This window comes from Rhinatrema bivittatum, chromosome 5, assembly GCF_901001135.1.
Source record: "Rhinatrema bivittatum chromosome 5, aRhiBiv1.1, whole genome shotgun sequence".
Classification (NCBI taxonomy): Eukaryota; Metazoa; Chordata; class Amphibia; order Gymnophiona; family Rhinatrematidae; genus Rhinatrema; species Rhinatrema bivittatum.
In genome coordinates this window covers 310,042,039-310,113,785 of record NC_042619.1, presented here as the reverse complement: position 1 = coordinate 310,113,785, position 71,747 = coordinate 310,042,039, and the positions used below count along the sequence as shown (strand labels likewise).

At 44.9% G+C, this 71,747-nt stretch overlaps 1 protein-coding gene across 2 annotated transcripts; it reads right to left on the bottom strand.

The window, feature by feature from the left end:
- Positions 1–14,909: 14,909 nt before the first annotated feature.
- On the bottom strand, positions 14,910–59,864 carry ARID5A (AT-rich interaction domain 5A). Of its 2 annotated transcripts, XM_029604298.1 has the most exons (7): positions 59,712–59,864; positions 36,628–36,776; positions 28,262–28,433; positions 27,699–27,751; positions 21,132–21,229; positions 20,078–20,231; positions 14,910–16,651 (listed from the first exon to the last, which is right to left on the bottom strand). In XM_029604298.1, exons 1-7 carry the CDS (start codon positions 59,713–59,715, stop codon positions 15,203–15,205), a joined length of 2,079 nt encoding a protein of 692 aa, XP_029460158.1. In that variant the 5' UTR covers positions 59,716–59,864; the 3' UTR covers positions 14,910–15,202. The 2 variants fall into 2 exon arrangements, with proteins under 2 accessions (XP_029460158.1, XP_029460159.1); XM_029604299.1 differs by lacking the exons at positions 27,699–27,751; positions 28,262–28,433.
- Positions 59,865–71,747: the final 11,883 nt, after the last annotated feature.

The following is a 71,747-nucleotide window of genomic DNA, read 5'->3' as shown; positions in this document are numbered from 1 at the left end:
GTTTTTCAGCGCTGTGGCTGATAGTTTTCAGGAATGTTGTCATTTCAATATATTTATACGTTGAATTTCACCAGTAAAGAAATTGTGGCGTGGAGAGGTTGGAGAAGCCTGGGTACTTAATCCACCTGCCGCTCATGCAGGCTGTGGGCAACTCTCTTCGCCCTCCGTACAAACTTTGTGCCTGATTTAGGGAGGCTTTTCTCCCATTTTGTAGCTATGGAAATAAGCTTCGTAAACCAAGCCCCTTGTATTGAAAGGCCTCTGGAGACAGCACAACTGCCACAGGGGTGGGGAGAGGCACATTTTAAGAGATTTTCAGCACTTGCCCCCATCCTCATTCAACTCCTTGCTCATTCCAGGAAATACCTTATGTAATGAAGTGACAATACGGATGAATAAGGACAGATACGTTATTTCTCCTACTGCAGCCAAGCACAGGAATAAAAACAGACACACGATAGCAGAGAAAGACCATATGGTTTATCTAGTTTACCAATCCACCCAACTAATTTAGCTTTACAATTCCCATCACTCCCTCAGAGATCCTGTATTTATCCCATGCTTTCTTGGTTCACATACCGTTTTTGTCTTCACCACCTCCACTGGGAGGCTGTTCCATGCACCCACTACTCTCTCTGTAAAGAAAATATTTCCTATGATAACTCCTGAGTCTTCCCCCTTTTACCCTCATCCCATGACCCCTTATTCTAGACCCTCCTTTCCATTGAAAGAAGCTTGGCTCCTGTGCATGGAAACCTTTGAGATATTTTAATCTATCATATCTCTCCTTTCTTTAAGTCTATCCCTATATGTTTTAGAGTGAAGACCACTGACCATTTTAATATCCACTCTCTGGACCGACTAGAACCAGTATATCCATTTGAAGGTGCGGACTCCAGAATTGTACACAGTATTCCAAGTGAGGTCTCACCAGGGACCTATACAGGGGCAATATCACCTCCCTTTTTCTGCTGACCATTCCTCATTCTATGCAGCCAAGCATTTTCTGGCTTTTGCTATTGCTTTATCCACCTCTTTGGCCACCTTATGATCATCAGATACAACCCCCCCCCCCCCCCCCCCCCCAGATCATGCTCTTCTTTTGTGCATGGAAGTATTTCACTCCAATACTGTACCTCTCTCTTAGGTTTTGCATTCTAAATGTATTACTCTGCATTTTTTATCATTAAATCGTAGCTGCCAGACCCTAGACCATTCCTTGATCTTCACTAGATCTTTTCTAATATTTTCCATGTCTTCGTGGCTGACTACTCTGTTGCAGATTTTGGTATCATCAGCAAAAAGGCAAAACCTTTCCCGACAATCCTTCAGTTTATGTCACTCACAAATTGTTGTAAGAACTGGTCCAAGGATCAGTCTCTAAGACACACCACTTTAACACCACCCCCCTCCTCAGAGTAAACTCCATTTACCACTACCCTCTGTCACCTCCCACTCAGCCAGTTTCTAACCCAGTCAGTCATTCTAGGTTCCACACCAAAGGTGCTCCATTTATTTATAAATCATCTATGCAGAACCGTCTTGCTGAAATCCAAGTACACTACATCTAGTGCTTTCTATTGATCCAACTCTCTGGTCACCCAAAGAAATTGATCAGATTTGTCAGAAAAGATGTATCTTTGGTAAAAACCATACTGCTTCGGATCTTGAAATCCACTAGATTCTACAAAATGCACTAACTTCTGCTTAGCAGGGATTCCATTAATTTGATCACCAACAGAGGTCAATGTATCCAGCCTGAAGTATCCATTCTCTTCCTTACTTCCACTTTTATGAATAGGAAACATATCCACCTGAAGGAGTTCGATTCCATGAACCCCTGAAGACTGCACCCCTGAGACGCCTCTCGTCTCTTCATGCCTGCAGTGAAAACGCACAGCCATCTTGATTTACTAACATTTGCAACGCAAACGGAACCTAATACGTAGTGACGTACTTACACACTAACATTTAGTGAAACGTAACTCCATTTTGGAATCATAATTTGTATTGTATTAATACGAATGCCGCCGCAAATGTCTAACCCGTCAATTAAATGACGAAACAATAGTCTGATCATAAGCTACACCTACTAGAGACCACGCTAGCTATTGCTTGTTCAGCAGTTTGTAAATTGTTTGTTCAGCAAAAACCAGAACGCATGTGTGAAAGATAAGAACTGTAAAGTGTATAAAGGTTTGCTCCTAAGGGGGCGTGGCATGCAGTTGTACTAAGCCGTTGTCTTAGCTGCATCTTGCTGGCAATAAAAGTCTATCTTTACGGATCAGTTTGTCTGGGCCTCCTTACTGACTAAAAAGAGACGGTTACATTGGCGAGCCAGCCAGGAGGGTACCGGAGACGCTATTTTAGCTCTCCAGAAGGTCCGGTAGTTTGGTGGCGGAGCAGTCCCCCAGACACACCTGGTGAGTGGCCACCGCTGAGTTCAGCGATCAGGTTTCTGAGGGGATCGTTCCACAGAAATTCTGCCGAGATCTCTGGGTTGATGATCCGGGAAGAAGGCTTTCGTGACGATCGGAAGACCCCTGCAGGCGAGTATCATGGAAACAAGGGAATAAGTGAAGAATAGATAAGGAAAATAACCGGTCTATCCCTGGCGGACCGAGGGGGCCTTGATCACACCCCACGCAGTGTGTTAGTAGGAATTACGTTCCGAAGACCACGCGCATAATAAGGAGAAAATAATAAGTGAAGTATACGATAGTGGGAATAGGTTTCTTGTTGTGTGAAAGAGAGTGAATGGCCTCGCAGTTCTAGGCCATAAGAACTGTAAAGTGTATAAAGGTTTGCTCCTAAGGGGGCGTGGCATGCAGTTGTACTAAGCCGTTGTCTTAGCTGCATCTTGCTGGCAATAAAAGTCTATCTTTACGGATCAGTTGTCTGGGCCTCCTTACTGACTAAAAAGAGACGGTTACACACCTGTCTCCAGTCCTCTGCAACTACTCCCGATTCAAAAGACGCATTGAAAAGGTCAGCCAGCGGAGCTGCCAGGATTTCTCTAAGTTCCCTTAGTACCCTCGGATGTCTAAAGTCACTTTATCTTCTTTAAGTTTAGTTAGTGCACTGGGGTCATCCCTGAGGAGTGGGGAAGAGAGTGAGTGTATTAGTGGGAGTAAGGGTGGGGAGGGCAGCGCAAGAGAGTTGTGCACACTACCATGCGAATCAACGTCAGAATCCAGGTAACCACAACTGGGTATGCTACCTGTCTGCAGGGGTGCAGGATCAGAACCAGCAAGGTGGGAGTGTCTCACCAATTGCAGGAGACTTGTCAGCTGGGATTCATATTTGGCCCTCACTGGTCCTCTTACTCTTTATATACCCCTCTGTGGGATCAGGAACTGCCACCAAAGGACCCCACAGAGGACTGGCAATCAACAACCACCCTGAGAGCCTGCACACAGTGCTGTCTTGTTTGTTCTCCACACTTGATAGCAGTTTTAGTCCTGAACTTATTAGTCATAACAACAGGAGGACTACAAAAGCCAGTGCTCAGAAAGGGGACATTTTAAAACCAGACCCTGGTGTTCCCTGAATTTGAAAATGTTGCAGAGGCAGAAAAGAAAGTCTATCAAACTAGAAGGGATTTTATTTTGAAGTGCTTAAAGTCAGTTTGTCTGATTGGCTAAAGAGCACTCATGGTTGAGTAATATTCAGTAATGCCCATCACATCAGAAAACTGAAATGAGCAGGTAGCGAGTCATAACTGAGCATTCTCTGGGTTTCAGCCATAGACTCAGGGAGTTTACTGAAATTATGAGGTCTCCAGAGACATGCCTGAAATCTACAGCTGAGGCATATAGGGTATGCACTGGAGCCGTAGCACTGTGGTATACAGGCAGTGAATAAGCTCAAATTAAGAGCCCCCAGAATGGGGGGTAAGTGGTGTGTGTGAAGGGCGCCTCAGAAGATAACATAGCAGCTGCAGGTAGGCCCCTTTAAATACCCTGGTTAGATGGAACTTGCACTACTGTGTATGGGTGCTCTGGCTCTAGGGTGTCCCTGGGAGCTGTAGAGATCCTCCAGTGCAAGGTTTTCCCAACCACTGTGTTCAGTCTTGATCAGGTGCCATGAAAGTATTCACTTCATGTAATTCAGTTCAAACCAGCATTTGAGATCTGATCTCAGCATCTTGCAGCAACAAGAGACACCTGCAGTGACTCAAACGTGCAGGAGCTTTCTTCTGAGCACATATATAGTCACGCATCGGGCATGCCTCTCCTTCCTAGCTACAATATGAGCCCCGGCATGTGCAGAGCTGGGCCCTGCTTTATGTAGCACACACATGGCACATAGCACCTCCTCCTCTTCATCCTTTCAACCTCTGTCTTACCCGTAGGGGAGATGGGGAGAGCCAAGCACCAGATTTGACTTGCTCGGAATGGGAGCAGCAGCGATGCAGCTCTGGCAGCCACATATGGCAACTCAGCTGCTCATAGCACATGGATTTCTGATTTCACCTACAAGCAGAGAGAACGGGAGTCCAGGAGTAGGGTGGAGAGGACGGGACACAGAGAAAGCGGTCCAGGCACAGTGAGGGGCTGAGGGTAGGGAAGCAGCAGGAGTCTGCAGGCAGTGAAAAGCAGATGCTGCAGGAGTATCTGCAGGACGAGGTGCTGGTCAGGCGGGTGATGTGCCCATGGTAAAGATGACTGAGAATGAAGAGAACGAATGAGCAGCAGAAAGAGAGGAGGGGGGCCGAAGCTGAGATTTCTTTTTTGCACAGCAGCACCAGACTGAGCCTGAAGCCCAAGCTAGCGTCACTGAAAAACATGCTGACGCTGTGCGATACCCACAAATGTAACGAGCACTTCATTCTCCGGTGTCAGAGAAACCGTGTTGATGTCAGGAGAAATTCATGGGCACAGGGCCGAATTTAAGATTTTGCACCAGCACATGGCCCTAAAGTGAACAAGCGCAGGCTCCTGTTTCACCCAGTTATTTGTTGCTTTCAGAATTTGGCACCCTAGGTAACTGCCTATGCCTAAATCTGGGCCTGCATGGGTAATGACTGGAGGGACAGCACCAGAAGCAGTTGTCTGTATGCTGCGTGTGTGCAGGTCTGTCTTTCTCTCCTGGTATATATGTGTATGTAACCATACCCCCCTTAAAAGCAGGTAGTACGGGAAGTCACCAGAGGCCCTTGCCATAACACAGGCACAGCTGCATTTAGATTCAGTTACTCACCTTTCCAAGTCCAAACTCAAAAAGACTTGATAGTCAAGTGCAGTAGATATTTCCCTGCACAGAGGGCTTACAATCTAAGGGGTAGATTTTAAGAAAGTGCGCCTTCGCGTACTTTTGTTGGCGCACCAGGCGCAAACAAAAGTACGCTTGATTTTAGCTGATACGCGCGTATCAGCTAAAATCCAGGATTGGCATGCGCAAGGCTGCCGATGTCGTGTAGCCGGCGCGCGCTGAGCCGCGCAGCCTGCCGCCGTTCCCTCCAAGGCCGCTCCGAAATCGGAGCGGCCTCGGAGGGAATTCGCTTTTGCCCTCCCCTCACCTTCCCCTCCCTTCCTCTATCTACCCCCCCCCCCTGGCCCTATCTAGACCCCCCCCCCTACCTTTGTCGGGGGATTTACGCCTCCCAGAGGGAGAAGTAAATCCCCGCGCGCCAGCAGGCCGCTAGCGCGCCGAGACGCGACCTGGGGGCGGTTCCGGAGGGCACAGCTACGCCCCCGGACCGCCCCGGGCCGAAACCACGCCCCCGGGCCCGCCCCCGAAATGCCACGTCCCGCCCCTAAAACGCCGCGCCGATCCGACACGCCCCCCGACACGCCCCCTCGAAAAACCCCGGGACTTACGCGAGTCCCGGGGCTCTGCACGCGCCAGTAGGCCTATGGAACATAGGCGCACCGGCGCGCAAGGCCCTGCTCGCGTAAATCCAGGCGGATTTACACGAGCAGGGCTTTTAAAATCCGCCCCTAAGGGTGTATTTACTAAGCTGCGATAAGGGTATAACACATGAAAAACAGAGTTTATTGTGCATAAACCACCATTTATCAAATGATCTACCCATATCACAGCAAAATCACGTGGTGGGGGCAGTATTCAGCCGTTGAGCAGTTCGGCTAGTTAACTGGATAAATATATCTGGCTAGCTAACAGGGTATATACTCAGTGGTGCGGTCACGCTGCTGAAGATACCCAGCTATCTTAAAGTTAGCCAGATATGTTTATCCGGCTAACTTTAGGACAGGTCAGCAGCACAACCAGAGTTAGCGCATAACTTGATCAGCTAACTCCAAATATCCGAGTTAGCTGGTTAACCGGTAGATATAGTATACTTGGATTTTCAGAAGGCGTTTGACAAAGTTCCTCATGAGAGGCTTCTAGGAAAAGTAAAAAGTCATGGGATAGGTGGCGATGTCCTTTTGTGGATTGCAAACTGGCTAAAAGATTAAATGGAGAGTAGGATTAAATGGGCAATTTTCTCAGTGGAAGGGAGTGGGCAGTGGAGTGCCTCAGGGATCTGTATTGGGACCCTTACTGGAAAGAAATACGACGAGTGAGATAATCAAATTTGCAGGTGACACAAAATTGTTCAGAGTAGTTAAATCACAAGCAGATTGTGATAAATTGCAGGAAGACCTTGTGAGACTGGAAAATTGGGCATCAAAATGGCAGATGAAATTTAATGTGGACAAGTGCAAGGTGATGCATGTAGGGAAAAATAACCCATGCTATAATTACACAATGTTGGGTTCCATATTAGGTGTTACAACCCAAGAAAGAGATCTAGGTGTCATAGTGGATAACACATTGAAATCGTCGGTGCAGTGTGCTGCGGCAGTCAAAAAGCAAACAGAATGTTGGGAATTATTAGAAAAGGAATGATGAATAAAATGGAAAATGTCATAATGCCTCTGTATCGCTCCATGGTGAGACCGCACCTTGAATACTGTGTACAATTCTGGTCGCCACATCTCAAAAAAGATATAATTGCCATGGAGAAGGTACAGAGAAGGGCTACCAAAATGATAAGGGGAATGGAACAACTCCCCTATGAGGAAAGACTAAAGAGGTTAGGACTTTTCAGCTTGGAGAAGAGACAGCTGAGGGGGGATATGATAGAGGTGTTTAAAATCATGAGAGGTCTAGAACGGGTAGATGTGACTCTGTTATTTACTCTTTCAGGGCACTCCATGAAGTTAGCATGGGGCACATTTAAAACTAATCGGAGAAAGTTCTTTTTTACTCAACGCACAATTAAACTCTGGAATTTGTTGCCAGAGAATGTGGTTAGTGCAGTTAGTATAGCTGTGTTTAAAAAAGGATTGGATAAGTTCTTGGAGGAGAAGTCCATTACCTGCTATTAAGTTCACTTAGAGAATAGCCACTGTCATTAGTAATGGTTACATGGAATAGACTTAGTTTTTGGGTTCTTGCCAGGTTCTTATGGCCTGGATTGGCCACTGTTGGAAACAGGATGCTGGGCTTGATGGATCCTTGGTCTGACCCAGTATGGCATTTTCTTATGTTCTTATGTTCTTAACTTGTGCTCCCTGGAACGCCCCAAACATATGCAGCTATAATATATATATAGTTATACATGAACTGCATGCAAAGCAGTTCATGTATAACAAATTTCATGCAAATCCAATAACACAGCTTGCAAAAAATAATGCAAGCTGCACCATTTGCTGAAAAGTTAGCTGCAACTCAGGAGCTGTAGATAACTTTTCGGAGGGTGAATCAGGACGTTAATGCATGCCCCAGTGCTCCTGCATGAAATTTAAAGGGCCATAATAGCCCAAAACACCACCCTTCCCAACCATGTAAACCCCCCTCCCCCGAGGGTCTGCGTAGACCCCCACCCATCCCACCCCCGCCACAAATAGAAGTGGCTTAAAAGTAAAAAATTGTTTAAAAACCTAATGTTTACAATTGTGCAGTGACATTTCACCTCCTATCCAAACCCTTCCCCTTTCAAAAACAACTCTTCCACCCCCCAGGATTCATCACTCACCCTCTCCCCCACAGGAGCCATCATACCCCTGCCCCCCCCCATTTTGAAAGATGGCACTGATCAGCCCAGTAGGGGGCCCTCTGGGACTCACTAGCCCCAGGGATGCCCACTAGATTACCAGAGATGCTGTCTAAGATATGGAGTGTGGTGGTCCCAGGGTTGTGGGTAGGAGGCCACTGAACTACTGGGGACTTCTTCTAAGGAAGGAGTGGGGGACTGGAGGTAGGTAGGATGGCTCCCTCACGTGGGGGATTTAACTGGGCGGGGGTGAGTTGTATTTGAAAAGGGAGGGGTTTGGGATGTCGCCACACAAAAGAAAATAAAATGTTTACATTCTTTTACTTTTAAGCTGCTTCAATAGGCAGCAGAGGTCTAGTCAGACCCTCGGGGGAGGGGGGGGGCATGCATTCTACATGATTTGTAGAGGTTTGGGCCGTCATGGTCCTTTAAGATGATGGCAGCCCCGGAAGAAGGGGATTGCCATATTGTGTTTTTCACGTTTTCCCACAATATTTTTTCTCACAGAGTTTTTTTCTCAAACAAAAAAAAAAATAAAATACTGCAGGGAGCTGTCGTGACATTTTTTTGTGGGAAGGGAAAAATACGATAACACCCCCCCTCGTAGTATTCGTCCTCTCCTGCGATAAATTATCATGGCTTAGTAAATGACCAGCTAAGTTTGTACCTGAGGCAATGAAGAGTGAAGTGAATTGATTTACGTCACAAGGAAAAGCAGGATTTGAATGCTGGCTTCCCTAGTTCTTAATCGGCCGCTCTAATTACTAAGCTACTCCTCACCTCCAACAGTCCCTGCTATTCCAATATTGAGAGCCTCACATACAGCTCTGCCAGCGCACCTGAGTCCTGATTTGCAACATCCCCTTCTGTTCCAGTAATGTCCCCCACCCAGCTCTGCCAGTGCACCTAAGGGATTTTAACACTGTGATATATCACAGGTAGAGGCAGATTTCCCGAAAGGCAGATTAGGCAACTGCCTAGGCACGACCCCTCTCCCACTGGAATTGTGCCCTGTCAACAGAAGAAGGAGAAATTACTACTTACCTGATAATTTCCTTTGCTTTAGTGAAAGATAGGTAAATCCCAACAAGTGGGTTATGCACCTCTGCCAGCAGGTAGAAATGGAGCAAAAGCTGATGTCACGGCTAAATAGTCCCACCCTGCCATCAGCCTGCTAGTATTCTCTGGAAAAGCCAAACTGTGGACAAACCTGATTAAACTTGAACATTTTTAGCAACAGGCAACCATTTGTGTTTCTCAACCAACCGGAGCACAGAGCTCACCCAAAAGAAGGAACATTTGTAGCAAACTAAGAGCTAGGGAAGCCACTTACCAGTTATCAACTAAGAGCAGGAATCATACTCTGCATCACTTGCCCTAGGAAGGCAAACCACAATATCTGAATCTGGCAGCCGAGGGTGGATCTGGGATTGACCTACCCTTCACTAAAGGAAAGGAAATTATCAGGTAAGTAGTAATTTCTCCTTCCTCAATGCTTGGGTAGGTCAATCCCAACGAGTGGGATGTACAAAAGCTAATCCTGTACAGGGCAGGAGGCTGCCAGCGGCCCAGTCAAAACTTCCCATGCAAAAGTGGCGTCCTCCCTAGCCCGAACATCCAAGCGGTAATGCTTAGAGAAGGTGTGCAAAGATGACCATGTTGCCACTCGGCAAATTTCAGCAGGTGACAACAAACGAAGCTCCACCCATGATACTGCCTGAGCCCTCGTGGAATGTGATCTAATCTGCTTCGGTACGGCAACCTCAGCAGCCACACAGCCTGCCGTAATGGCCTCCTTAACCCAACGGGCAATTGTTGCCTGCGTCGCTGGTGCTCCCGGATTACCTCCACTATGGAGCACAAACAGGCGATCAGGCTTCCAAACAGTTTTTAGTCATCTCCAAGTACCACAGTAAATGATGCTTGATGTCCAAGGAACACAAAACAAACCGGAAGACGGTCAAGCGTAGCCAAGGCAAACAAAACAAAAGCAAAGACCGTGTGTCGTGGAAAGAAGTCTTTTATTAATATTATTAAATAAATCGCCCGACTCCGGCAGAGTTTTGCCTAATCTAAAAGAACTGTATTTAAAGGACTAAAGGTGTCCATATGTTCAAATACTTTGCACTATTTGTAAGTATATAGTCCATTTTGATTTATTTACTAATCATGGCATTGAATACTTTTGGGTTTTCAATTGATTAATTCTTAATTTAATATTAAACATTTTAGAATCTTAATTGTGAAACTGAGTTAAGTATTTGGTAAATATTACATTTGATTTTTAATCTCAATATAACTGTCTCGTTATAACATATATTTGTTTTGATTTGTCATAAGTCTTAAACATTGTGCATTTTCTAAATTTCACAGAAAGTAAATTGGTTCTGTTTATATAATTAGGTTTCTTTCAGTCTGCTTGGACGTATGGATATACATAAAAGCAACTGTGTAGCATTAAATACAATACAAAGACAGTTAACGTAATATGTTTGAATACTAATTAAGACCATTTTATTTTTATATATAAGTTTAATTTTTCATTTTATTCCTAATTTTTACGTGCTTTTTGATGTCTAACGTTTTACTAATAATTTATTTATAATGGTTTATTTATGTTTATACATACAATATTTTTTTAGAAAGACTAATTTAATTAATAAATGCATCTCATTATCATTACAGCCCCTGATGCAGCCGATTAGGTGAAACTATGCCGGAGTCGGGCGATTTATTTAATAATATAAATAAAAGACTTCTTTCCACGACACATGGTCTTGCTTTTGTTTTGTTTGCAAGGAACACAAAAGGCAGTACTCAGCTTCATCTCTGTCCCTGTCCAAGGCAGGCAGAGAAATGGTCTGATTCAAATGAAAGTCCAAAACCACTTTGGGCAAAAAGGAAGGCACAGTCCGAAGCTGAACCGCACCCGGAGTCATATCGAGAAAATGCTCACGGCAGGAAAGAGCCTGCAGCTCAGAGACCCGACATGAACAGAAAAACTGTCTTCAAATTAAAAGGAGGACTCCGGAAGGCTGAAGAGAAGGTCTGAGAAGACTCTGAATTGGTAGAAAATAGGAGGACTCCGAAAGAGTCACAGTGTCCACAATGCTGTCTAGGTGGCCACGCTACGCGCCCTACACAGTCAAGCCTGGCTGGTTGCGGACCACGCTGATGGTTCCCAATACAGACTATTTAGAAGATTCAAACGAAGACTCCGGAGAGGCCTGCTCTGAAGGGCGCCCTTCACAGCCAATCAAGGCCAGGCACGGACCACACCGACGGAACAAGTTTTAAGATAGAGTTCATTTGTGATAATGGAGGCAGGTGCAATAGACTCAGAAGGTCCGGCAGGCTATAGGAGAAGGAAGGAAGCTCGGGGATGGGACTCGGAGCCAAGATCACTGAGGCAGGACTCAGTGAAGGAACACTGAGACGGGACTCAGTGCAATGGAGGATTAAAAGCCGGAAGCTTCAGGAGGTTGCGCTGCAGAGGACATGAAGATCAATACATGAAGACTGGATCCGAAGAGACCTTTGAAGCAGAAGATTAAGTTACGTGAAAACATCTGACAATGAAGATCAGGATGTGATGACATCAGGAGAAGAAGGTCAGGATGTGAAGACATCTGGAACACAGAAGCTTGACGAAACAGGAGACCAAGGAATGAAGAACATCTAGACAAAGATATGGGATCCCACATGGAATATAAGCCTTGAGAAGCTGGAAGACGATAACCCTAAGGAGGACTGACTCCTTGCGAAGGCAAGGAAAGAATGAAGATTAAGCTTTTTATCCTGAAGAAGAGGCGACTCCTTGATGACATCAGAAGTGGACCTCCTCCCTCGCTGTCCCTTTAAGAAGGGGCGCGACTTCGCCCCTTAGGAGAAGGGGCAGGACCACGGACAGTGGCCCAGCTACGCTGAGGAGGAGAAGCAGGGCCCGGCGCTGAAACTAGGCCTCAGAGCAGGCCTCGAGATGATAGGCGGCTTCCCTGCCGCTGAAGATGGATCCCTGGCGGCTCCGGCTGCCAGGAGAAGCCGGGGCTGCGGCCCTCTCCCCTCGGAGGACCCGCAGTTAAGGCTAGCGACTTCCGGGCGCATAGGCATGTTGTTGGTGGCCTCTTGCCACATAGAGGTGCACCCGGACGGCATCCTGCCGCCGGGGAGGGCAGCAGCGATGTAAGCGGCCAGCGGGTCGCAGGACATGATGACGCGCGGCTCCTGCCGCGGAGGAAAGAGTCGGTGGCCTCCGGGCCGCTAGCTGTGCAGAAGCGTGGCTCCTGCCGCATGGAAAGGACATCAGCAGCCTCCGGGCTGCTAGAGAGGTAGCAACAGCATGGCTCCAGCCGTGACAAAAGAGTAGCGTGGCTCTGGCTGTGATGGAAGTTAGACTGCTCTGAGCCGTGGGATGAGAAGAGAAAAAAAAAAGTGAAGAACCTGCAGGAAAGGCAGGTTTATAACACAACTACCTATCCCCACATCACCATGTGAGCCCACAAACCTTCACTGGGAAGACCAAGGGGCTCCGACTCCAGAGCCCATATCCTTTCGAGAACCTCAAGGGCGAAAGGACTGTGATTTGTGGAAGGGATGGGATCTTTGGGAAGAATCTCCCCTATAAGACCGAAAAATACCGGTAGTCTCAAGAATGGCCACTCACCCAAGAAGTCCAGGAAACTGGCTTCTTATCTTCTGGCAAATGCAGGACATGGGTATCTCCCTATTTATTTGCCATTTTTTCCAATTTACTGCCTAACAAAAGCAAGCTTTTGAAAGGCAGCTTAGTCAGATTGGACTTTGAAATAGTATCTGTGGATCAGTTGCTCAGCCACAGTTGTTGCCTGGCCTCAATAACAAATAGCTCCACTGGCGGCTGTGCGTACCAAGTCACAGCCCACATCTGTTAAGAAGGCAGCTCCCAGTTTGACTATAAGTCCTAAATCAGACCCAATTCCACCAAACTCTTGACAAAGCCACAAGGTTGCCCGAGCTACCAAGGTGCAACAAGAAGCAATTTGCAAGTTCATTGTCACTGCCTCAAAGGCTTGCTTCAGGTTAGCCTCAAGCTTCCTATCCTGAGCATCCTTCCTCTAACAGGATGATGATACATTTCATGACAGAACACACCAAGGCATCCACCTTAGGGAAACAACTGCTGTCTGGTCTGTGGATCCAATGGCTATAAGCCCGCTAAGACGCGTCCTCCTTTAAAGGACGCTTCTGGTGTATTCCATTCCAGATCAATCAACTCTTGGATTGCATCCAAGAGGGGGAAGAAACAAGAAGCCTTGTGCAGGGTGACCAAAATAGGATCCTTCTTCTGTGTCCCTAAGGAGTCAGGCCTGGCCACTCTGAGGGTCTTCAGGGTCTAAGATATCAGACCTATAACTTATCCCTTTGAAAGAAATGTAGAAGAGTTCTATATGGGTCCAGATCTGGGGGAATATCCCCAGCCTCACCAGGAGAGCCCCCACCATCATCATTGTTATCCTGATCCAACTGCATTCAGGCTGTGTCAGACCACACTGTGCTACGGTGCTTGACCATGGAGACAGGCAGAGGAGCACTTGGAGCACCTGGACCTACCTTAGTAGGAACTGCCACTTCAGCAAACTGGCTCTGTAGAAATATCTGCAATCCCTGGAAGAATTCCACCTAGGAAAAGGAAGCCGGGTCCTTTACAGGTCCTGTAGGCCCGAATCTGATGTCCTGCGAGCCAGTGTCCCCTGAGGATTCGACCCACGGACCAATCAGGGGAAGAGTCACCCCTGCAGTGTCTCCCTCGACCCCATTCTCCTCAGATTGAGAAGATGGACCATCAGCAGCAAAATTGGAAGAAGGCAAATCTTCCTGAGCATTCAGGCAGTACTGACACAGGCTTAAAGAAATATCTGGCTGAATGGTTCTGATATGGCAGGCAGCACAGACAGATAGGTGCTTAGGTTTCTTTGCCACGAGTGCCATGCTATAAGCACACAGCCCGATGAAGGCAAAGAGTGCTACATAGACATTTCCTTTCCAACTTTTTTTTTCTTTTCTTCTTTTTCTCTGCTGGAGATGGAGAATACTGGTGGACTGATGTTGGGGCGAGACTATATAGCCGTGACATCAGCTTTTGCTCTGTCTCCATCTGCTGGCAGAGGTGCATGACCACACGTTGGGATTGACCTACCTAAACGCTAAGGAAGGGTTGCTATGTCATTATACGAAGGGCAGTTGGCCAATGTGTCAAGAGGGAGCACTCCTCTGAACCAGCTACAACTTGCAATTTTGAAGGGGGATACCTCTTCCTCTGGCAACGTGCAAATTCAGAGGGAAGAGGCTGGCGGCCTATCTGCCTAAGTGCAGCCATAGATTGGAGCAGAGATAAGGGGGCTGTATACCATATATCATAAGGAAAGTATCAGGGATAAATTATCAGGCGACGTGGGGACTGGCACACAAAGATTTTCCAGGTGCCTTCAGAGCCCTAGAGATTTAATTGAAATCCTTGAGTCTCTGGGTCAAATCCAGAACATTCCCAATTGTGGATGCAGGAGGCCTGGTTTGATCTCAGAAGGAGCTGGGGTTAGGCTGTGGTATGGCAAGAGGCCTGGCCTGATCTCAAATGGGAGTGTAGTATATAATTACACAAAGTTCTAAACCTGGAGATCTTGGTTTGATTCACCAATCCTCCTTGAGCAGGTCACTTAATATATTCATTCTCACACGCAAGACTGAAAACTTTCTGGGACTAACCCGTTCTAACCCTGTGGATTATTTTGTACATCATCGGCACCATATTATTAGTCTTAATTCACCACTGCTCTTAGCTGGCAAATGCACAGGCCTCTCATACTCCTGATTATAGCGCCACCATCTGTTAGTAACACAAACTGAAACTCTTTCTTGAATTCAATGCATTTTTTCTTTGTTTTCCATCATAGCACAAGAAGAATATACAGATATCTTAGCACCAACTGTGATAGGGCCTGCTGGTACCCTCTCCCCCCAACCCCATCACCCTATACAGAACATCCCCCATATACAGCACCATCTAGCATCTTGCTGTCATGCTGTACAGAGCATCACTAGAAGGTTCATGAAAATGCAGAATCCACAATGTGGCATCCTGCATCGTTATGCATTCTGCTCTATAGCTGCAATGCTTTCTCAGCACATCTCAAAGCGCATACCACGTGCCTCATGTCCACATTACAGGTTCGTGTTCAGCTGAGGGACAGGTTTGTGCAGAGGTGTGCATGCTGGCTGCACCTGCCATGTGGGCACAGGATACATTCTTTGGCGTAGCGAGCTATTGTGTGCAATGGGATATGGCATTAAAGTAGTTGCAAGGGGTCGGGTGTGGTTGGGGGATTGGGCAGCAGCAGGCAAAAGGTGCCCGGAGAAGGGAGGGAAGGTAAAGGGACTGAAGGGCAGGGATGGAAGCTGCGGAGATGGGCTCTTCAAGGTGGTGGCGATGTGACTGAAGTATGTTGGATAGTTGAGCATTGTGCGCTCCTTGTATATGTCCTGAGGGAGTGTAGATGGGGTTAACATGACAGGGAATGTGGCGCCTGGTACCAATGGTTTGGGCTTGTTCACTAGTGGCTGGGTGAGTTTGGAGACTCCAGAGTCAGACTTGTCTTTCAGCTCCATCTCCTTCAGGCAAGGAGATGCTGCCCTCACATTTTTCCTGCAAGTGGCTTCGATCTCCTCCAGGCACCGCTTCCGAGCTGACGCAGGGCTGAAAGCATATGTCTGGAATACAGGTTGCACCGTGTTTGCCTTTCTGGCTGATGGTGATGAGGGCTGGGGGCTGGGCTTGGGATGAACCCTTGTGAGATGGGTCATGGGTGGAACCCAGCAAGCTTTGACATTAAGAAAGGGAGAATCTGGTTTGCCCCCGGAGGGGCAGGCAGGGGACAGACTCCAGGAACCCAGAGGCCTACTGGCCTGGCTGCAGCTTACAGCAGGCTGCTCCTGAGGTTCTCTCTTCTTGGGCTGCTTCATTAGAGGATCATGATGTAAATCCTTTCTGGATGTTGGAAAGACCGAGAGCTCTGTAAAGCCTCTGGAAGCAGGAACACACCACCCAAGATCTCGCAAGGGGTTGCAGCCAAAGGGCCTATAAAAATCACTTCTGTATGCATGGAAAGATCCGGTGAAGGCAGAGGAGGTGGGGGAGTGGCTCCCACAAAGCTTGTCACTAGAGTTCTGTGGATCTTTCCCAGTGCACCCTCCCCCCCCCACGCTGGAGGTAAGGGACGCAGGAGCGACATTTTTCAGGTGCTCCTCAGCACTGGGGCTTTTAGCCTGCAGATTGGTGGAAGGTCTGCTGGAGTCAGGGAGCTCCTCCTTGACTGGGGCACTCTGTTCTCCTGGACACAGGCTGCTGTGCTTCTTGCAATGGCACAAGACCCTAGCTTTGCTCGCCTGTGCCAGCAGTTTCTTTTTGGCGAGCGGAGACATGATGCCATGGGAGAAGAGGCTGGAGACAAGTCGCTGGGGTGGAGCAGAGCAGCAGTGGGCCTCACCGGGGTCCTGAGAGTCAGACTGGGAATGAGGCCTGTTCCTGTCTCTGAAGCCTGTCTGTTGGTTACTCTTCTGGTTCTCCTCTTTGGCCGCCACAATGGATTCATGCTTTTCTTTCTCTACTGGAATCTGTATAAGCAAAACAAGAAAATAGATAAAAGGCACATGAGAACTGGAGATAAAATATGCAAAAGGATAATGAACTGGTGAAAAAGAAAGATCAATTTCTAGATAATAGCAAGAGAGAGATGCACAATTCTCATGATGTACAACCAGCCAGGAAACCAGCATAAAATAATGCCCTATAGACAGAGTGCCATATATCTCCATTGTCAAGGTGGACAGGCTGTGCCAGATCTGGTTTTAATTCACTGCATACAGGGACATGTAATTCTTATTTCACTGTTGAGTTAATATAGTTACAAGGTAAATGAAGGCAGAAAAATATCAATTGTCCTATCCAATCTGCCCAGTTATTCCTGTTCACACTGCCAAGGATAAACCCCAGTTGCCAGTCACAGAGCGTGCCTGTAGGATATTACTCCTTATCTAAGACATTTTTTTGTTGTCTTCTTCCTTTGTACTCCATCTTTTAGGGTAGATGAGCATCTAAGATTCCCTGTACAGTTCATGCCCAGCAGCCACCCTTTCCATGTCTAACCACAAGCTTTGTAATAATCTAAATAGGTATCAGACTTCTAACATTTCATATTATTCATGTTACCATTCATTCTGGTAGCTCAAACACTCCTGAATCATTTGGGTAGAGGACTATAAATTCATGCCACTAAGTCTTGCTCTGCCTCTTTACTTTTTGCAAATAAGGATCCTCTGTGATTATCTTATGCCTTCTCGAAGTTCATTACTGTTTTAGTAGCTACCACCCTCTCCAGAAGGAGATTCCATACATCCACCATCCTTAACATGAAAAATATTTTCTGATGTTCCTAAGTCAGTATTCCTGGAGCCTCATACTTATGACCCCTTGTTCTGGAACTTCCTTTCCATTGAAAATAGTTTGTCTCAATCCTGCCTACTATGCAGCCCTCCCACCAGCAGAGATCATCAGTGATCTTCACTTGAGTCATTCTAATTCTTTGTATTAGCCCTACTTGATTTGCTATTCTTTGTGGCTTTCCAGGCCTTCTTGGTTTGTTCTGTGGTCTTCCAGACCTTCCTGCCTTGCTTTTGGCTTTCTTGGCCTTCCTGTCTTGCTCAGTAGCCTCCTTGGCCTTCTTGTCCTGCCTTGTGGCCTTCAGGCCTTCTAAGTTCACCTAGCCCAACCTTGTGGCCTGTTTGGGCCTTCTTGTTTATTGTTTGCTTGTTCTAGTCCTGTCCTTGTCCTGTCCTAGCTTAGTCTTGTCCTGTCCTGTCCAGTCCAGGCCTTGCCCTTGGTTGCATTGCTTTCAGTACCAGCCCTTGCTGTAGTCCTAAGCCTTGCCTCCTGTTCAAGTCCTTGTCTCCAGCCCTGCCTGTATCCTGCTCCTGCTTGCCATCAGTATCATCTGTGTCTCCTGCTCCAGGCCTTGCATCCACCTCAAGCCCTTGTCTCCAGCCCTGCCTGCCTCCAAGACCCACTGTGTCTCCTGCTTCAGCCCTTCTCTCCAGCCCCGCCTATCTTCAGTGTCAGCCATGTCTCCAGTCAGGCTGTGCTTCTAGTACTGCTGTGTTTCCAGCTCCAGGTCCACTCTCCTGTTCCAGCTAAGTCCTGCCGGCCACCAGAACCTGAAGGCTCAATGTGAGGGGGAGGTAGCTGGTCCAGGCAAAAGATCCAGTCCGGCCTCGCCCCACAGTCTGGCTCTGTTCCTGTTAGGAGATAATCCCAGACACAGCCTGCCGGACCATGACATGGTTTACTTCTTGTGCATTAATATCTTTCAGGTATTTGAATGTCTCTTCTGTCCTCTAGGATAGATTTAGATTCTTAAGACTAATAGGATTTTTGATGCAGATCCCACACCATTCATTAGACCTTCTCTGGACTATTTGTCTATATCTGTTAATACTCCAGGCGACGTTTTACCAAAGACCTCTGCAATGGTATAATCATTTTTTATTTCTACTGGTTTCGGCTCTCCTCAGCATCCTTCTGACCACCTGCATCTGATATAATCACCACCTGCTTTGTGGACATCGGTATCTCATTCCCTCATTGCAGGGTAGTACCCTCATTTCTCAGTTTCAAATCTGAAAAAACTCAAACAGCATTAAAAACAAGTGGAAAAGTGCATGCCACAGGCATCGTGCAGATTCATGTTTCATATCGCTCACCTCTTCCGCCTGTCAAAAGCTTAGCAGTGTTGGCAGAAATTTGCAGTAGCAGTGGTGCCAACATTTCTTGTTCCTCCTCCAAAGACACTACTATTACTACTTTTTATCACTTAGGAAACAGTCCCTTTTCCGCAGAGCTTACAATCTAGTCAAGACAAACGTTCATGACAAACAGGAGTTAATGAGGAGATCGGTGTCACGGACTCCCGCTTCGCCTCCCAGCGGCAGACGCCATGGCACGGACGCCTGCTCCTCTCCTTCCCATCCAGGGTCCTTCTTTCCCTGGTGCGATGTCTGTGGCCCCCTTCTGCACACACACACACACACACACACACACACACACACCACTCACTTGTATGGACAGATAGACACAATCACATCCTCAGCAATAGGCACTCTTGCTTTTGCGAAACCCAGCTGTAATATGTCACTGGGTGCCTGCACACAGGGATGCCACACACCATCACCAGCGGGCTCCCTGAACTAACTGTGATGAGAAAGACAGAAAGAAAGAAAAAAAGGTGAAAGAATCCATCTGTAACTGAGAGGGGAGGAGCAGTGTGTGATCCTTGATTGGGAGACCCGCCCCCTCTGATGTCACTGAGGACTGTGACGGACGTTAAACGGTGCCAGGTCACCGGGTGCCTGCACACAGGGATGCCACACACCATCACCACCGGGCTCCCTGAAATAACTAACAGTGATGAGAAAGACAGAAAGAAAGAAAAAAAGGTGAAAGAATCCATCTGGAACTGAGAGGGGAGGGGCAGTGTGTGATCCTTGATTGGGAGACCCGCCCCCCTCTGATGTCACTGAGGACTGTGACGGACGTTAAAGCGCCAGAACACCAGGCGTCGTGCGCCGAAGGGGCTCGACAAAGGGGCACTCCCCTTTGTGCACCCCTTCGTGCATCCCGTAGTGTTAGCCATTCCCCATGTTCTTTTATATCCCTTGTTAACAATCCCCATATTTAAATGTTTAATGTATTTGACAAAGGTAACGCATAAGTTCCTGCAAATTTTGTTTAAATGTAAACCGATGTGATATGTAAAATCGAACACCGGTATATAAAAGTAAATAAATAAATAATAAATAAATAATAAGGCGCATTGGGAAACTGGGACTGCCTGTACCCCCTCGTGAGTTACCAAACCTGTAGCCCTCTCCGTCACATGGCGTGGGACTCATGGCCAGGTCCGGCCTCTTATGTGTCTACCAGGGCCCCTGGACATGTCTGCTGGTGGCCTCTGAACCCTGTGCTGTGCCTGCCCCCCCCCACCTCACCTGCTCGCAGTTCCTCTCCTTTCTCCTTTTCCCGTTCTTGTCTCTCGTCTTCTCTCCCTTTTCCTCGTCAAGTCTGTACCGTTTGCGAGGCTTGGCAGGCGGCGGGGGCTTCCCGTGTTCACCCTTTGTGTTCCAGACGTAGGGAAGGACCAGCCTGCAAGAGGTCAATTCACCCGTTAATTAACTCAGCACAGCCTGAGCGAAGAGGGGAAAGGAACAACTGCCTTGGCCTCGTATTCTCAGAAAGACTCTAGATTACAGTTTGCTGAAATGCTTTGCAAAGGTCTCTGAAACACATTGTATGAACGGCTTCTGAAGCAGTATACTATACATTTTGTGGGAAAGACTTATAAAGAAATATTGAGATTTGGGATACAGAGTGTCCTGCAAGACTTTTCTATGATCTGTTCAATGTTCTTCTTAGTGACAGAAAATCTGAATGTACCTGAGCGTTCTTGTGGTAGATGGAAGCAGGAATAGCATGGGACTGTGCTTGTGATGGGGAACAAATGCAGCAGGACAGTGGTTGTGACAGGGTACAGACAGACACAGTGGTTCCAGATAGGGGACAGCTAACGAGGATGGCACCCAAGATGGCGTGGGACAGCAACTGTGATGGGGCATGGCTAGAGATGAACGTGGCCCATGATGAGGGACAGATGGACAAGATGGTGCCTTCAGTGGGGACACATAGAGTGGGTTTGTGCTTTGATGGTGGATGGATAGAGCGAAATGGCGCCCGTGATTGGGATGGATAAAGTGGGACAAACGTCTGATGGAGGAGGGATAAAGCAGGATGGGCCTGTGCCAGGATGGCTAGCATAGGACAGCAACTATGAGAGGGGATGGCTCAATCAGGATGCTACCTGGGCTGGCTGGCTTGCACAGAAATGCTGCATGGTCTGGATGAATCGCACCAGATGCAGCCTTTAACAGCTGGATCGTACAGGATGCTGCTTAGGATGAATGAACTGCACCGGATGCTAGTACCTATGACAGACAGACAGATCACACAGTGCGCTATCTGGGATGGGCGGATCGTTTAGAACACTACCTCTCGTAGTGGCGTCGGGTGCAGGTAGCTGCACTGGTGCTTCCTGGACTTCCTCCCAGCTCATCATAAACATTTTTCCAAAGGCGTCTCCCGGTGACCTGCAGGGAGAAGAAAATCAGAGAGTAGTCATTGCTCTGATGCCCAAGGAAAGCAGGTCATGGAATCCTGAATTGGGCAGATTCTTCTTACTTATAAAAAATACTAAATATGGTTTCCTTTTCAACAGGGAACAGCTTTTGTAGACAAAATTGCTTTTTTTCTGTACACCAGGAGGTCGATATTAGGAGGCCAGGGGGGGGGGGGGCAGGAAAGTTACCCTGATAACTTTACCCAAATATTCAGCAGAATATAGCTAGATAATTGCTCCAGTGGATACCCTCAGATAAAGCCTGTTTATAGTCTATCTGGGTAACTTTAGGACAGGTCTTTATCTTTATCTGAACTTAATTACTCACCCTTCAGGTAATCATCAAAGCAATGGCTACCCGAAGGATGAGGTTAACATTCATTTTATACTCAGTACAAACGCCAAAGCATATTTAAAAATACATTACAGTCAAGTCCCAATCAACATCCCCACTTCCTACACCCTCCCCTTTCCTTAAAATCCTTATCCTTCATTGCCTGTAACTCCTGCGCTTATTCCTAACCCAACTGTTGGTTGAGTAACCAAGTCTTAAGCTGTTTTTCTGAAATTCAAGAAATTCCCTTCTCTCATTTCTATTGGCAATTTATTCCGCACTGATGGCCCATGATAACTGAAGGCAGTCTATTGTGCTATCATCAGTTTAACACTAAAGATGATAGTTCTAAAAGCAACCGGGATCAGCTCAGATCCTGCATGGGAACATACAACATTTGGCAAGTATATTTTCCAAATAGTTTGGCAAACCATGATGAACCCATTTAAAAATCAATGTTAATACTTTAAAACAGATCCTGGCCTCGATTGGCAGCCAGTGAAGTTCCCGTACAATTGGAGTGATGCAATTTCCTAGCTCCAATCAGCATTCATGTTGCCATATTTTGGACTAGCTGGAGGCGCTTTAACATATAGTAACGAAGGCAGAAAAAGACCAAATGATTCATCCAGTCTGCCCAGCAGGTTTCTTAGGGTAGTAATTGCTGCTCCATGCTGGTTACCCCCATGCCTTATGTTAAGGGTAGTAATATTTACAATCAAAACCAAGTAACTGTCTAGCCCATAACAAAATTACTAAAGGGTGAGCAGCCTTCTTGATAATTCAGACAATTCTGCTTGAATGCGCTTTGCTTTTTGACTTGGCCGTAGAAGCCGTCCTGCGCTTTTTCCCATATGTCTGCGTATCGGTGCCCTGGACCGTAAAAGTTAGGGCGCAGCGTTGGCTGTCATCTGAATCCAATTCCTCTTCACACCCCCCCCCCCCCATCAAAGCTTTAGACTAATTCCTGCCAATCCTTAGTATAGTGAATTGCAATAGTCTACTCTGTTATTGATACATGAATGAATTACAGTTTCCAGATCCTTACAGGGTAAGTAATGCCATGCTTGTCTAATTAGTCAGAACACAGAATAATGACTGCACTACTACAGAAACTTGGGATTTCGTTGTGAACTTATTATCCAATTTTACCCATAAGCTTGTCGCATTTTCTTTAGACTAGATCGCCATACCTAACACCTCTAGGTTTGTAAACAATGGCCTAGCTCTTCAACTCACGCACAAGGCCTCTGTTTTATCAGATTTAAACTGTGTCTCTCTTCTAACCATTTAGCTATATCATTGACACAAATTCAGTCTGGCAAAGCCTGGAGGTATCCACAAATACAAACAATGGTGTATTCTTTGAAAACTTTAATATACATTTACAAATCCCACTATAAATCCATACAGCAATGCATAGCTTAAAAAAGTTGTGTGTTATGCATTGCTGTATGGATTTATGCTGAGATTTCTAAATGTATATTAGTTTTCAAAAAATACACCATTTTTTGTATTTGTGGATACTGATATGTAAATGATGTGATGTTGATTACCCTTGTTTTTTTACCGTGAAGCCTGGAGGTATTTATTTATGTATTTAAAACCTTTTTTATACCGGTGTTAGTGTGAACATCACATCAGTTTACAATATAACAAAATGAATAGAAAATACAGTTAACAAGGGAATAAAACAGGTGGGCAAAGAGAAATGCGGGAAAGCAGCATAGAAAGATAGTACAACTGGTGTAGAGTTCTTAACATAGGTAACTATTGGAACATATCATGTTGAATAATATCATGAATGCTAGTTATTATAGACATTAATAGAACCTAAAGATCACAGTGTACGATGGTAGAAGAAGATGATTGTTGCGGTATAAATGGCGGGAAAGTCTAACTGGGAAGAAGGGATATTTCTTTCCAGCCCGTTTCTGGGGTCTGTCAGATTTCCCGATGGGGCGGGGTTCACGGACGTTTTGTACCTGGGCGGACAAGGGGCTCCAACGGGTCCAACAGGTTTGGGAAGCGGGAAAGGCGAAGTCCTTTTCTCAGTTACAGAGGGAGTTTCATTTGCCTGACGGGGATTTCTTAGCTTATGCCCAAATCCATCATTTTTTACAAAAGGTGGAAGTCCCTAGGGACCTCCAGAAAGGAGTCTCATTGATGGAAAATGTCTGTGTCTCATTGAAACGATCACCTAAATTGATGTCCAAACTATACAAACTCTTGGAAGATACTGAAGTGTACCAGGCCTCACACCTTCAGGCCTGGACGCGTGACTTAGGGGGGGACTTGGGACAAGGAACGCTGGAACACTTGCTTTCTGAGTCTGGGGCGATATGCTATGTCCACAAATATGATTGAAAACGAATATAAAATGCTGTATCGGTGGCATCTCTGTCCCGGGACTTTAGCAAAGTGGTACCCGGCACTCTCAGATAGGTGTTGGCGATGTGTGGATGCGGAGGGGACCTTTGCTCATATGTGGTGGTCCTGCCCTGTCCTACGTACATTTTGGACAAAGGTGCAGGGACTCGCGACAGATCTAGTGGGTAGGGAACCAAGATTATGCCCGGAGTTGTGGCTTCTGGGTCTATGGCAAGAGGAGCAGGGCTTGCCCAATACTAGATTATTGCGCTATTTGGCGATAGCTACCAGATCGGTGATTGCCCAGTGGTGGAAAAAGCAGGAGTCACCGCCTTTGCAGCTGGTTATCACCAGACTCAAAGGAATCAAAACGATGGAAAAAATATCTGCCTTCCGGAGGGATCGGATGGTCAAGTATGCACAGATTTGGGACCCCTTTGAACAATGGCTGTTGAAACATGAGGGAAGGGGAGGGCCTTCGCACGGTAACTCAGTGCTAGACGGGGTGACTCCTCCAAACTAAGTATCATTCATATCATTGTTGCTGGTGGTTTATGAGTGCACTCTATTGCTTCTTGTAATGTACAGTGTTGGCTCTTAGGATCTTTGCAATCTCTCCTAATAGCCTGTTTGCTTAATTTTGCTTATTTTTGCTTATTCTTGTAGCTTACTGTGGTGGACTAATGTTGGGGATAATGTTCAATGCAGGTTCTGGGCTAGGGGGAAGGGGACGGGAGGGGAAGGGTTTATACATGGAAATGTTTGGGTGACTGGACAGTCCTGTGTGGGCTGAAGCTGTATGACACATTTCTGGCTTGTATATTTACTGTTGTCCAAATAAAATGTTTAATTACAAAAAAAAAAGAAGAAGATGATTGATGGTTATAGCCATGTGGTTAGAGCTGTGGTCTAAGAACCATGGAAGCCAAGGTTCAAATCCCACTGCTGCTCCTTGGGCAAGTCACTTTATCCTCCATTGCCTCAGATTGTTGTCCCACAATCGGCAGCACTCACTCCAGGACACAGGCTGACTTCTTTCACCACTGACATTCCTGGGCATCCCTGGCAGCACTCATCCCCTGTCCCTTGGGCTTCCCTAGGTGCATGTGCATGCTTGGTGCAGCACCCTTTCTAGTCCCTGCGGTGGGAAACAGCCTGACTGATGCGTTGTGATGACATCACGTGGCTGGGTATAAAGGTCTCAGCAATAGGTCTTCCTGCTTGGTTGCAGAATGTGTTGCTCCTGTCTTCCTGATCCTGCCTTGGTTCCTGTTCTTGCCTCGACCAGCCTTCCAGTTCCTCCAGCCTATCTTCAGTACAGACCTCTGCTATGGACCCGGATTATTCTGCTGCCTGTCACTGACCTTAGCTATGGACTTCGCTTATGTCTTGCTGGCTACCCACCTTGACCTCTTCTTTGTTACTGGTAACTCTCTTAAGTTGTTTGTCCTGACCTTGGCCCAGCCTTGGACTATCATATCCTATACGCCCTGTGGTTTCCCTCGCCTAAGTCCAGTTGGGGCCTGGAACCCATGGGGAATGGGGCTGGAATAAGTGAAGCTCCAGTCTTGTCTCAGCCCAGGGCTTGTTCACCAGCCTAGTAGGGCCTAGTAGGTTCACCTACTAGGCTGCATCAATCAGGAAACCCATGCAAGGGGTGGGGCGCCCTATTGAAAATTCAATGCCAAATTTGTTTGTGATGATAGTCTTATATGGTAAGAGCCACTGGCGGAAGCACTTATTAAGTTACAACACAAACCAGAGTGAGCAGTATTTAGGCTCTTTAGGCTCACATCCGGCAGCAGTTCAAAGGTCATCTGCTTGCATACAGCTCCCGCCAGCAACAATGAGTGATCTCCAACAGTGAACCTTTGACCTGTTGCTGGATGTGTGCCTAGAGAGTCTTCCTTTCTGTACTCTCTGGTTTGTGTTGTAACTTAATAGGTGCTACTACTGGTGTCTCTTACCATATGAGTGTCAAGTTTGGCAATGAAGACCATGCGATGAGATGGACTGAGCGTGGAGTTGTAAACCCTTGCATCTTAACAATCTTATACAGTATGACAGATATATATTACATTTCAATTAAGCATTTTATTGTGTCAAAAAATACAAGACTTTGACTCAGAGTATTAACTTTAAGGTCATATTCTGTATCTATGGGGAAAATGCTTAATGGACAAATAGGTGCTAGCATTCAATCATTTAACATAGAAGCATAGAATATGACAGCAGTTAAAGATCATAAGGGCCCATCTAGTCTGCCCTTCTCAAATTTACTATCCTTTCCCCTTCCTATGAGATCCTCTGTGCTTGTCCCATGTGTTCTTGGGCTCTGATACTGTTTTCGTCTCCACCACCTCCAATGGGAGGCCGCTCCGTGCATTCATACCCTCTTTGTAAAGAAATATTTCCTTAGATTACTCCTGAGTCTTCCACATGACTCCTCATTCCAGAGCCTTCTTTCTGTGGTGTATGGAAACCTGGAGGTATGTGAATGTGTCTGTCACACCTGCGCTCTCTAATTTCCTTGAGGGTGTTCGGGCTTTAGAGCCTTACAGCTCTCCCCATACAGCGCTGGTGCGGGGGTATTAGGCACCCTAGGTGAACCTTCTGCCTTGCATCCCCTCCCCCTCTGTCCTAGGCCAGGCCCCAGCTCCGGCCCCGACCTCATTCACTCAGACAGGCCCCCCTCTCTTATCTCATTCACACACGCACCCTTCCACAGGCTCCATCCCTCTCCCTCACTAACACCATTGCTCTCTCATACACACACAGTCCCTCTTACTCACACACACACACGGAGGCGCTGTTTGTGGCCCACCCAGACTCTGCTCCTCTCGGCTGTGAGTGGCATGGGCTCTGCTCGCGGCCCCATATGGCTGTTTGCCCCTCCCTAATGGCTGGCGCCTAGTTTGCCTATTGGGATGCACCGGCCCTGACCCCATATGTTTTATGGTGTTGACTATATAACAAGGTGCCCTTTGGACTGATTCTGTCTGGTTTATATCCTTTGGTAGATGTGATCTCCAGAATTGTACATGGTGTTCTAAGGTACTTATGTACTAAGCATTTTTCCCCAGAGACATAAAATGAGAACAATGCTTCAGTACATCAAGCTCTAAATGAAGTCTCACCAGAAATTTATTGAGAGTCAATATCACCTCTTTTTTCCCTGCTGGCTATTCCTCTCCCTACGCACCCAAAGCCGCCTCCTGGCTTTTGCTGCTGCCTTATTAACCTGTCTGGCCACCTTAGGATCATCAGATATGATCATTTCCAGCTCCTTCTCTTGTTTTATGCACTTGAAGATGGAAAGATAATTAATACATTTGTTAATGTGAAGCAGATTATCAATAAGGAATAATTAAATTGTGTATTTGAGGCCCAAAATGAGTTCTATGCTGTTTCATTGTCTGTGGGGGGAACTTTACAGGTAGAAGGTCACACAAGAAGTCACTGACAGAGCCAGGATTAGAACTCAGAAACCAAGAGTTCTCTGCACAAAGCAGCAACAGCTAAAACAAAAGCCTGTAGAGGATCCTCAGTCTGAGCTCCAAGACCTGCCCCAGGGATGTGAGGACCGGCAGACACGAGGGAGGAACAATGTCACTGCGAAGAGCAAAGCAATCTCCATGGGGCTGGCACTTCCAGAGCAGAGCAGCCAAGATAGAAACAATCTGTGCAGGACTGGTACACCAGCGTGGAGCTGCCCACTCCCTGATTGTTCTCTTACCAGCTCATAGCCCCCAAGTTTCTCCACGGCCTGGTATATCCTCCAGAGATTAACTAAAGACAGAGAAAGAGCCAGAGTCGGGGTAACAGACTTCCATGCCTAGAGAGGCAAGTGAGGTTATTTTAATTCCTAACTGTCCCTTCCAGGGACATCTGTGAGCAACATCAAACAAACAATCACCCTGTCCATTGAGTAAGCTACATCTACTTCAAACTTTCCCTTCTCGTTTTTTTTTTTCCTGCTACTAGCTGGCTTTGACGGGGCATTGCAGTCCTGGTGAGTACAGACTGGATAGTGAGGAGCTCTGCTGCTTACGCAGACAGGGCACTGCTGTGAGGAAGCTCACACTGCTGCACTCCTGGCGATCACAGACAGGGAACTTAAGTGGGAAGCTCACACTGCTGTAGTCCCAGCTTACATAAACAAGGTGCTGTTGAGAGGAAGCTACACCTCACATAAGTGGCATGAGGGAGGAAGGGAGATCCCAGGGAATGGGAGGTTGTTACAAGTTGGGAAGCCAACTCTGGGGAGGAAGACAGTTGTGAACAGGCTGGCATACATACTTTGCTTGAAGCCAAGATGTGGGACCCTCTCGATGGGTGTATTTCGCTCCTTCATAAAGTTATAGAGATTGACAAGGAAAGTCTGCTCCTCTTCTCTCTCCTGGTCCAATTGCTTATCCCCTTCCTCTTCTGAGGGCTGCTTGTCCAGCCTAGAGCTGCCTTCCAGGGAGCCCTAGGGAGAGAGCATGGTGGTGAGGCTAGCAGTTCAGGCAGCGTTGTGCGTCCAGCATCTCTCCCATGCACGGAATTATTTTCTACCACCAAGGACTGATGCCTTGAGCTTCAAAACAGCACCAATCAGTACATAGCACTGAAGAGGAAGATACTTCCAGCCAGGACACCCTCAGCGAGCATAGGATTGCAGTGCACACGTCACCGTCACAAAGACAGCTCCAGCAACCACAATGCACATTGTCCTTAGAGAGTGGAAGACAGGAGCAGTCCCAGCCACTGTGGTGTGCATGTCACAAGTGCAGGACAGAGACAGTCCCAGTCACTGTGTGCACATTCAACCTCAGAGAATCCAGGACAGAGACTACAGAACAGAATCAACCCCAGTCCCTGAGGCACGCTGTCAATCACCTTTCCTTCCTCGGAGTGAACACCAGTTACCATTATGCTCTGTTGCCTATCATTCAACCAGTTCTTAGCCCAGTTTATTGGTTTATTTATATCAATTTGTGACTTGTCTTTCTAAGAGGTATGCTCAAGGAGTTATATAACATAGAATTTGAATATTAACAACCCAATTCCCTAAATATATAAAATATTAATACTAAAATAATAATATCAAAACAATAATAATTCAACAACTGATAGAAAACATAGAAAAAACTTCAAGGAGAATAAATAAAACTCCTGAAACAAAAATATAACCTAAAATATAAAACCACTCAGTCCATATCAACATCTGAGTCATCAACACAGATGCAGGGAAACAAACATTAAAAAAACAGCCTAAAATATGGACAGCAGAAACTGAGCAGACTAGATGGGACAGTTGATCTTTTTCATCCATCCTCTACTATGTTATCTTACTCTGTAAAGTCCCAAGATTGGGTAATCAACCCATAAATGTTTTGCATATGGCTTTTGCAAGCTGTAGATGATAACTTGATTTTTAAGAGCTGATCCAGTTTTTTCTGTAAGGCTACCTCTTAGTAGTGCGGTAATTCCAGCTATGCAAAAAAAAAAACAAAACCGAAAGAAAAAAAATCTTTTAGAGGTCAATATTCAGTAAAAGGTCAGTGGAAAATTTATCCGGCTAAAACTAGCCAGATAATTTGTTCTGTATATTCAGTGGGATAAGCGACCCACTGAATATATTTGGCTAAAAGACTATCCCCATCATTCATCAAAAAACCATGTGTTTTGAGAGAGAGTGTGAGTATCTACAAGAGCCACATAGTAGTTAAGTATTTATAACTCTATAGGAAGGCCACCTGATAGGTCGAGGTGATGTGTTACTGGTGGTTTAGGGTTTTAGGGGCCAGTTTCACATGTAGAGTGAGATGTACAAACAGCACAATACACCTTGGTGAAGTTTTGACGTCATTTGGAGTGAGGAAAGTCTCCAAAAGATGAAATTTTGTACTATGTTCTCTTACCCTAGCTTGATGGTACCGTTATCGAGCCATCTTAAAAAATATCCGTTAAATAGCGCCGCCACATAACAAAAAAATATAGCAGTAAAGGGGCCTGTGGCCCAATCCCCTCCGTTCCCTTCAAAATTTCCAATAATTCCTTGTCAGGCCATGCACCCACCACCCCCCAAACCCCTCCTAAATATGTGATCTGCAAGCCGGCCTCCCCAAACCTTTCCCGTTTCAGTACAAATATGTTCATTAAGGCTGGCCCCCAGACCTCCTACCCTCAGTGACTGACCCAGGCCATCTCTCCCCCCTCTCCTGTATCCCTCCCCATCATCCCCAATATTGGAAAATCCCTGCTGGGAGTGAGGCACAAGTTTTACCTGTTTCCGGTGCTCCAGCATTGCCTCTGACATTAGAAGCACGGGAAGCATAAACTTTACCTGCAGTTTACATTTCCAGCACTAGAAGCAGCTGCTTTTCAGAACATGAAACAACTACTGCCCTCAGACTCTCTGCTTACTCACTGCGATGCCTCGACACGTGCTATTGAGGCTGTGCTGAGTCATGCCATGCCAGAGGGTACAGTGGCACCAATTGCTTACTATTCTCGAGCCTAGTCATCATTTGAACAGAATTAAGCTCAGCTTGATAGAGAGGAACTTTCCCTCAGGCCGATACAGAATGGTGTGATCGGCTGAGCGTTTAGCCCCCATTTGGCCGCGCGTTTTGGACGCGCTAATATTACCCCTTACACTGGAAAACGTGCGGCCAACCCCCCTGAAACTAATAGCACTCATCACATGCAAATGCATGTTGATGAGCCTATTAGTTAGTCATCCAAAATACAGGCAGGCGTTAATTTCAGAAGGCACCGGGCAAGTGTACAGAAAAGCAGAAAAAAATTAAAAATCTGCCTGCGGGTTGGAAAACGGACACTCAATTTTGCCTGTGGGTTCGACAACCGACACTGGTAAAATTAAGCGTCGGTTGTCAGACCTGCTGACAGCCGCCGCTTACGCTAATAAGGAGGCGCTAGGGACGCGCTAGTGTCCAAAGCACCTCCTTATTAGCGCGGGCCCTAATTTAAATAAATAATCGCGTGCCCAGGAGAGGTGCCTGGGCGCGCATCGGGAGAGCGGGCGCTCGCCTCGAAGTGCCGGCTCTCCGCGGAGTTTACTGAATGGGCCTATTTGGTAGCTGGGATTAAGAAGTTCCACAACAACATGTATAGAGAGGCTTTTGAAATTCGTACTGACCACAAATCTCTGAAGGGCATATTCTCCAAAGCCAAGTCCTCAAGCCTTGTCACCACAGATGCAGCCTTGAATATTATGCTAAATACTAGAGATGTGAATCGTGTGCCCGATCGTCTTAATGATCAGGTTCGGATGGTGGGAGGGAAAAATCGGATCGTTAGAGATTGTGAATTGGAATCGTTCCGATTCCAATTCACATTGTTAAATTTTTAGTGAGGCCTGAGCAGATAAAAAAACCCCACCGACCCCCCCCCTCCCAAAAAAAATGTTAAATTACCTGGTGGTCCAGTTGGGGGGGGGGGGGGGGGCCTGGCGCGATCTCCCGCTCTCGGGCCATCGGCGCCATTTTGGCTACAACTGATAAAAAGGTGCTGATGGCCCAAAAAAACCCCCACCCCGACCCTTTTCAAATTACCCCTTTGCTTCTCCCACCCTCCCGACCCCCCCCAAAAACCTTTTAGATCGCCTTTGCCCTTACCTTGTCACAGGGAGCGACGGTCGCTCCCTGTGACAAGGTAAGGGCAAAGGCGATCGGCGCCATTTTGAAACCTCCAGCACCGGCACCGGCACGATTGAAGGGATGGCTCCTGGACCCCCACTAGACCACCAGGTACATCTAAAAGGTTTTTGGGGGGGGGTCGGGAGGGTGGGAGAAGCAAAGGGGTAATTTGAAAAGGGTCGGAGGTGGGTTTTTTTTTTCGGGCCATCGGCGCCTTTTTATCAGTGGTAGCCAAAATGGCGCCGATGGCCCGAGAGCGGGAGATCGTGCCGGGGCCCCCCCCCCCCCACTGGACCACCAGGTAATTTAACATTTTGGGGGGTTCGGGAGGGTGGGGGAGTGTAAGGAATTTGTTCTAAAAGGTCGGGGTGGGTTTAGAGGTTGTGTTGGTGTGCCGGTTTTCCCACCCCCCCAAATAATTCCCGTGCCCTATTTAACGTTACAATATAAATGCTCCTGACGATAAATCGTGGGCATTTGTATTGTATCGTGTACTCTAACGGTTTAGAACGATTTTAAAATTATCGGACAATAATTTTAATCGTTCAAAAACGATTCACATCCCTACTAAATACCCAGGATTATATATTGGAGTTCAAACCTGGTAAAAGCAATTGCCCAGGCTGATGCCTTGAGCTACCTACCGCTACGGGTACCAGACTTTGTTGTTTTACCTCTGGCCGAAGTTTTGTTTCTAGAAAGTCTTCCTGATGCTCCCTTCCAGGCCACCCAGATAGCTAGCTGACTGCAAGAACCCTGACCTGGCTCGTGTCCTGAACTGGGTACGGAAGGGATGATCAAGTGGTAAAACTGCCTGAGGAATTTCAGCCTGAAAGGGGTGTCTCCCCTGGGGAAACCAAAGGTCAGTCATGCTAGCTGTGTTACATGCCCACACATCCTGGAGTTGTGTGTAATAATTTATTACAAAGACTTTACGATTCTGTATTGCAGGAAAGTCTGGACTCTGATTTACAAAATTTGTAATGGGACGTTTGCAGCAAGTTTAGGTGGGAAAGATGTCAAATTGGATCCCTATAAGGTCAGGTACCTCAGGGATCTTTCTCATCACAGCTTTTATTCAAAATATTTTTAAACCCCTTTGTGTCGGTGTTTGGAGGGTCTGGGGGATTACTTGTAGATAACCTGCGGGATGATTTGCAGTTTGTATTTTCAGTGCGCATTACAGTGGAGGAAACTAGTAAATCTATTGCAACAGTTGTGGAAAGAGTAAAGGGTTGGCCTAAGGAAAATGGCCTGGTTTGGAACATTTCTGAGACTGAGTTTTTACCTATTTCATGTAGGGATGATTTTTGTTTTCCTTCCAAAATAAGAACAGATAATGTAGAGAGAGTACCTGGGAAGCTGGCCCGTAATCTGCGCGTTTATTTGGATGAGTCACTATCGTTCCAGTACCAATTACGGAGGGTGGTAAAAGTGGGCTTCTTTAAGTTATGGAAGTTACGTCATCTCTACGTTATTTATTGGAGGAAAATAATTTTAGGACATGAATTCATTCTTTTGTTCTTTCAGCATTGGATTATGGCAGTGCCCTTTATTAAGACTAACCAATGCTCATTGCAACTTTTGTTAAGTGCAGCGGCTTGGTTGGCAGTTCGAAGTTCTTTATGGGTATACATAACACCAATATTATGTAAGCCCTCATTGGTTGCCGATTGAGCAAAGAATCAAATTTAACATTCTGACTGTAGGTGCTCAAGTGATTTATGGAATTATTTGGATGTATTTGAGAGCTTTGTTTTCTTTATTTTAACCAAAGTGGGCTTTGCGATCTATCGGCCAGCAGCTGTTGAGTGTAATTTTGTGCTAGATACTACCACATAGTATCTAGCACAAAATTACAGCGTACATGGAATCGTGCTTTTTCTTTTATGGCCACAGCCCTTTGGAATGATTCTCCTGCAAATTTGCTCCTACAAACAGATTATAAAAATTTAGAAAGGTTTTAAGGGCTCATTTATAAGGTGAGGCATTTGGTAGTTTGTGCTTTAATTATTTTTGTTTATATGAATTGTTTGCATTATGTATATGAGTGATTTTATTGATGATTTATTGTTGAGATTGTTTTAATTATGTCGTAATGTGCCTTGAACAAATAATTAATAAATAAATAAACATATATGAAGGCACTTGCCAGAACTATGCCTAGTGGCCTGGGACAGAAGCTGACATAGAAAAGATTGTCAAGGAGTGAACACATGCTGGATGTCTAGACACAATTTGCCAAAAGCTCCCATTTATCCCTTGGGAAGTGACTAAGAAACCATGGTCAAGGATTCATATTAACTATACAGGTCCAATTCAAGGGAAGAACTTCCTTGCTGTCATAGATTCTTATTCGAGGTGGCTTGAGGCAAATCTCATTATCCTCACAAACATCTGCTGGCAACAATTACAGTGCTTCAACAGCTGTTTCAACTCATGGGCTACTGGATTACGTTCGTGTCAGACAATAGGTCTGTTTTTATGTCTATTTACTTCAAAAACTTTGTGCACAGAAACCTCATTTGGGCTGTCACCATTGCACACCCCGCCAAATCCAGGCAAATGGCCTGGCAGAGAGGACAGTGCAGTTAACAAAAGATGCATCAAAGAGAATTATTGAAGGAGGTTGGCCTACTAGGATTGTCCAATCCCTCAACTTACAATATGTCCACACTGTTCAACTACAGAGTCAGTCCTGGCAGAACTATTTATGAGACATATTTATTGGATATGTTTAGTATTGGAAAACCAATAATTCTCTATAAAGGCTAACACTTCCTCAGTATATATGCTTGTACATAAATTCAACAACGAAAATGAGGAATCTCCAACCACTTACAAATCTTTGTTAGTATTTTATCCTTCACAAGGGAATTAGTATCAGATTTTACTGTGCTCATTCGTTTGGCTCTTGCCCACAAAGGGCTACAACCAGCTTCGTGTAGAATGCACTTATTTTTACCTCCTTTACTATTTCCCGTTTTTTTTTTGCTTATTTTTTTAAAAGGTTTTTTGAAAAATGCATATGTTTTCAACTTATCTTAGTATTTGTTCCGTGAAATCACCAGCAACCCCAGTGTCTGTCTTGCTGTAACTCCAACTTGCACACTCGGTGTTCTCACACTCAATCAAGAGACGTTTTCATGCTTTTTTTTTTTGCTTTTTTCTTGCGACATTAAAAAAACTCTCCGACCCTCCCAACATTGCACTGTTTCAGTGGCTAATATCGCCTGCTTCAGGGGATTCAACCTATCAACAAAGAGCACAATACCTTCCATAATACACTTCTACCAATACAATTTGTTATTGAATTTTACTTTTCAAGCGTCATGAACTATGGGACTTACTTATTTTCTCGGCCGCTCCTGGCTCAGCTCTGCAGCACACAAATGGCGCTCCTCGCTCAAACTTTCTCTAACGGAAGTGCTTATATTAAAACAGCCCGTTGCTTTGACTTTACACCAATCAGATTTCTCATTGCATATATTTTCTCAGGAGCGGCCGAGAAAATAAGTAAGTCCCATAGATCATGTCACCTGAAAAGTAAAATTCAATAACAAATTGTATTGGTAGAAGTGTATTATGGAAGGTAGAGTTTTTTAACGTCACAAAAAAAAAAGCATGAAGGCGTCTCTTGATTGACTGTGAGAACACCAAGGTGCAAGTTGGAGTTAAGGCAAGACGACACTGGGGTGCTGTTGATTTCACGGAACAAATACTAGATAGTTGAAACATATGCATTTTTCAAAAAACCTTTTGAAAAATAAGCAAAACAAAACGGGAAATAGTAAATGAGGTAAAAAAAAATAACGACTGAGCACAGTAAAATCTGATACTAATTCCCTTGTGAAAGGATAAAATACTAAACAAAAGATTTGTAAGTGGTTGGAGATTCCTATTTTCGTTTTTGAATTTATGTAATTGGATATGTTTAGGCGATCACAATCTTTACTTCATTGTGAAATTACAACTCAAGCAGGAAGCTATCTTCCTCCCTGGGCTTATCTACCTTGCACTAATTTAACACCGTTAAGACTCAGAGCTTATGGGGCTGGACCAAAGTAGGCCTTTGTTTTCATCAGCAAGATCACTGGACCTCTGTCATTCAAGATCCAGACCTCTGATGGACATGTTGTCCATGAGGCTACATGTCCTTAATACTGGAGAGCCTCATGAGAGTATGGAAGTTCCTAATGTTGATCACACTGTCATCCCAAATTCCTCCTTCAGCTTCGGACATGCTCACTCTGCCACAGCCCCTATCATGAGAGGACAATACTCTTGGTTCATCTAAGTCAAAGACTATTGTACAACCTTAGATCATCAGTGGCATGCAGAGACCTTGGTACAATTGTGGGCGGCCCCTGCAATTGGCTGGTTATATTTTCTTTGTCACAGGGGTCATTCTAGTTGTTGGACTGGTGAGGTTCTTTGCTAGACACTCTCTTGGTTCATGTTCCTGTCTTTTATCTTTTCTGGCTGTGTACCTCCCATCCTTGGTGGATGCTGGTGCACATAATAAAGTTGGTTAATATCTGCTGGCTCAACATAATATTCTACAAAGGCCTTAAAAAACTGTCCTCTAAGAGGACAATTTTCAAACTGTCTGCTTAGGTGCACATTCTCCACAGACCTTGTACCCATTTTCAAATTTTTGTACCTGGTTTTTATGTGGTTAAAATTTCTAAGAAAAATAATGTGCATGGTTGTGAAAATACAATCTCCATATATTCTGACCTTGCCCACAACACCCCATGGATTGCATCCCCTCAATCCAGATGAAAGTATGCATGCTGTGGAACCATGCATCTACTTTTAGTCGAATTTAGTGAGGGCAACTTTGAGACACACAGTTTACCTGGGTAAATGGCTTTATTAATTGTCCTCTAAGGATTTGACTTACTGAGATTTCTCTCCCACTCTGTGACTGTGGGGAAAAAATATCTTAGAGAATCTCACCCAGATAGGTAAAAGGAAAGAAGAAGAATGTCTCTCACTCCTGCCTCAATGTCTTACCTGATCCTGTGGGTCTTTGTTCCAGGCTTCCTCCTCAGTGCCGGAATCTAGTACTGCAGTCTCTCGGTTGGGATCTTCACTGTCAAGAACCTCCTTAGATTCATAGGTCATGGAGGGCTTCTTCCAATACCTCCCTCTGGTTTGTGAAGCTGAGAACAAAAAATAAAATGGAACTGTGAGCTCATCTCATGTCACTTTCTATGTTATTACAGCAATTTGAATACATCAGGTTGCATTTTCCGTCATTATAAACCTAAAGGATTTCAATGATGTATGGAATTCAAATCTTTTCCATTGGAAAGAAAACAATAGAATTAGGGGATACGTAATGAAACTCCAGGGGGGACGACTTGGAACCAACGTCAGGAAATATTTCTTTATGGAGAGGGTGATGGAGGCCTGGAATGCCGGGGCATGGGATAAACACTGTGGATCTCTAAAGGCTAGAGGTCGGAAATGAGATAAGCATGCAGAGGGGTAATTTGCTGGTACAGCGGTTACTACCCTTAGTAGAAGGCATGGAGATTACTACCCTTAACCAATATGCTTTGATGCTTTTTTTTTTTTTTTATAAAATTTTAATGGTTTAACAAGTGAAATAACCAACATTTTAACAGGTCTCCAAACAATTCCTCCTTATCGGGTAAGAACATGAGTACTAATTGTACTCCCCAATGGGAAAGGATATCCATAGATATGCATACATATATTAAATGTTCTTCAAGATTTAACCATATCATGGTAACATTTGCTATGACAATTAACAGAACATTCTTTACGTGTAACAGGAATAAGAGACGCATGTAGTATGGAAAAGGTCAGATATATTATCCGGGCTCCTCTAACTTGTGTCTACTATTCCCTCCCCCACCCCTAGTCTTTCCTATTATATCTGTCCAACCTACCTTTGATATGCCATGGTTCTGCTGTAACAGAGCTATGGTCAAGTGAAGTGGATATGAGTAAGTGTGGGTAAATGTAGATAAATGTGAAATGAATGTGAATGTATACCAGGGGTGTGGGAGTGGCGTTAACACTGGTATAAGGTCAGACCTGCTTCAGGTATCATCTAACTTTTGGGTCATTGTGGGAGATAAGTAAGTTGAAAAGGCAGACAAAATTTTTAGGTTAAGTGCAAATTTTTTTGGAGACACACTCTGGGCTGTTACATATTCTAAAAAACATAGTTGAATCATTTTTTGTAACCAGTGTTCGTAATCAGGTCCTTGCTCGGCTAACAATTTTGATAGAATAACTCTCTGACCCACCATGCCAGCCTTTTTAAGAAATAACGTGTCTGCAGGTTGAGAGTTAGATATAACAAGTTAGTGGTTCCAAAAAGCCATAAGTTAGGAAGTAAAACCACGTAACCTGGGTTGAGCTGTTCACACTGTAGCTTAATTTTTTCCCAAAATTGCAGTATTACAGGACACTCCCAAAAATAATGGAAGAAGGTACCTTCGAATAGCCTACATTTCTGACATAGCTTGGAAGAGGTGATCTTCATCTGGTAGGCTCGGGTTGGGGTTACGTACATTGCCAGAGAAATTTGTAATGGGATTCTTTCAGAATTACGTTATCTGAAATGTCAGGGAGAGTAGTGAAATTAGTTTTAAAGTCAGTGAATGAAAGAGTGAAGAGGGGCCACTCCCTCCATTTCAAGTATATTCCTTGTGATTCTGTAATCATTGGCAGTGCCTTCACCAAAGCAGATATGGTGGGGTATTGAGTCTTCCCCACTTGAAGGACCTTCCCTGATCTTTTTTGTAGACGCAGAATCTACCAATTGTAGCGGTTTGCTCCTTATGAAATGTTGTACCTGTAGCAGAGCAAATAAATCTGTATTAGATACCTGGAATTGTTGCTGTAATTCTGTTAGGGTTAGGTATCTCTCAGATGTTGGTTCAAACAACTGATAAATGTAGATTAATCCGTGTTTCTTCCATCTCGGAAAGGTACTCATGTCTAAACCTGGGGCGAATAGCAAGTGATGTGCAATAGTGATTAATGGGGATAGGCGGTTTAAATGGTGACAGTGTATGCATAGCTGCATCCATGCCCTCCTACATGAACCCAACAGTAGGTGTGTCTTATGATGCGCTGGTAGTATCCGACTGTTTATTTGGAAAAGATTATTAAGTGAAGGCGCGCTGTACCACTCCAAGAGACTTTGGTATGGGATGAAGTTTGAAAGTGAAAGGAGCCAGTCTCTTACATAGGGTAAGCAGCATGCTAAATTGTACATTTGCAGGTTTGGGAGGCCTAATCCTCCCTCAGCCAGTGGTCTCATTATGATCTCGAGTGGTAATCTGGCCCGTCTGCCCTGCCAAATGTATCCTCGCAGGGCCCGGGATAATATTTTATGATCTCGCTTGGTTACCCAGAGGGGTGTCATTTGCATAATATATAAACATTTGGGAAGAAGGATCATTTTAAAGAGTTGGATTCGTCCTATTAAAGAGAGGGGCAGTGAGCTCCATTGAGCTAGGGTGGTTGTGGTATGGTTCAGTAAGGGTTGAATATTAACTTTATAGATATCTTGTATTTTTAATGGTATTTTGATCCCTAAATATTTAAGCTCGCCCGTCACCTATCTCAAAGGAAATATTCCCGGCCAATTCATGCGGGTAGTACCCGTCACATTTATGACTTCAGATTTATTCTGGTTGATTTTAAGGCCTGCAAATAGCCCAAACTGATGTTGCAGTTGTAACACTGCTGGTAATGATCTGTGTAGATCTGTTATAAAGATCATCACAATCGTCTTGCTTTGATGCTTTTAATGCAACTGCAACATTGCTCCCTGCTTAAATGGCAGGGGGAAAAGAAGAATTGGATTCAGAAGACAACCAAGGACCCCCGACTTCCATGGTCTGGGATACTGTTACACAGACATAGGGGAAAAAACACAGGACTGCTTCTATGGCCAATTCCTAAAGGAAACAAAGAATGCGTGCATGGGGGTAACTTGCTGGAGCCGCGGTTACTACCCTTAACCAATAAACTTGATACTTTGATGCAACTACAACATTGCTCTCTGTTTCAACGGCAGGGGAAAAAGTGGAATTGGATTTAGACAGCAGCCAACGAGGACCTTTATGATCTGTGGAACTGATGAACGGGGTTAACCAGCAAAGAGCAGCAGTTACTACCCTTAACAGAATCCCGACTCAGTTCAAAATCAATGGAAGGGATATTTCTCATTAAGATGGGCATCAGGCACTTTAGGTGATTTGGGATTGCAAATGACACCTGATTTAGACCTCATATAGCAAATTAATTTCTTACCGTTCGACTTTTACAAAGGCTAGGCTCCAATTATGGCAACACCTATCATTGTCTTTGAAAGATCAGATAAATCTTTTCAAAATGATAATGTTCCCGAAATGTCTTTATATACTTCAAACTTTACTGATTAAGTTACAGCAAGGAGATATTTGAAAACTGGAGCGTATGGTTGGGGTATTTATTTGGAGGGGAAAAAAAGTCAAGGATCGCATTTCATAGGCTTAAGTCGAATAGAATAGGGAGGGTTGGGTGTACCTGACATGGATCACTAGAACTTAGCTTGTTTGCTTAGGATAGTGAGGGATTGGGTATTTGAGGAAGCAAAGTATGTTTGTTTGGAAAGTGAGAAATGCTTTACGAGACACTTACATTTACGGTATTTGCTCCATGCTAAGACTAACCTAATTTCTAAAAGACAGTTGAACAATATATTAATTTCTCCTATCCATTGGGCGTGGTATAAAGTAATGGCTATCTTGAAGTTATCCAAGGTCAGCTCTTATTTTTTTGCCTCTTAGGGGGAACTTGGATTTCTCTCAGGGATCCCAATCCAAATTATTTACTGGTATTTAGTGGGTATTATTATGTCGCAACATGTGTTAACGGTGGATAGAAAACTACTATCATTTCAGGAGTTACATGACCAGTTTGGGTTGAGGGCTATAGATTGTTTTCCCTTTTTACAGTTAAAACATTATGTTCTCTCATCTCTCACTACAAAGTGGGGATTTATCACAAGTTGTGGTGATTAAATTAGAAGATTTTTTCCATGTGGAAAGGAGGAAATTATCAGTATTATATAAAGATTCGCAGAAGATGTCCCAGAATACAGTATATGAGGTGGTCACAGCTAGATGGGTAAAGGAGGGTGCATTTAGTATTACAGAACAAGAGGTTAAGGCATGTTTCAAAGGGTCTCAGGGTATTTCCTTGAAAATGTATCTGCGGGAGCTACAGTTTACATTTTTGCATATGGCATATATCTCTCAATCTCCAGCCTTTCAAGCTAAGATAACCTCATCTAAGATATATTTGAAATGTAAATTGGATGAGGATACTCTGAACCATGTCTTTTGGAGTTGCCCTGTTGTTTTGGGATTCTGGAGGGAGGATCTTAAATTACCTGAATAGATTGTTGGGATGTGGGGTTTCTTTTCTCCCCGAATTGGTACTATTTGAAAAAGATCTTTCTAAGTATTTTTTTGAAGAAAGGAGATGTCCTCTTTGCCTGCAAAGCATTCGTGTTAGGGAAAAAAAAATCCATTTTGCTGGTGTGGTGGGAGGAGACTCTACCATCTTACTGGCAATGGAGAAATTCTCTCCATGATAGGATGACAATGAGTCCTTCAAGGAAAAAAACAATTTTTATTGATATGGGAAACATACATTTTTATTTGTCTAGTTTTGAATACATTATAAGTATTGTAGTAGGCAATCCGATTATATTAAGTCACAAATATACTTCTTATGTATCAGGGATGTGGAAGGGGGAGGGGAAGGTTGGGATTCCTAAAACTGGAACTTGAATTGACTTGTGGGCACACAAGATAAAGGTGCTCAAAGTTTTTGTTTTGCTGAATGAAAAGATTTAAACTAAAATATGATAACAGTACAGTTTTCCACAATAAAAAATCTTAGCTAAATAAAGAACTCACCCCGTTTATGTGGATGCTGTGTTAGGGCATTTTCCATTGTCCTACATACATGGGGGGGGAGGGGAGGGGGCCACTATTAAAATATTTCCAGCTACGTAAGTTAGTCGGATAAAACTATTCAAATAACTTACATGGGATATTCACGGCAATGCTGCTGAATATACCTGGATAAGTATTACAGTTAGCCGGATTAGCATTTCTGGATAACTTTAGACCTGCTATGGGCCACGCCTAACCGGATAAGGCTGAATATGGCTGCTTCTCTGGTCAATAGTATTGGACGACTGATAGTAGAGGTCATCCTTCAGCCCAGACAGCATGGGGTTAGCATTCCCTGACCTTGTATGGGAGGGGGTGGGACTGTAAGGATTCCTTACATAGGATGTAACCTGTACTAGTGAATTGAGTCTGCATCTTCCTCCCTGTCTATTTTGCTGATCATGCCAGCACAATCACCTGTACAGAGCTATGTAACTGTTTATAGAATGTTTATTATTTTTCTATTCCAGTTTCCCAAGTAAAGAATCCTTACACGCTGCCACAGAAGAGTTCTGAGTCATTTCTGCTTCACAGTAAATATTTTTCTGGAGGTATGGTGATAACATGAATCGGGGGCGTGGATTGGGACTACATACAGGTAAGGCATAACACACCCTTTTCTAAGATCTACCCTTATTTTGAGAAGAGTGCATTTATCAAAGGGATCCCAGGATTTTGAAAATGTGGCCAATCTCTTGAGGCACAAGGCCATTAGGTAGTCTATCCTGCGAGTGTCCAGCAATCAGGTGATTATAGCTGGGCGAGAAGGGACACCCAACCTACTTCCAGAATAGGGCAACCTCATCTCTAACCGCTGAAAAGATCTGTTGACATAACCGTTGACTAGGGACTGTAAGCTCTTCAATTGGTTTCCCAAGAAGCATATGACAGGCATCATATACATCTCCCACCCTCAGAATATTCGATATCCAGTCAGCGGTTTGGTGCCAGAGAGATACAATCTTCGTGCAACTCCACCAAATATGGATATAGGTGCCCTCCTGTTCACCGCACCACCAACATAGTACAGACACTGAAGGATATGCACACACGTGCTTTTGACTCTGAACAAGTAGATTGAGCTAAACTGATAACAGAGAAGAGGAAAAATCTGTGAGCAGGACCTTGAAACAGTATAATTGCTGTCTTCCTAGCAGCGGATTGCCATTCCCTTTTCCTCCCCAATCAACTTCACACCTTTCCTCCAGTTAACCTCTTTCATTACCCCACCTTCAGTCCTTCTCTCCTTGGTACCTGCCATCACATTCTCCCCAGCTCATCTCTCCAAAAGCAGGGGAAGTGGTTGGGCCTGGTCCTGGGCCTGGCTGTTGGTTGGTTAGTGAGTCAGGAGTTCTATCTTTGGGTCCCAGGAAGAGAGATACGGTGAGCACTAACTGTAGATATCTTCTCTGAGCCGCAGGAGGATACGAATTAAACATGGATCCAGGAAATCCCTCCCTCAGGACCTGAGAGGAAACAGGCATCAGCGCTGGCCCAGGGGTACCATCCCCAGGACCCAAGAATATACAGAAGACTGGTCTGAGGATTCCTTCTCTAGAACACAGGGAGAAAATAGATAATGGGCCATGAAGATTAGGGATCCCCTCCTGGAAGCAGAGATTGAGCGGGGGCACAATTTCACAACATAGTCACTACTGTGAGTTTTTGAGGGTTTTCATGTGCATTCAACATTTGAAAAAAAAATATGTATTCAAACATTTCCTGCTTACAGTATTAGTCAATTCTGATAACATCATGCCTCTCATCCTCTTGTGATGACACTGACCTCTGTATGTTTCATATGCACTGCTCATGTCTGTGTATCTGTCGGTGGGAATGTGTGAGTATATGCATTAAAATATACGTGTAGCTGTGCATGTATGTCTTTATGTACATATAAACATCTATGATATATCCAGAGTGATATATGTATGTATCATCTGTTTTGCCGTATCTATCATTGTTTGTATCTATTTCTTCTTATCAGTGGTGTATATATGTTTATTCGTTCTGTTTTATGTTCTATTATATTTATACTCCATTTTATCAATCCCTAAGGATCACCCAACGCAGCTTATAACAGCTGAAAAAAAAAATTTCATAGAAATCAAAGATACTACAAAATGAAAAATTAAAAACTACAAAATTTCATTGGTGCACATATCTTTGAACATCTGTATCAGCAATATGTAAATCAGTGTGTCTGCCAGCATTTGTTTATCAGTGGTGCCTAAATATCAGTGTATCAATGTTTGTATACCTGCAGTGCATTTCTACATGTCTATCAGTGGGCATGTGTGTATGCACTATCAGGCTGATGCAATATCGGTGCGCATTAAATGGGCGCTCATGATTGAGTGTCCGCTCCGTTAATGTGTGCCGATCCACATCTCTGGGGAGCCCAATGCAAAATGCAAATTGGCTACTGTGGTAAAAAGAAGGTGCTAGGGGAAATTGTGCGCCCCTAGTGCCTCCTCGGCAGCGGAAGCCCAGGAGAGGTGGCTGTCAGCAGGTTAGGAAAACAGTCACTCGTTAATTGAGCGTCCCTTTTCCTAACCTGACTGCCAGCACCCTGTTTTGAAAAGTTTTTTGGGTAGGGACATTTCGAATTTTACAGTTCCTCCAACTTAATATTGCCATGATATTAGGTCAGAGGAAGCACAGAAAAGCAATATTTTCTGCTTTTCTGCACACTTTTTGGGCTCCTCCAAAATTAAAGCCTTGCACATAGAGGAGAGTTAAAAGCATTCTTAGCTTTCAAATTCAGCACTAGAATCAGCTGAAGCTTCAGAAAAGCTGCACCAACTGGAGCCCAAGCAGACTAACATAGAAACAGATAATCTGCTGGCAGATAAGCAATGTAAGACTCAACTAGTCAGCTCTGTTTATTTCTTGGTGCAATGACAACAGTTGATTTTTCCCCTTACTTCTTCTCAACTAGGAATCCTCTGCTTATCTCATGTTTTCTTGAATTCTGTTACTGTTTTTACCTCCACTGCCTCCCTTGGAAGACTGTTCCATGCATCCACCAGCCTTTCTATAAAGAAATATTTTCAGAGTTTGCTCGAGCTTCATTCTCTGACCACTAGTTTTAGAACTTTTAGACTAGCAGGGCAGCTCAGATGGCAGACCCTGCACGAGAATCCTCAGCCACAGAATTAACACTTAGATGAGACCAAATGATAATCTTAAAATGTATCTGGTTACAGTTGACAGCCTAGTCCAGGTGGCAAAACAGGCTGGGAAGACTTGTACCACTTGACTGGATTCATTCCAAACTAGGCTTTGGATACAAGTGTCAGTAGAGACATCAAAGAGCTTAAGGTGACTATCCTTAAGTGTTTGGGTGTTTCATTGGAAAAGCACAGAAAAAGTCTCCAAACTGAACTTTAAAGTAGGTATGTGACCTTGTATGTTTGCATAACACGAAAAGGATTTATGAGATCATCAATCAAATTCAGTCTTGCACAGTATCTGAAGACTGTGTCTCACTGGCTAAGAAAAATATATATTGACAAGCTGCCAAGGCAAATGCAGAAATAGACGTGCTGGCATTAACTGGTCCAGCTGTCTGAAGATTTGCTGTGAGTAGAGGACCTAGGAATGCCCCAGTTTTCCCTTAGGAATCGAGCAAATCCATGATCAGATGGAAAGATGAACTAAAAGCTTTGAGGTGGATTTTAAAAGGTTTACACACGTAATATACGTGTGGAACCCTTTTAAACCCCTCCCACGCACGCTGAGCCCATTTTGCATAGGTTCGGTGATGCGCGCAAGCCCCGGGGCTCGAAAAAAGGGGCGGGACAGGAGCGGTCCAGGGCGGGGCAGGGGCATGGTCAGAGGCCTCCGAAGGTCTGCTAGGCCGGGGGATTGCGTGCCGGCCAAGTGCCGGCACGCGCAATCTACGCTTGCCCGGAAGCAGGTGCAACTTAAATAATAAAGGTAGGGGGGGAGATTTAGGTAGGGCTGGGGGGTGGGTTAGGTAGGGGAAGGGAAGGGAAGGTGGGGGGGGCAAAAGGAAAGTTTCCCTCCGAGGCTGCTCCGATTTCGGAGCAGCCTCGGAGGGAACGGAGAAAACTATCGGGGCTCCCCTAGGGCTCGGCACGCGCAAGGTGCACAAGTGTGCACCCCCTTGTGTGCACTGACCCCGGATTTTATAACATGTGAGCGGCTGCGCATGCATGTTATAAAATCGGGCGTAGATTTGTGTGTGCCGGGTTGCGCGCACAAATCTACTCCCGCACGTAGGTTCGAAAATCTGGCCCTTTGGGTTTAAGGATCTAAAGTAAGAATCCACTAAAAGGTGAGCTTAGAACTCATTAGTACTGGTGCTGCTTGCAGGGGGAATTCAAACGATTTATTTATTTATTTATTATATTTATATACAAGCCGTAAAGCCCGTTAAAACGGGCTACATCCCTCTGTCTCTCACCTCCCCCTCCCTCTTCACCACCCCCCTCCCCCACCCACTCCTCTCCACCCTCCCTCTCCTCTCACTCAGTCCCCCCTCTCCCTCACTCCCTCCCACTCAGTCCCCCCTCTCCCTCCCTCCCACTCACTCAGTCCCCCTCTCCCTCCCTCCCTCCCACTCACTCAGTCCCCCTCTCCCTCCCACTCACTCAGTCCCCCTCTCCCTCCCTCCCTTCACCCACCTCCATTTCCTCCCGGCGCCGTAAGCGCGACTTCCCGCAACCCGCACCCGGCTCCATTACTCCTCCCGCTCCTGCCGGCAGATCTCGGGGGGGGGGGTCACTCCCGCGCGCGCGGCAGTGACCCCCCCGAGATCTGCCGGCAGATCTGGGGAGGAGAAGTAGCGGCACCGCGCGCGCGCGGTGCCGCTACTTCTCCTCCCGCTCCTGCCGGCAGATCTCGGTGGGGGGGGGCGCGGGAGTGACACCCCCCCGAGATCTGCCGGCAGATCTGGGGAGGAGAAGCAGCGGCACCGCGCGCGCGGCGCCGCTGCTTCTCCTCCCGCCATTTTTTTTTTCTGATCGACATCCTTGCCCGCACATGCGCAGTAGAGCTGCGCTCTACTGCGCATTTGCGGGCCGTCGGTCACAGGCCATTTATAAGGTAGATGCTGTCGTTCTATTATCAATCACGACAGTTTAGAGCAAGGATAAACATGTTAAAATATTAAAATCAATTTATGAACAATCATAACAGTTAAATTAAAATTATTGGAAACATAAGAACCTAAAAAAAACTGTGTGAATTTTTTAAACATTTCTTAGTTTCAAACTAATACAATATAAAGTAGCCTCTTCCATTTATTCTTCTATTAACTTTCTCTCCTTACATTGTCTTATTTCTGATAGCTCTTTCAATTTGCATTAATGTTCTCATAGGCCTGTTTGAACAGCCAGGTTTTCAGGTTTTTCTTCAATGCCATAAAATCTCTTTCCAGTCTTAACTCACAAGGTAAGGAGTTCCATAATTTAGGACCTGCAGTCAATATAGCTCTTTCTCTTACCTCACCTAAGTGTGCAGTTCGCACAGACGGAATATTTAGAAGCCTTTTATTTGCTGATCTTAAATTTCTTTGTGGAGTATAAAGATGCAAGGAAGCATTCAACCACTCTGAGTTATCGTTATTGATCACTTTATGTAATAGGCACAGTACTTTGTATTGTATTCTGAATTTTACAGGTTACCAATGAAGAGCTATGAGTACTGGAGTAATGCGATCATATTTTTTATTACCCAGCAGGGCCCTGGCTGTGGCATTTTGCAATAACTGTAATGGTCTTATTGTGTTTACAGGTAAACCAAATAAAAGAGCATTACAGTAATCTATATTGGAAAATATTAATTTTTGAAGTACTGTATGACTATCTTCATAATTAAGTAGATATTTCAGAAGCTTTAAAATATGTAGTTTATTATAGCCATCTCTTATTTTGTCACTCATATACTTCTTAATATTGAGATTACCATCTAATATTATACCCAGATATTACGTGCATGGTTAGTCAATTCTGTTTGCATGGATTCTGTTTTTAAGTAGACAGGTGCTTTTGATAGTAATTTCCTATTTAACAGTATAATTTCTGTTTTTTGATGATTTAAAACCAATTTCATATGAATCCGTAATTGATGTATTGCAGATATATACACCCCTAACAGCTTCAAAGTATGTTCTATGGAATTTTCGATAGGAACTAGAAATTGCATCATATCTGCGTGTATGTAATAACATGCCTAATCCTGATAGCAGCTTGCACAATGATAGCATATAAGTGTTAAAAAGGGTTACGGATAAAGATGACCCTTGCGATACCCCTGAATCCAAGTCAATTTTATTTGATAGGGAATTACCGATTCTTACCTGAAAGGTACAATCTTTTAAATATGATATAAACCACCGGAGGGTTTTATCACTGTTCAATTTCAGACATAATAGTATGATCCATGGTGTCAAATGCAGCAGACAGGTCAAGTAAGATAAGTAAATATGATTGGTCTGTGTCGAATCCTCTTAAGACAGTATCTGTTAATGCTAATAATAAAGATTTATGCATAGGATAACATTTGTTTATTTACCTACAGGCCGATACAGTACAGTGCGCTCCGACAGAGCGCACTGTTAGCCTGCTATTGGACGCGCGTTTTCCCTTACCCCTTATTCAGTAAGGGGAGGAAAACGCGCGTCAACCTGCGGCACCTAATAGCGCATGATTCAGAAATCAAAATGTGCAGCCAAGCCGCATATTTTACTTTCAGAAATTAGCGCCGACCCAAAGGTCGGCGCTAATTTCTTCCGCCACCGGGAAAGTGCACAGAAAAGCAGTAAAAACTGCTTTTCTGTGCACTCTCCGACTTAATATCATAGCGATATTAAGTCAGAGGTCCTGAAGAGTAAAAAAAGTTAAAAAAAAAAAATAAATAAAAATAAATTGAATTTGGCCCGCGGCTGTCGGGCCGAAAACCGGACGCTTACTTTTGCCAGCGTCTGGTTTCTGAGTCCGGGGCTGTCAGCGGGCTCGAGAACCGACGCCGGCAAAATTGAGCGTCGGCAGTCAAACTCGCTGACAGCCGCCGATTCTACCGCACCACCTAATTTGAATACTGCATCGCGTGCACCAGCGAGGGGTTGGTGTGCGCGCCGGGAGAGCGGGCGTTCGTCCACTCTCCCGCGGACTTTACTGAATCGGCCTGCTACTGAATAGTTTTTGATGCTATATGATAAAAAATGAATTGTGATGATTTTTTACACTTTACTTATACTATGAGGTCAATTTTAAAACGAGCACTTGCACGCCCATATCGGCACACAAGGGGATGCTAGAATTTTTAATCGAGCGTGCATTTACAAGTATATAATTTTAAATGCACCAACTGTGCATAAGTATGCTCCTAATTTTAAGAGGTTACTCGAGCACAACTAGTGTGTGTGTATCTTCAATAGGATCACGTCGGTTTTTATGCGTGGATTTCAGCAAATTTTAAAACAATCTCATACAAGTAAAATGGCAGAGTTTATGTTATGGCTCCCTGCGTCCATTCTGTTATGGCTGCCTGAGTCAGGGACATCCACCTTATGAGCGATATGGGATGGCAAGACGCAACTTGGAACAAGAAAAGAACCAGTCTTCTGCCTAGCTAGTCCCCTCCTCCTCAGGTTGAGTCCTTGAAGTCAGTAGGTCTCTGCGGCGGCAGTACATCATAGTGGTGAGTCCACACAGGCAAGGCTTGGACAGACAAGCTGGAGGCAGGGCTTGGACAAGTTAGGCTGGAGACAAGCAGGACAAGGCTGCCTGGAGACTGTGGCTGAAGACAAGGCATGACTGACTTGGCAAAGAGGGCACAAAACAGGAAGTCTGGCAAGCAGGACAAGATATGGGCTTGGATATAAATAGGACCTGGAACTAGACAAGATAGATTTAAGGCAAGGCAAAGGCAAGACACTGATATAGGCAAGACTGGACAGGACACTGGGACAAACAGGAAAAACTAACAAGGCAGATGGCAGACAAGGCAGACAAGGGAAACACTGAACAAAGAACATGCAAACCCAAAGGCAACAAGGCTGAAGCCAGAGTAGGCCCAAAGACCTCAAGGCAAAGCAGAAGGAAGAAGGCCGGTAGGCCTCAAGACAAGGTTGGAGCAAGGCAGGCCTGTAAGCCACAAGACAAAGCAAGACAGAACAGGGGTCAGGTCACGGAGCCAGAAGCGATACCATGAGAAGACCTGGAACTTCTGGCAAGGCAGGTTTACATAGGTCTGGGAATTGGGCGTGGCAAGGGCGGTGAGGAGGAGCCTGACAAGGCTAGTAGAGAGGCTTACTGAAGGCCTCTGCTGGTAGGGAGGTGTCAGGAAGGTAGGATAAAGCAGTGAAACAGGCAAAATCCTAACAGCTTAAAGTTGTGCCCCTCTCCCATGCTGCAGGTAAAAATGCCTGCACTTCTTTTACCCACGGTAAAAAAGGGTTAGGGTTAAGTTAGAGGAGGGAGAGTAGATGTGGGGATTTCATTTTGAAAAGTTCATGTGTACTTTCCCAAGGTTACTTTTGCACTAGCTTCCAGTCAGATCAAAAGTTTATACCCATGTTCCTGCAGCTGCCCATACTTTCAAAGAGAAACTCCCCAGAGAGTTTCCATTGAACATTAGCTTGCAGGCCCATGGGTATAGCGAGCCTGCGGGCCTGCAAGATTTGTGAGGGGTTTTCACGATTGCTTCCATAATAATCCTTAACAATTTTAAATAAAAAGTAAATGTGCTGAATCCATATGTGTCTATCAAAACCTTAGTTAAAGTTTGTTTCCTCTATGAAGAGTCAAAAGAAAACATAATCAGCAAAGTTGTGAGGATAAGATGTTATAAATAGTTCATGTACTGTACTTAATTTGATCAGATAAAGTCATTGCAGGCAGTAAGAGTTGAATCCTTTCTGATCTACAGTATATACTACACAAAAACAAACCTACTGGGAAAAGTTAGCTGGCTAACTTTAGGACAGCTCTTTGGCCTAACCAATCTTAGCAGGCTAACAGGGTTACTCATCAAAATGCGTTATGGCATTAATACCCATCATAACATCATAATGCATGCACTAATGCCATAACGCACGTGATAATCACGGTACCGCATGGTGTGAATGCAAATTTTTGAAAAGGGTGGGATCGGGGGGAGGGTTTGGATGGAATTCATGAAAATGAGGGGCATTATCGCACATTTTTAACGCTGGAAATAACTACACCTTTTTTTCCTAGTGTTCAGCTGTGCAATATGCCCAAAATGGCTGTAACACAATTTGTGATAAAGATTACATTTTTTGAGAGAGAGAGAGAGAGAGATTCTTTATAAGGCCTTCATAGTAGTTAACTATTTATATCACTATAAGAGGGCCAGCTAATAACTTGAGGTGAGATTTTGGTGGTGGTTTAGGGTTTTGGGGCCAGTTTGACATGCAGAATGAGACGTACGAACAGCACAGTACACCTCGGTGAAGATTTGACGTCATTTAGAGTGAGGAAAGTCTCTCAAAGATGAGATTTCTTGCCCTAGGGACCCTCACATGCTCTCTCTCACATGCAAGCTCCCACTCCCATATACACAAGTTCTCACTCCCACATGCTCTCTTTCTCTCACATACACCCCCACAGTAAGCTCTCATTCACACACACACACACACACACACACACACACATACACAGACTCAGGCAGGCTCCCTTTCATACCCCCTAGCCCCCCAGGCAGGCTCCCATTCACACACACACACACACCCAGGCAGGCTCCAATTTACAAAAACCCACCCCCAGGCAGGCTCCCATTCACACCCTCTGCACCCCCAGGGAGGCTCCCATTCACACACGTACACACCTAGGCAGGCTACCATTCACACACACGCACACAGACAAACATAAAACAGAGGCAGACTCCCCCATCGGTAGCAAAATGGGGAGCCTGTTCTGCTGCTGCTCCTGGTGCCTGCCCACACTATTATAAACTCGCTCGGCTAGTACTCCTGTGTGCTGATCTCGCGATGCACAAGATCAGCATAGATCACTTACTGGCTGCACGGGTTTTGAAGGTGCAGGGCCGGCATACGTGGAGGAGCAGGAGAACGGGCACTTTCCGGTGACGTTTTTTTCTTTGACAACCGGCCTCCTAGTCCTATTCCTCTTCTTGGCAGCATCGTGGGCTCCTCCTCTTCTTTTTGGCCGCCAGTGGGATGGGGTCCTCCGGCAGCCTTGCGGTCCTCTTCCTCTTCTCGGCCATGGTGGGATGGGGTCCACCGGTGGCCTCGCAGGCCTCTTCCTCCTCTTGCCCAGCATGTGCGCTGTGGCCTTGTGGCGGCCTCTCTTCTTCGGCCACCAGACAATACTGATTGGGTGGGCCCGAGCCCAAAGTGAGAGGGCCTTGGCCAACCCAGGCCCACCCATGGTTCGCCACTGCTTTAGTCCCTAAATTTGATAGTTCAGTAAAAAAATTGACATTTAGCCTAAGGACTGAATAAATATAGATGAATTTTAAAAGAGTTACTTGCATAAAAAGGCCCATATATGCAAGTATATGGGCTGATCATGCACAACTTGTATTATAAAAATGGCAAAATATATGCTCGTGTGCGAGCAAGAGAATGCTCGTAAAAAAAAAAAAAAAGGGGGGCATGTTAGGGGCATTCCAGGGTGGGGCCTACATTTCTGCAAGCAAATTGGTGTTTTACACCCTGCCAAAGTGATGCACATAAGTCTATTTACTGCTGCTCAATATCTGGTGCAAGTGATCATTAATATTTTAAAAGTGAAAAAAAGACTGGGCGAGGGGTCTGGGGGAGGCCTTCAGCTGAAGAGCCAGGAGGGGGTTTCTGAGCTGCAAACAGACTAGGCATGGACTAATTGGTTAAACTGGTCATTTTCTTCTTGCACATTTTACAAAATTCGAGGAATTATGCATGTAAAAACTGACAACTGATAAGAAAAATATGCGAGCTAAATCTTCTTGTGTAAATGATTAAAATTAGGAACACAACTACATGCATAGAGCAGATTTACACCACTTATTTGGATACATTTTGACCTTTCTGGGTAAGTGGGAGCTTAAGTGCTGTGTATCTTTTAGATATGCGAATATATTGTTGGGTAGAGTTATGTTTCAAACTATTAAATATTTCATTTTCAACCATAATAACAGCATAGCTGACACTGGTGTGCTCTTCACAGAATCAACTATAAGGACTAGTACAATAACTGGAACATAATAATAGAAGTATCCCCCCAACCCCACCCCCCTCCCCTGCGTGCACCAGAAAACATAGATCATGTAGGCGTCACCCGCTTAGAAGTACAATAGTCATTTAAAATTTGGCTTCTCATCCTCGACGGAAGGGACTGCAGGTAGCTGTCCCAGATCAGCAGAAACGTTCTTCTTGTTTTCGACAAGTCCAAAATTCCATATATTTTTCATTAATGCACTTAGCATGTATCTGATTCCTCAAGTGTGTCAGGCTGGGGGGAAATGTTGGGTAGATTTAAGCAAATTTTATATTGTCCACTTGCAATTACACGCACATCCGTATATGTGGGCACTCGTGTGCTTGTTTGAAAATTACCTTTATAATTTGTAAATAGTTTAGGCCAGTGGTTCTCAACCTTTTTTCGGCAGGGACACACCTGACAGATGGTTTTCACATGCGTGACACACTGAACATGTGACCATCACGGTGCTAAATGTAAACATGCACTCTGCATCCACAGGAATCCCCTCAACCCCCAGCAATGAGAGCAGAGCAGATCTAGGGCATTACCCTGTACAACTCACCATACAAAAAAGATATTCTGGTGACATTTCAGTAAAAGCAAAAGAAACTCCCTTTACTGGCAGACACAATACCCCTCCTTATGAAAAGACAGTAATTTACCACTAATGCATGTCCTGTTGATAAAACGAAACAAATAAGGTTGATACAAATGCCTACATGCTAGTAAAATACCTCACCTTGGTCACACACCCAGAACTGACCTTCACCAAGGACAGAAAGACCACAAATTATAAATATGGAGACAGAAACTGGAATGGAAAATCAAAAAAGTCACTCTGCATGCAGTGCGAACCTGGAGAATGGAAACAGAAATATAGCACCTAAAATAGTCCTAGGATCTGCAATAGCGCACACAAACTAATCCACACAAAGTTACACCTGTATTATGGAAACCCTACTATGAAAAGGCAACACTACAAATATTAAACCAGGCTCTAAACACCAATACACCTACTGTTACGAAAACAGACTAAGTCAAGCTGGTATAGATCCTCACACAGAATAACTGTAAAACTATAATAAAAGTTTCAAAACAACTAATGAACAGAATAAACGTCCAACAATTAAAAACTCATAAAAATTATTAAAAATTCTTCAAACACCAATAAAATATTTCGAAACAGCAAGAAATCACATAATATCCAATAATTAGAATGGCAGTAAATCAAGAAAAATATACTTAAAAAGCCACCTTTACTTACTCTCTCCAGCAACTCTCCTACTCCTTTCCCTTGCAGGCCAACAGCACACACCAGAAGCAGCAGTGGCTGCTGAAGTTTTATTATTTATTTATTTATTTGACGTTTTTATATACCGTTTTACCAGCATTAAATGCTGACCAAAGCGTTTACAGTGTAGTTAAAATTATAAGGGAGATTAATTAAATTCAATAAAAGAAAAATAAAAAACTTCGACAAAAGTGAGAATAAAAATACCAATAAAAATATTATCATAACATAAGATTAAAGTGACATAGGATAAGTTCTGTCACTCACACACACACCACACACACACACACCAAATTACACCCCATGACCAGTCTCTGTCTCTCACACACCAGTCACATCCCTGACCAATCTCTGTCTCCCTCACACATACCAGTCGCTTCTTTGACTAGTCTATCTCTCTTTCACCCATATACACACCTGTCATCTCCCTGACCTGTCTCTTTCTCAGTCACACATATGCTCTCTCACTTTGACACATACTATCAATTACACTTGCACAACATGGTCTCTCTTACTTACATGCTGTCAATCACACATGCTTGTTCTCCTCTCCCTCTGGCTCGCTCTCACATCCACTAAACTCCCCTCCTCCCTAGCCAAAGACAGCTGCAGTAGCCTCCTCCTCCAGCTCCTGTGGCTTGAGAATGAGGAATCCTATTGGCTGCGGGGGCTAACTCTGCTCTCCAGTTTGCTGATCGCTGGCTGGGCTTGATTTTGGTCTGGGGTCACACGCTTCTGCCACTACTTTATGCAGCTTGGTCTTCTCTTCTTCCCCACTTACATCACTTCTTATTCCGGGCTGTGGGAGCAGGAAGAAGAAAGGGCCATGCTGCTGATATGGACGCTTCCACCAGTGGCATACCTAAAGTATTTGGCACCTGGGGCGGATACTTCCTTTGGCACACCTAACCCTATATAAATGTAAAATTTCCTAAACATCGATAAAATATTTCAAAACAGCAGACACATCAAATAACACCAAATATTTAAACTAATAAGGATTTAAAAAAATACCATACTCTCCAAATCTGTCATCCTGAGATTATCGTAGACTGGTGACATGCATACATACTCACACACACTTCCTGGGTCTGTTGCTCTCACACAGCACCTACACACATAGACAAAAACTGAACCAGAAACTGCAACAAGCCAGATTCTGTATGCAGTGCAACAATGGAAAAATAGAATATCACTATTCCTCAAAACAAGACAATCAAGAAATATAAATCAATCAGAATAGTAAAAACCATACTAAAAAATATACATATCAAAACAGTTGATAAATATCATCCAATAATTAGAGCAACTATACAATTTAAATTATTTTCTAAACATCGATTTCATATTTCAAAACAGCAGGCATATCAAATAATACCCAATAATTAAAAATAATAAGGTTAAATTTTTCCCCCATGCTGTACCTGGGAACTTTGATTCCAGTAATCCTGAGATTGTCATGGATTAATCGAGGGCACACACAACTTTCTCCACTCTTTTATATTGTCATTCTTCCAGACTCTTTTCTCCTTCACTCCCCTTCCCCTTCATCTCACCTCTCAGTCACTCATCCCCCTTCCCCCACTCTCATCCTTTCCTACTCGTCTTCCATCCCTCGCCTCCAGTCACTCAATCCCCCTTCACTCACTCTCATTCCCCTTTCCCCCTCCCCTTCCCCCACCCCTCACTCACCAACCCCTTCCTATTCACCCTCACCCCTCTTCCCACTCTCACTCCTTTCCTTCCCACTCATCTTCCATCCCTTGCCCCCAGTCACTCAAACCCCTTACTCTCACTCCCCCTTTTCCTCCCAATATATCCTTCTCCCACTTCCTTCTGTCACTCACGCCTTCCCCTTCCTACTCAGTCACTCACCCCCTCATTCTCACTTCCACTCCCTCCCCTTTCCTCTCAGTCACTCACCACCTTCTCCCCTTCTCATCCTCACTCACACCCCTTCAACTTCACACCCCACAATGCCATGTGATTCACCTCTTCACCAAGGTGGTCCTCCTTCCTGCTGGCGAGGTGCACGCAGCCTGCTGGTAGGATACCACAGTGCTACCGTACTGGGGGCCTCTAATGCTGGCAGGAGGATGGGAACCCCCGCCTGCCTGTCACAAATCTGTGTCACGCTGGGCCTCTAATTGTTGGCCAAAGCAAAGGAGGCACCAGGAGAGGTTTCAGGATGGGAGCCAGTGAGCACAGCAGAGCTGGTATGAGAAGCACACGCTCAGGGCAAGCAAAGCATGTTTCTTTTCTTTTCTGCAGCTGCGCAGTCAGATTGTACGTAAAATCAGCTGATTGGTGCTACAAAACCCTCCCGATGTCACCCCTTCCCCTGTTGTCACCCAGGACAGACCACCCCCTCAACCCCCCCCCCCCCCTTAGTACACCACTGGCTTCCACTAACACTGCTGCTGTTCCTGCCCGAATGGAACAGCAGCAATATTAGTGGCAGAATATATGCGATTCGTTGCAAGAAAAGAGAGGGAGAGGAAATGCAACTGGGGCAGCAGGACACCGAGAAGCTGCGACACACTTGCTGATGCTTGGCGACACACTGGTGTGTCGCAACACACCGGTTGAGAATCGCTGGTTTAGGCAATGAGGTTCATCTCTACTTTAGATCTTGCAAAAACTGCTGACTAATAGATCTCATAGAATTTTCAAAAGAGAAGACAGCTTTTGTTTCCCTGCTAGGCTTGTTCCAGTTCTGCACCTTGCCATTTGGTTTATCTGGGGCTCTGGCAACATTTCAAACATTCGTTGACCGTATTCTCCAACCCCAAGCACAGTAGGCAATGGCTTATTTGGATGATGTAGCAATGTACACAAACTAACTTAGAACATTTAAACATAGTGGCAGTAGTGATAAGGTTTCTTAAGCAAATAGGACTCAAAGAAAATCCTGAGAAATGCTACAGTAGAAAAAATAAACAAAATTCTTTGGATACTACAGAAAATTCACATCTCATTTTTCAAACATGGCAGCACCATGGACAGAGCTAAGAAAAAATTGGCCCCCTAATGCAACATAGTATTCATTTGCATGTGATGCAGCTTTTAACATTCTTTGCAGAAAGCCTGTGTTTATAATCTAGATTTTTTAGTTACATTGAGATATCTTGAAGGTAGGGTTAGGGACAGTATTGTCTCAGAATATAAATGAAGACAAATACCTAGTGCTATGAATTAGCAGAAAGATGGCAATTATGTTGTAAGAGAAAAAGAATGTTTGGTGACAAAAATAGGTCATTAAATCTCTCAAATATTATTTACTAGGCTTTCTGTATGGAGTAACTTGCATGAAGCAGCAGATATTACCATTAACAGAATGCATGGGGGTAACATGCATGGAGTGGCAGTTACTATCCTTAACAGAATGTATGGAATAACTTGCATGAAGCAGCAGATACTACCCTTAACAAAATGCATGAAGGTAATCTGTATGGAGAGGCAGTTACTACCCTTAACAAAATATGGGAGTAACTTGCATGAAGCAACAGATATTATCCTTAACAGAGCACATGGGGGTAACCTGCACAGAGCGGCAGTTACTATCCTTAACAGAATGTATGAAGTAACTTGCATGAAGCAGCAGATATTACCCTTGACAGAATGCATGGGGGTTAATCTGCACGGAGTGGCAGTTACTACCCTTAACAGAACGTATGGAGTAACTTGCATGAAGCAGCAGATATTACCCTTGACAGTATGCATGGGGGTTAATCTGCATGGAGTGGCAGAATGTCTGGAGTAACTTGCATGAAGCAGCAGATATTACCCTTGACAGTATGCATGGGGGTTAATCTGCATGGAGTGGCAGAATGTCTGGAGTAACTTGCATGAAGCAGCAGATATTACCCTTGACAGAATGCATGGGGGTTAATCTGCACGGAGTGGCAGTTACTACCCTTAACAGAACGTATGGAGTAACTTGCATGAAGTTGCAGATATTACCCTTGACAGAATGCATGGGGGTAACCTGCACGGAGTGGCAGTTACTACCCTTAACAGAACGTATGGAGTAACTTGCATGAAGTTGCAGATATTACCCTTGACAGAATGCATGGGGATAACCTGCACGGAGTGGCAGTTACTACCATACGCAACTTGCTGGGCAGAATGGATGGACTATTTGGTCTTTAAAGGCCATGATTATTGTGTTACTGTATGTTTAGCCCTCTGATACCTACAGGTTAGGTCACTCTTTCTCTAGGGTAGGTGGTCACATTTTTAATAATTTTCTCTAATGTTGTCTTTGCGTGTACATTTTTAAGTCAGTAAGTTGTGGGATTAATGTTCATTTTGGTTTTTGTTTTTTAAATATATTTATATTAAAAAGAATTGAAAGGAAAGCATTTTCTTTAAAAAAAATTTTTTTCTAGATCTGAAGTCTCTGCAAGTCAGTTGAAAGCACCCACGGGCTGCCGGGGCCCGTTTGCAGGGTGTTTCCACCTGTGCCTGATTTTGTGGGTCTGTGTGAACTGCAGAAATCGTTACTTTTTAAGAGCGCCGAAATTTGACAGTAAAGGTTATGAGCATCCTCACTGGGGGAATGAGGTCAGGCTGTCAAAGTGCAACCAGCTAGTTCTTGAAAATACCGAGTACATTCAGGAAATGACTGAACGTAGCGGAAACACAACTCTATGAAGTGTTTCACAGAATTCATTCTGTGATTAGAGCCCCTCCCCCCAGCTGAACATGTATATGCCAGCACACTTAGAAGAAGACACGCATATATGTGCATGCAGGCAAGCCAAGATGCAAGCAGGCATATACACAGTCATCCAAAGGACACGCGTACCAGAAACCTTGGGGCGAAAGGCCGACTAAGTGTCTTCTTTTGGCCTCACCAGCAGTCATAATAGTACTGGAGGACAGTTGGGGCTGAAGCGATGGCAGGATGTGAGGTTACTGAATCGAGTACAGTACTTGCTAAATTAAGTAGAGAATATTGTTCAGAGGGAGGAAAAAGCTGTGGGATTCCCCTGCAAAACCACAGCTTGTTTCTGCATTCTCACCCTGTCAGCAGCTGCAGAGAAACAAATTCATGAAACTATTCTTCAAAGGGGGGGGGCTCTGTCTGTTACAGACCATACAGCAGCAGGTGGAAAAAAACATGTTACACATTTTAGACACCTCACTTTCTGTATGCTGGGCACACCATATTTCTTTTTTTGGGGGGGGGGGGGAATGAGAGGGAAATGCTATTTATTTGACTGGACAAACTGTTCTTGGGTCTGGGAGGAAGATTGCAGGCAGCAACTTTATTCATTTTCCACCTTACCTCCTAAAAGGATAGTCTGCTCTGCTCCTCTCCTTCCTCACCCCTGCCCCAGAGCCTGCCCCAGAGCACACAATACATGGACACATGCCAGACAGTGCGCACACACACACACACACACACACATACTGAATAATAACGGACACATAACACATGCATCTATACAAGAAGTATTCATGCAAGACATAAATAAATAAAGAGAATGTCTGCTCTGTCCTTCCTCAAACTCAGGGGCGGTCAGCCTTTGGCACTTACTGTTACAGTAAGAGGAGAATCATTTACACAGATCAAGCCAAAAGAAGAGAAGAGTTTCATCTCACCCATGTTCTGCTGTCAGTGCCCGGTCACTGATGACTGGCGTCAGGGAGATGCGGTCCCCTACCCCAGTCCCACCGAGCTGCCTTTTCCTGCCTCGCACTCTGCATGTAAGTCAATGCCCTCTGACTCTAACACTCCCCTCGCCCCCTGCTGTCTCTTATCCTCTCCCCATGTAGCTCTCTTGTCTAAAGCTCTAAAGAAACTTGGTCTCAGGCCACACCCTCCATGTGCTGATTAGTCAGCTCTCACATACTCCACCTCCTGCCCTTAAAAATTGTTGGTCAAATGAGTGAGGTCCCACCCCCTCCACCACCAGGAACCCTGGGAGTTGTAGTTTTCAGCAGTAGCTTGGCATCGTCCACGATACAGCAGGAGAATTAAGTCCTATGCACATGTAATAAAGACAGATTTCTGATTTGCTTCAAAGACTATTATTTGATGCTGATATAGGTTAGCCCCAGAGCTACAGTCGTAGTACTGCGCCAGGTAGTTTGGTTCAGTTCCCATGTCCATCATGGTCAGTTGCCTGGGAAGGGGAAGAGAGGGTTTAAAGAAGAGGAACAATAAAAGGACTATTAATTCATTCGGGGCTGACATAAAAAAATCCTGTGCCAAAAACAGTGCTAAATTTTAGCACCAATTTTTAATAACACACACTTAAAAAACCCACAATCCCACTTGATGCTATAAACTAATGGTATGCAAGTCAAACTGGCGTTAAAAAATCCCCAGCAAGCCCAAAAAGCACGCAAAACATGTTAAAACCAACATTCCAAATATGGTGGTAAACTGGCGCTAGTTAGAAAAAGGCTGCACTGTTCCCTATTGGCTGGTACAAGTGACCTAGGCTGACCTGTGATGTGATTGGTGGTGCACGGGTGTCCATCTGTTTTCTTGGACATGCCTCCTTGCATGGGTGTAAAAGGCAGCCTCTCCCAGGGCCATTTTGTCAGTGTGTGGTGGTATTAGACGAGCTCTGGCCTAGGTGTTGGAGGATTTCTGTGTAGGGCTGATGGTTGTTCTTGGTTTTGTGATTGCTGAGTGGTGTCTGTGCTGCTGCTTGCTTTTCCCTTGCTGTTTCCCATTATTTTGTCTTTAGTCTGTGTTCTTGAGTGAATCCTTAGAGCGCATCTGATTGTCTGTCTGTCTGTCCACTCTTCTGTTTAGGCTCCTGAAAGAGCAGAGTGGATGTTTGTGGCTGTGGAGGGAATGGAGCGTGATTGAGGGGAGTTCAAGTGAGGGAGCAGATGAGAGACAGGAGGGTGACTTGGTGTCAGAGAGGACAGACGGAGTATGGTGCCTGAGTCGGTGGAGCATAGCCAGGAAGGGGAGAGGGGGCGGGAGGAGAGTGGCTTGCGTGGTGGCAGTTGGGGGGGGGGGGGGTAGGAGAAAAGAAAGTGGGAAAATGGGGTCAGAGCAGGGAGAGGGGGAAGGGGAGGGACTGTTCTTGGAAGTCTCTGGATCGATGAGGCGGGGCCTGCCAGGGGCACCACAGGCTGTGTCTCCTTGGGAAGGACGCAGAGCCTGTCTTAAAATGGAATCACACCAAAAGAAGAAGATCTGTCAGTCATTAAAAATGTTATTTTATTAAAATCACATTAAAATTCACAGCATATTTTTAAAAAGTGGTGAATGGTAGGGGTATTTCTCCTGGCATTCATCTTTCTTGGGGTTCGTGCCAATCTGAGAAGGGACAGATGTTGGAGTTAGAATTCCTTCCATGCAGCCGTCCCCATCCCTGTCAAACCTCCCCCCTCACCCTGTGTGAAAATGCTTCTCCAAAATAACATGCTATGACCTTGCAGCGCAGCTCATTCCCCCTTGCCTTACTATCTCTGACCGCGGAAGGGGCGCATGTATTCGGCACTGACCCCAGTCCGGATCCATGTCCTGATGAATGCCATCATGGAGGGCGATGTTATGGAGTATTCAGCACACCACAGTGATATCTGCTGCTTTCTCCAGTGAATACTGAAGCGCTCCTCCAGAGCAGTCAAGGCAGAGAAAACCGGCTTTCAAAAGGCAAAATGTACATCCTAAGACTGCCCTGGTTTTTGTGTGTGACCGGACCCCCCAGTCCGTCCCCATATGCCTTAGTTCCATTTACCTTTTCTAAAATATCCTGAGCCATCCATCCGTTCTTGCCCTCCTCCCATCTAGGAGAGCAGGGATTGGTTTCCATGCCCTTTATAACTAGTCATTTTGTGGTTTAAGATGTGGCTATTTTTTTTTTTTTTTTTTAGAGCAGAGAAGAAAGATGTAGGATTTCTTCCTCCCTGCTGAGGACTCCTGCCTCATCAGGTTTGCCTTTTTTTGTAGGGGTTTGGCCTCTGTGCACAACCTGCCAGAGAATGCCTAATTATTTAGTTTAGTAAGATAGATTTTTGCCAGATTTCCCTTTGGGGAAAAAGGGCTCTCGAGCCAGAGGACTGAAGATCCATGAGCACCACACTACTCCCTAGGTGGGCAAGAACGGTGACAGATCTTTATGAGTGAGATTTTTGATGGCCAAAATGTATCCTGTTTTTTTCAAGAAGGAAAATACACATTTTGTTGTGAAGAGGTTTTAAGCCACTGGATCAGCAGGTTCCCATCTAAACAGGTCGATGCGATACGGCATGGGGAAAACGCTTTCCCAACGTGCGCCAATCGACCTCTCTTGGGCACCCGATTTAATATTTAAATCGCATTCTGCGGTAAAAAGGAGGTGCTAGGAGAAATTGTGCCCCTCTAGCGCCTCCTCAGCAGCGTGCATCCAGGAGAGGTGGCTGTCAGCAGGTTAGGAAAATGGACACTCAAATTTACGAGCATCTATTTCCTAACTGGCTGCACAGCCACAGATTAGGAAAATGTATGCTCGTTAATTGTGCGTCCCGTAAGCTAACCTGACTGACAGCACATTTTTTTTTCTCTCATACTTATTGGAGATTTTCTTACAGGAAAAACAAATATAACAACAGCTCATTGAGCATTGAGGGCAACAGGCAGAAACAATAAACCAATGTAAAGTACAATATAGAATACAGTAGTTGTGCCCTTTCCATTCATGACCAAGTCTATAAAGTCCTATACACAATGAAAAATTATCTCTCTTTTTCTATAATCCCCCCTTATCCCCTCCCTAACCCACCCCCTTCCCCAGTCTTTAGCTAGAGTTCTTAATGTATATTCTGTCTTCCTTTATCTGTATATCATATTCATAAAAGAAAAATGGAATGAATAGCGCCACGAGGAATGCAAGATTTCCTTCCAGTGTATCTAGAGCCCAAGGCCAGCTCCCAGTGATCCATCCGGTTCCTCGGTAATTCCTCCATATTGTGGTACTAGTGACAGGGGAGGGTAGACACCTCAAAGATGTTACGGGGTTGCACTCAAAGTGTCATTAGTCAAGGGAGACAGATAGCTATGAAGCGGCTTCAGATTGTTAACATGGCATGAAAGCATTTAGGAGAACTCGTTCAGGCTGAAAGAAATTCCTGGGTAAACAGTCTGATCATCTGCTGGTTCCAGAATTCAAAAGTGTTGTGTTTTAGGGCAAGACCAAAACATGTGAATGTAGTCTCCTGGGGAGTTATTACATTTTAAGCAGAGGTCTGAGGGGGCTTGTCATGCCTTATGAGCCCTGCAGGAAGTCCAGTAATAATGCCATAAGAATTTAAAGTGTGTTTCGCGTAAGATGACGTTTTCTGAGATGGAAAGTGTGTCAGAAAAGCAATGTTGAAATTCAGAAAGGGAAAGGTGAAATGCTGGCCCTCCCTCCATTTCTCATAAAGGGAACTAATTCCATCTTCTGGGCCTAGGTCCAGTAGGGCTCCACGAAATGCAGAGATTGAAGGCTTCTGGCTGCTTTTGGACGAATCCAAAACTATTCTCCGGAGTACTAGAGTCGAGGATGACTCTCGAATTGCATCGCCTTTTTGGTCAATGAAATGTCTTACCTGCAAGTATGCATAGAAATGCAGTTTAAGTATATTAAATGTCTCTTGGAGGTTGTGAAAACTAAGCAGCTGATGAGCAAGAGGGGAGAACATTTGATAGAAATATATCAGCCCCTTTGACTTCTAACAATCAACAACTGATTTCTCTAATCCTGGGGGAAATAATGGGTTACTGCTGATCTGTAAAAGAGGTGACATGGTGGAGGGATGTCCGACCTGTTTGCACATAAAAGACCATGCCTTTCTGCCAGCTTCTATTAGAACCTGGGACTTTAAACTGTTCGGGATGTCCTGTGAAGAAGATTGGATTATGTAATTGAGGGAAGGGGTCCCGTACCAGTGTGTAAGGTGTGTATATGGCAGGAAGTCTGATGAATTGCTTATGATGTCCCTTATCCAACACAACATGCAGGCTAAATTGTACTGTCTTAAGTTCGGGCATCCAAGACCACCTTGAGCCAGTGGTCTGGATAGTACCTGCAATGGAAGCCGAGCCCTTTTACCTCTCCAAAGAAACAGTTTGAGGAGTTTATCGCGTACCTTGTGATCTTTTTTGGAGATCCATAGTGGGACCATTTGGAGGATGTATAACCATTTGGGGACTATCATCATTTGATATAGGTGTGTGTGTTTTACCCCAAAGAGATAATGGTAGGTGACTCCAATTGGACAAGGCTTTTGATGTGGTTTCTATAAGTGGGGATATATTTATAGAATATAACCTATCTAAGGAAGTCGGTGTTCAGATTCCTAGGTATTTCATGGCCCCGGATACCCCTGGCCACCGCTGTTGAAGGATACCACATACATCTAGCGCTTCTGACTTATCCCGATTTATTTTTAGTCCCATAAAATTGCCAAAAGTCTGTTGTAGGTCTAGTAATAAGGGAAGAGATATGAAGGGACACATCAGAAAGATCAAAATATCGTCTGTGAAGGCTGCGACTTTAAAGGAACTGGGCTCCTGGGAAAAGCCAACGATTGCCATGGAAAGAACTATTTTCCTTATTAAGGGGTCTATAGACAAAATGTACAATAGAGGGGATAATGGGCACCCCTGTCTAATCCCTCTCTTTATAGTTACCGGGTTTGATTTGCAACCATTGGCTATAATGTAAGAAAATGGATTTTGGTAAAGTAAGGCGATATAGGTCAAGATACTCTCCTGAAAGCCAAATCTTTGCAGAGCGGAAAATAAGTAGGGCCAAGAGACCCTGTGAAATGCCTTTTCTGAGTCAAATCCTATGGCTGGTGCCGGGATCTGGTTCTTTTGACAGGTCTGCATGGCCGAGAGCAGGGCTACAATATGTGAGCTTGCTGTCCTCCCTTTAACAAAGCCTTTCTGCTGGTGAGATATAAGTCCTGCTAGAATAGAGCTATTTGCCAGGGCTTTGGCTAGCATTTTACAGTCACAATTTAGCAATGAGATGGGTAGGTACGATGCCGGGTTTTGAGGGGCCATTCCAGGTTTAGCCAAGATGATTATGTGTGCTGTATTGAAGCCTGGTGGAAAGGAGCCCAGGGTTTGAGCACTAGTGAAAAAATCTGTGATAAGAACATTGACCTGAAATTTTAGGATTTTATAATAATCATATGAGAACCCATCCGGTCCCGGAAAGTTTCCTGGCTTACTCTCAGAGATGACTTTGAGGATTTCAAACATCTGCAAAGGGTGATTTAGAAAGGTCAGTTGATCCTTTTTTTTTTTTTTTTTATAGTTTATTAGAGTTTTTCACAAATCATATAAAATGCAAAAAATCAAAGAACAAATAGTGAGTATCATAATTATTTCAGGTAACATTTCAACAGTCTTTAAATATACCACAATTTTATAGTCCACCAAAGGGAGGTACACACATGAAAACTTAAAGAAAAATAGTAATTCTAACCAAATTACAATTAGCGGGATATATATTTTTGCAGCTAACTATCTCAGCTTCTTTCTTTATCTACCAGGAAATTTTCCAATGAGCTGGTTCTTGAAAGATAAATTTATTTCTTTGATGTACTACCACGCATTTACAGGGGAACTTAAGAAAAATGTTGTCCCTAAAGAGACAACTCTAGGCTTTAATAGAAGAAATTGCTTCCTCCTGAATTGCGTGGTACGTGACACATCTGGAAATACTTGTACTTTATAACAAAAACAAAATTTCCTTATTTTTAAAATATTTTTGCATAATATTAGCCTTATCTTTCTCCCTACAGAATGTTACTAGTAGTGTGGCTCTCTGTGGAATATGATCTATTGATGATTCTAGGAAAGAAGTTAAGTTAGGAGACATTTGTTCTACGTTATCTATCCCTTCCTCTCCTTCTTGAGCTTTAAGTCTAGAATTTAGTACATAATATATTTTTGAAATCATTTGATCATCAAAGTTTTGTATTGACAGTTGATCCTCTGACAGTGTTGGTATTGTGTTTGTGGCATTGTGGACCCTTGGTCGCTGTGGAGATGACTCCGCCCACAGGGAGGGCCCCGTGGGGAACCACAGCGATAGGCTGAACTCAGTATAGCAGACACAGGATGGATGGAAGGCTTTATTGTAGATATATGATGTAAGCAGGAAGGTAAGGCACTGAGATCTGCGAGGTGCCAATACGTTCAACAGGCTTGGATGTAGAATCTCACCCAGATGTTCACGATAGGTGGGAGCCCGCAGTACGGGCAACACCGTAGCTGGTGGGTGGAGTTGGAGCACCGGATCGTAGAGGTACTCACAGGAATGTAGGCGTCTTCCTGGTGATGAATGGTGGGACCGAAGGTCTGTGGTGCAGGATACATAGGCTGGTAGGCCCTCAAGGAGCGAGTACCTGATGGTCCGATATCCTGAAATGTAGAAATGTAGAAATGTAGAAGAGAGAGAAAGACCCCCGAGGAGCAGTTGTCTAGTTAGTAGAGGACCCTGAAGGGTAGTTGGAAGCGAGGAACCCCCGAGGAGTGGGGTGTCTAGAGCTTCTAGAGGAGCGAGGCCCTTGGAGTGAAAGCTTAGAGCGTGCAGCTTAGAGCGGTCAGCGTAGCTAAACCAAAGTCTTTGCTAACTCAAAGGTGGTAGCGAAATGGAAGCTTGATATACCCAGAGGTATTGACATCATGCGGTGGGGACGCCCCCGAGGTTCCCGCCATGACGTGTATTTCAGCTTAGGAGATGTGCGCATGGCTGACTGGAACGCCCATGCTAAGTTGGAGACGCCGAGGCCCTCGGCACTTGGCACTGGAGGCAGCCATCTTTCCCAAGGAGAGAGAATAGGGAAGAAAAAGAGCGGTAAGGCAGGAGAGCTCTGCGACCCGAACGCAACAGTTGATAGTGTCAAGTCTTTGAACAACTCCTCTTCCTCCCGTGCCCCTCCCATTACATCATCAGTGTTTAAGGAGTCATAAAACTGTTTAAATACTTTGCAAATTTCTTCCTTTGAGGATACTATTTTGCCAGAGGGCAAATTCATATGTTCAATGATAGTTTTTCCCCTACATTAGCAAGGAATTTCCCCACCTTGTTTCCGTATCTGAAAAAGTTATGTTCAGATAATTGTAGGGTGTGTTGAGCCCTACATTGCAGGTGTGCGTTAAGGCCCTCCAGCACCAAAGTGTATTTCTGTTTATTTACTTGAGTGGGAGATCTAATTAGGTGGTCCTTGGCTTCATGTAAAGTTGATTCTAAATAAAGAATGGTTTTATTGAGACATTTTTTCCTCCTACTCACAAAGACTATAATTTCGCCTCGCATAAGAGCTTTTCCAGTCTCCCATAAAAGTTGGGGATTAGAGGCATGCTGCTGGTTATGAAACATAAACTCTTCCCATTTACTTTTCAAAAAAGTTTGGAATTCTGAGTCAGAGCTCAAATAGCTTGGGAATCTCCATGCATTGAGGGGGCCTTCTCTATAGTCAATATGGTTTAGCTCAACCCAGATGGGGGAGTGATCAGAGATCATTTGTTGCCCAATTTCAGCCCATAAGATGTTTGGGAAAGTGTGTTGAGAAACCAGAATGTAATCAGTTCTAGATAACGAGGCATGAGCTCTAGAAACATGTGTAAAGTCTTGTTCACCCGGGTGCACGACTCTCCACACATCAATCAATCCTAACAGTTGGCAGAGGAAAGTCGGACCTTTCTGCTTTAGAGTTTTCCCCCTTGCCTTGGGTGGGCATTTGTCTATAGAAGGATCCGCTGCCCAATTAAAGTCTCCCATCAGAAATAAATCTCCTTGGGCGTTTAATACCAAAAAGTTAAAAAGCTGGGAGAAAAAAGTGTGCGAATACTCATTAGGAGCATAGATGTTGCAAATAGACAGTTCTCATTCATTTAATAGTCCCTTAATGAAAATGTATCAGCCTTCTTGATCAGGGGAGACTTGAAGTATTTTAAAATGTAATTTTCTATGCACTAGGATGGTCACCCCTCCCTTCCTGGTATTGGCTGGCAAAGAATAACAAGTGCCCACCCAGTCACTATGCAATTAAGCACTTTCCGCTGCTGATAGATATGTTTCCTGAAGGCAAGCTATAGAGGCCCCACTGCGCTTGAGCTGTTGCAATACTTTTTTTCCTTTTTATGGGGGATCCCAGCCCATTAATATTCCAGGAGAAGAACCGTAATTTATCCATACTCTATAGCAAAAAAAAAAACCGCATAAGTTCGAGTTCCATGTCCCTATATATCAGTGGGGCCCCCAGCTGACTCCACTGTATGAACTGGGATACCTTCTTGAATGTTACCGCTGGCCGTATAGTGACCAGTTGTGTAGGGCTGTACAGTTGGGAAACCGCCCATCTAACAATCCGGCGATATAGAAATATACCTAAGCATGGTGCCATGAAAGTAATATACAGAATAGTCAAGAACATGAAGCTAACACACCCTTTCCCAATGCCCTTCCACCCTCCCTCCCCCTTCCCAAAAACCCTTTCAAACAATTATGCTCCCCATAATGTATAGGGAAATGGAGTCATGTGAGTACTATGATTGGGCGCCACATCCCACCTAAAAGTATGGTAGATGAATTAGGCTGACCCTTGCGCCATCTCGTCCTTCAGCCGTTAACATTTAAAATGAGCGGGTAAATCTACCTAGGACGTTTTAGGAGAGAGTAAACAACATAGGCCTCACTTAAACATGGACACCGCCCCTACATTTAGAGTTACGTGCTGCCTTGAGGTTTATATAGAACTCTAACATTGTTCCTGTGCGGCCCAAAGTGGCAGGACTCCTCAAACAGCAAAAATAATGTTATTGGTGTGGAATAGAAAATATAACAACAACACAAGGAGAGCCTATATTGTTAAATAATTAAATGTCACTTTGTTCCTGTGTTCCAAGTTATCCAAGTGGGAAGTTCTCCGAGGACGCGTCTCCTTGTTTCCTTAAGAGGGATTCTCCTCTAGAAGAAAAGTATGAAGGAAGAAAAAGACAGATTGGGTTGGGAATCATACCGCTTTGGTCCTGGTGTAGTCAAGGCCAATAGAATCGTAAGTCTCTGTCATGTCCTCATCTCTCATTAAATGGAAGTCAAATCCACCCTCTTCCCGAGGTTCTTAACAAACTCGTATCTGCAAAGATTAGTGCATCCATTCAGGATCCTCCTGCAGGCAACGCGTCGAGAAAAGCCTGCGCTTCCCCCGGCAGTTCAAAAGTTTTAGTTTGCCCGTCGTGCCATATCCGCAATTTTGCGGGATAGGTGAGAGCAAATTTTATCTGTCTTTTAAATGAGTTGGAGCGAACTGGGAAAACGTTTTCCTGAGTACTGCGTTCTTTGCCGAGTAGTCTTGCATAATCCTTATACAGTGAGTTTGAAACTCCAGATCAGGGAATTTCCTCACTGCCTGAGTGATTTTTGCTTTATGGGCATAGCATGGTCGTGTGTCGGTGGTTCTTTTTGCACCCAGACGGTGTGCCTTCTCAATATGAAGTTGATTCTGAAGCTCAGGAAGGTTTAGTGCCTCCGGAATCCAGGTTTCCAATAATTCGCCAAGTTTGTAATCCTCAATCGTTTCTGGAAAACAGAGGAATCTTAAATTAGATTGCCTCAATCTGTTCTCCAGGGCCTCTAATTTCAACGCTTGGTCCTCCACAGTCTTTTCAAGTGCTACCATTTTCCTTGTGACTTAGAGGGAGTCGTCTTCTAGTACTGACATGTGCCCTTCCACATGTTCTATGCGGGGTCCAACCTCTTCTAGTACCGATTTCACCTCGACCAATTGGGTAGCAATTCCTGCTATCTTCTCATCCAGTGCCGATCGAACAATTTCTTTGGTTTCGAGCAGCAAATGTTCTGAGGGGGGCTGGTCTACGGCTCGCTCTTTTGCCAGTGTCACCACCGCCATCTTGTCTTCAGGGCCCCAGAGCTTTTCTTTTTCCTTTTTTCCTCCCTGAATTGGCATTGTTGGAGGCGTTTTGTTCATATAAGTTGTTATCGACATATGTTGATATGAGTGTCGTCTCTTTCTTTCGTCGGGGGGTTGATACGTCTGCTGAAATGGTAGGTGGTGGCGGTGTGGCGCCCAGAGTCAGGGAAGACACGTCTTACCTAGCTCATTCACATCACTTGACTCTCAGCACATTAAAAAAATTTTTTTTTTTAAGGATGTCCTCCTTTTTGTTCCTCCGACTTCATATCGCCATGATATAAAGTCGGAGGAAGTACATAAAAGCAATATTTTCTGCTTTTCTGTACACTTTTTGGGATCCTCCAAAATTAACGCCTGCTCCAGCGGTCAATGCGGCCTGCGGTCCATGAGAGCATCCAAGGTGTCAGGAATTCATGAGGTGCTAGCTCATCTTTGATGCGCGGACTCAGCCCTTCGAGGAAGATCGTATGCAGGCAGCCCAGATCCCAGTGCAGCTCAGACGCAAGTGTCCTGAACTCGATGACATAGTCAGTAAGGGATCTGGAACCTTGATGCAGGTGCAGTAGTGTGGAACTGGCGATATCCTTACGAGCTGGGTCGTCAAAGATGGAGCGGAAGAGGGCAAGGAAGCCCGGCAGATCTTGGAGGATCGGGTCCGCTCGCTCCCACAGGGGTGACGCCCAGGCCAACGCCCGTCCATCCAGAAGGGTTAGTATGTACGTTGTCTTGGTTACTACATCAGGAAAGTATGCAGGTTGTAAGGAAAAGTGCATGTTGCACTGATTCAGGAAGCCCCTACAGGACAAGGAGTCACCTGAAAAATGAGGAGGTGCCGGCAAGGGCACTGGTGGCCGGAACGGAGGCACCTGTGGAGCTGAGCTCAGCTTGGCAGACGTAGATGCAGAGTCCAGCCGGTTATTTAAAAGATTTATGGCATTAGCCAAACTCTCCAATACCTTCTGTTGATCTGAAATTTGTTGGGCCATGCCAGGGATGGCCTGGATGGCCCAGATCTGTGCCAAGTCCATGGATTTGGCAATCTGTTAAGATTTGTGGATATGTGGGCCCTTTGGCCGTGGTGAAGGATGGTACCGCCCAGGGGAGAAGCCCACTGAGCCTCACCGTCGGGAGACAAAGTCTCGGCTGCAGGATGATGTTCAGCAGAGGTAGAGAAGGAGAAGGAGAGGGTGACCCCAGGAGGCGGGTCACGGAGCGACAGTGCAGTTGCTGACGTCAGACTCAGCTCGGAGAACTGGAGTCAGACTCAGCTCGGAGAACTGGAGTCAGGCAATAGGTGCGGCACTACCGAGGAGTGGGGGGTGCCGAGCGAAAGTACAGTCACTGAGGTTACACGGGGTCCATAGAGATGGTACACAGAGGCTTCCTCGGTGGGGGTCACAGTAGTGGTCTGCAGAGAGGGGTACACCGGCGAAGATTCCTCTAGTGATGTCACAGCGCAGGTCCGTAGAGAGGGTTGACTCGGAGAGGGCTTCTCTAGTGATATCATGGTAATGGTCCGCAGAGCGGGGTACACCGGAGAGGATTCCTCTAGCGATATCACAATTCAGGTCCGCAGAGTGGTGTAGGACTGGAGAAGGTTCCTCTAGTGATGTCAAGGCAATGGTCCGCAGAGTGGGGTACACCGGAGAGGATTCCTCTAGCGATATCACAACACAGGTCCGCAGCGTGGTTACCTATGGTGACTAAAGATAAGTAGTAGTTCCGTAGAAATCCTCAGGAAACCAAGGCAGG

What these genes read in the sequence shown, in the direction of transcription:
- ARID5A (XM_029604298.1), bottom strand. An exon ending in ACAAAGACCCACAGGATCAG is followed by an intron (nt 28,434 to 36,627) that starts GTAAGACATTGA and finishes CTCTCTCCCTAG; the next exon opens with GGCTCCCTGGAAGGCAGCTC. An exon ending in AGGAGAGGAACTGCGAGCAG is followed by an intron (nt 16,652 to 20,077) that starts GTGAGGTGGGGG and finishes TTGCTTATACAG; the next exon opens with ATTCCAGTAGAGAAAGAAAA.